Here is a 72,089-nt window from a genome sequence, read left to right as displayed (position 1 = left end):
CTTTTGATTAGCACTGAGTTATGATCTCCAGCCTAGAAATAGGGCACTCCTTGGGAAATCTCATTGGTCCTTACTGCATCTCTACAGTATTTCCCAACATTGTTATCAACATCCCAGTGCCTTACATGCCCAAGGCAAGTTGTGTTGAGTAATGTGTATCAAAGGTTGTGGTCATGAGACTGCTCTGTAAGGGTTTATATACACTCTGCAAGAGAATTTTCAATATCTAGCACCTCCATGAGTGAGTCTAGAAGCTATTAAAATTATTGGGAATGTCAACTGAAAAAAGAATGCATAACTTAAAAGTTGAGAGCTATTTTTTATTTGGTGAACTTTCTGAGAACTTAAGCCCAAAAGACAGTTTCTCAGCTCTGAAGGACAGTTCCAAAGGGCTAAGTAAGCATCCAGGGTACATAGGAATTTCTGCAACAGAAACCAGGTAGCCAGAACATCAAAAGATTATTGCTAATTAAAGAAAAAACAGATATTCAAGTTAGTGAGTTTAGCGTTTTTCTGTGTATGGAAAGATGCAAGAGTCTGGCCTCATTGAAATCATTCCTTTGGCGTCTTATCTATCTAGGGCGAGTAACCTGTTCTTTTCCATCCTGAACGCCCTTGGGGTGCACTGTTGGAGCAGTGGCTGATGGCTTGGTGGCTGGCAGCCTCTTCGTCTCCACCCTAATTTCCTTCAAGGCCCACCATTGGGGCAGGGCGGCTGTTTGGCTCTTGGCTTGGTGGCTGAAACATATTTTGTTTACTTATATGGCAAGTGAAATTTTTCATCCACAAGAACATCTGCTTAGAGGATGAAGGCATCAGAATTCTTGTTCTTTTAGAATACTGAAAAATGTAGAAACGGTTGTTTTGTGTGCCACATGTAAATTATTAAGGGAGAAGCCTTTTCTTGGGACCAAACTAAAAAAAAAAAAAAAAAAAAAAAACAGTGAGAAAAACAGAGAGACACAAAGAAAGAGAGAGAGCCACCCACAAGCAAGGAGTTAGACGAGGGCTAGGAGGCAGGCAGAGAGGACGGCAGCATATGGTGACCAACGCTTTCCCACTCGTCGAGCATCATCCTGTTTCCCTGTCCCAGCATTTCTTCCTGGTATTTGCTGCATCACCGCCTGCGAAGTAATGTGGTTCTTCAACCTGAACAGGAACCCATGCAGAGAGAAAAAAGCAGGAGAACTGCTGCTCTCCTAGCTGCTCAAAGCACTCCTTTCCCAGAGTAAAGGGAACATCAGTTTCTGAGTATTCATTTTCTGAGATTATTTCTGTTTAACTGGCTTCCAGAACAGAGCTGGACTAATAGTTGGTTATCCTATGATGATCTAAATGCCATTCTCCAGGGAAAATGCAGGTACACGAAGGTTAACTTTGCTTATTTAGCAAAGGCCATCATTCCAATGGCTTCCCAGGTGGAGCTAGTGGTAAAGAACCCACTTGCCAAAGCAGGAGATGTAAGAGACGTGAGTTCGATCCCTGGGTCTAGAAGATCCCCTTTAGGAGGGCATGGCAACCCACTCCAGTATTCTTGCCTGGAGAATCCCATGGACAGAGTAGCCTGGTGGGCTACAGTTCACAGGAACACGACTGAAGCAACTTCATGCATCATTCCAATAGTTCAGATTCAGAGATATGAGATTATAGTAACTGGAGTCTTTTTCTTTTCTTTCTGCTTTTCTTTTTGCTTTTCTTTTTATGGGATAAATGTAAATTCATACCATAAAGATAATAAAATAATCTATTGCATAATTCAGCTGCACTTACTGAATGTTAACAATATTATACAGGTAGTTAACATTTCTTATCTAACAACCCCCAAAATGCTCACTTTTAGCTTTCATAACCTATTTTTTAATTAATTTATTTTAATTTGAGGCTAATTACAACATTGTAGTGGTTTTTGCCATACACTGACATGAATCAGCCATGGGTGTACATGTGTTCCTCATCTTGAACCCACCTCCCACATTCCTCCCCATCCCATCCCTCAGGGTCATCCCAGTGCACCGGCCCTGAGCACCCTGTCTCATGCATCAAACCTGGACTGACGATCTCTTTAACATATGGTAATATACATGTTTCAATGCTATTCTCTCAAATCATCCCACGCTCACCTTCTCCCAGAGAGTCCAAAAGTCTGGTCTTTACATCTGGCTTTCACAACCTATTAATACATTTTCTGTTAGCATAATAGTTTACAATTGTTGTTCAGCTACTAAGTTATGTCCAACTCTTTCTAATCCCACGGACTGCAGCACACCAGGCTTCCCTGTCCTTCACCATCTCCCGGAAATTTCTCAAACTCATGTTCATTGAGTTGGTGATGCCATGCAACCATCTCATCCCCTGTTGCCCTCTTCTCTTTCTGCCTTCAATCTTTCCCAACATCAGGGTCTTTTCCAGTGAGTCAGCTCTTCACATCAGGTGGCCAAAGTATTGGACTTCAGCTTCAGCATCAGTTCTTCCAATGACTAATCAGGGGGTTTCCTTTAAGATTGACTGGTTTGTTCTCTTTGCAATCCAAGGGACTCTCAGGAGTCTTCTCCAGCACCCATGAACCCCCTTGAACCACATGAACAGTATGAATAGGTTATGGAAGCATTTCCAATTCAAAAGGATAAAGATAACTATTCATAAGAAACAATGTCAGGCCATACTGTGTCCCTCTGTTGTTATAGGGAAATTTCCTGCTTCAGACTTGCAGAAGGCCACCCAGGGGGCCAAGAATAGAAAAAGAAACCATGGTTTCTGTTTCTGAACTCTCCTCCTCAATTCCCTCCCTGGTCAGTGAAACTCTGGGCTCCCCCATCCCTCTCCATGTACAAATTATTTGGCACACTTCTGGCTAAGCGAATTGATAGCTAAGTGAGATTTAGACCCTGAGCCTTGCAGGAGGCGGGGGCTATTTCAGCACAGACTGCATAGGACTCAGAGTTTCTCCTGCATCATATGTGCATCCCTTGGCCCTGAATTTTAAAAGGTCAGGATCTAGATATCTAAGCATTTAAAAATATTGTCCCCTAAGTTATTTGCTTAGCTTCTAATGCGTGTTAACCTCCCTCTGTTTCATCTGTAGTTGTGGGAGGTCTATGTCCTGAGCCAACAGGGAGCCTTTGTCAACGCTGCTCTGCTCTGTCAGCAGTGGGGGCTGGGCTCTGCCCAGGCCCTGGCTGGCCTGGCAGTGCTGGGGTGCCGTCAGCACTGGCCCTTGGTGCAATCAGGCCACTTCTCAGCCTTGCTATTGGCCCACAGAGCAACTTTCTGTTGCCCTGGGAAAAACCTGGGTCCTACTGGCTGGCTGATACCTGAGAAGACTCCATTTGCCATCCAATTCAGTCATCATCACACCACTTTTACTATCTGCTCACCTCAACACATTCCTGGAGAAAACGAATAAATGGTAAAGATCATTAAGGATTTATTTGTAAAGCTCTCAAGCCCATCCAAAAAAAAAACCTGCCGAAAGCTGTAGTATACAATCAGTCAGGTAGAAAGAGAGTTAAAGAACAAGTCACTTCCTTTTAAGAGCACTTGTTGGTTTCAAAAATAATTAAGAAGGCAGCCAGAACTCTTGAAAGTTGATGCTTTTTGAAACAGAAAATTTCCAAATGCAACGTATTCCTGATGTTAGTTATTATTGCTAAATTCCAAACCTAGAAGACCTCCATACCAGTGATACCATATTTAAAAACCAAAAACATTTTAACAGTAGCAAAATCTTACACAAGTTTTGAAAAACTGAGATTGAAATGGAAGAAATAAAACCTCTAAATGCAATGAATATGTTAAATAAAATATGACAAAGTCAGTACTTTTCTATGAAGGGACTTTGTACTTCACAGTAAACTTGACACTAAGAATTTAGCAGAATTAGTAAAGGTCAGACCTCAAGATGAAATATCTACTTCCCTCACATTGTCTAGAGGCTAGTAACATTATTGACATTCTCCCAAACCAAGCTGTTCCTCTATATGAAACAGTATGAAACACGGTTTTGGGCCCCCAGGAAAAGATACTACAAGGTACAAAGTATTACTAATGATCAGTAACAAGCATTCTCCTTGTTATGGGTTGAATTGTGTCCCCCTAAAAGATATGCTTAAGCCCTAACTCCCAGTACCTCAGAATGTGATCTCATTTGGAAATAGGATCTTTTCAAAGACAGATAAAAATAAGATCATTAGGGTGAGTTGCAAAACAACTTGTGTACTAATTTAAAAGGGCTTCCCTGGTGGCTTAGACCATAAAGAATCCACCTGCAATGTGGGAGACCTGGGTTTGATTCCTGGGTTGGGAAGATCCCATGGAGAAGGGAATGGCTAGCCACCCTAGTATTCTTGCCTGGAGAATTCCATGGACAGAGGAGCCTGGCAGGCTAGGGGTCACAGAGTCAGACATGATTGAGTGACTAACACTACTATGACTACTACTAATATAAAGAGGAAATTTGGATGAAGACATAGACACACACAGAGAATGCCCTGTGAACATGAAGACAGAGATCCAGGTGCATCTACAAGCTGAGAAATGCCAGAGATGGCCGATAAACCAGCAGAAACTGGGACAGAAAGGAACAATTAGCAGATTTGTGCTCTGAGATCTCAGAAGGAACCAACCTCACCATAACTTGGATCTTTACTTTCTAGCCTCCAGAACTGTGCGAAAATAAATTTCTGTTGTTTAAACCACTTAGTTCTTAAAACTTTGTCAATAGAGCCCCAGCAAACTAATACATACACACAATGATCACAACCATGATTGTATTAAAAATCCACTGATCATATTGAAAATTATATTGAAGAATCACAGCTCCCCAAACCTAATGAACAAATGCATGCATGCATGTTCCATTTCTCAGTTGAGTCTGACTCTTTGAGACCCATCGGAGAAGGCAATGGCACCCCACTCCAATACTCTTGCCTGGAAAATCCCATGGGCGGAGGAGCCTGGTAGGCTGCAGTCCATGGGGTCGCTAAGAGTCGGACACGACTGAGCGACTACACTTTCACTTTTCACTTTCATGCACTGGAGAAGGAAATGGCACCCCATTCCAGTGTTCTTGCCTGGAGAATCCCAGGGACGGGGGAACCTGGTGGGCTGCCGTCTATGGGGTCACACAGAGTCAGACACAACTGAAGTGACTTAGCACTTAGCACTTTGAGACCCGATGGACTGTAGCCCACCAGGCTCCTCTGTCCATGGAATTCTCTAGGTAAAAGTACCAGAGAAGGTTGCCATTTCCTTCTCTAGGAAATCTTCACAACCCAGGGATTGAACCAGCAACTCCTGTGTTGCAAGCAAGTTCTTCACCACTGACCACCTGGAAAGTGCAACAGACAAATACATTCCCTTAATATTCCTCTTGTTTTCCTAAACTATTGCTACACTGGCAGCAACCTCAACTTGTTGCCACAGCACTATTGGTTGTTCTTTTATATCCTCTTGGGCATCTACTAGCTCTTCTGTTGTGATTGTTTTCTGTTTGATTGGTTTTTTTCACCCCATTACATCTTTACAATGCTTGACATGCAGGCTTATTTTGTATTTCAATAGTTAGGACTGAGTCAACCTAGTCAGATAAGCAAGTGGTGGGCACAGCTTAAAGCATTTGTGCAGTGAGCTCCAACCATCCACGAGGAGCACAGGGTCATTTCATCCTTGAATATCTGTGGAGTTCATGATAACCTTGTGTTCTACCTACACCATTCCTCAGACTTCCTTTCACCCTGATTGTGTTAGTCAGCTGCTAACATGACTCATCTATGTGGTCTTTTCTCCAGTAAGAAAATGAGTATTGCTGAAGATGTTTGCCATTCTTAGACTCTCCAGCTTCCAACAGCTCACGCCAGTCAACACCGTACCTTCCCATTAGGGAAAGTCCCATACTCTAATGGGGCTTCCCAGGTGGCGCTAGTGGTACAGAACCTGCCTGCCAATGCAGGAGACAAAAGAGACACAGTTTCGATCCCTGGGTCAGGAAGATCCCCTGGAGGAGAGCATGGCAACCCACTCTAGTATTCTTGCCTGGAGAATCCCCATGAACAGAGGAGCCTGGCAGACTAGAGTTCATAGGATCGTAAACAGAGGGACAGAACTGGAGCACCTTATCCTGCACACATGCATACTCAAATATCCCTCTTGGGAAACTCCCCAACTGTGACTGCCTCCACCCAGGAATGAAGGGACTCAAATCCTTCCTGGCACCTTAGTGTAGTGGGCATAAAACCCAAACTCAGCCCATCAGGCTTCCTTCCTGGAACTCTGAATCCTGAGCAAGTAACAAATCTTTTTGGATTTCAGAGTCATAGCAGCAGCACAAAGACCAGATTGTTTCTGTATCATGGTTCCCACTGCCAAGCCTGGGGAGCTGCCTAGAACTGCCAGCTTCCCAAGATGAATGCTCCAGACTCTGGTTAATACTTGAGTACCAAATATGCTTCTGATATATGTATTTTGACTTTTTCCATTTGATTTCCTTCTTCCTTCTCCTCATCCAACCTCTCCTCCCTCTCCCACTCTCTCCTTCCTAGCATCTCTCTCTCTGTTTCTTTCTGTCTCCCTCTTTTGGACCATATTGGTCTCAGTGGCTCTCAACGAAGGCACTTGACTAAGTTTGCAATCAAGGGCTAATGAACAGACTACCAGACTATAGTGCAGTTTCATCTCATGTAAGCAGTGGGATATGATGAAAATCTTACAGTCAGTCTGAGCCTGCTCGCTCATGTGCAATGTGAGTCTTATATCTACCTTCTCATACTTTGATGCTTATTGCGCAATCCGAAAAAGCTCTTTGTCGCTGTTAAGGAATGGAATAATGATAATGATGATGATGATACTAAAAGTGGTGATGATATTTTATTAGAGTTTCATAATATAAATATGCAGGGTTTCCCAGGTGGCACTTACTGTAAAGAATCCACCTACCAATGCAAAAGACACAAGAGATGTGGGTTTGATCCCAGGGTCGGGAAGATCCCCTGGAGTAGGAGATGACAACCCACTCTTGTATTCTTCCCTGGAAGATTTCATGGACAGAGGAGCCTGGCAGGGTCTCAAAGAATCGGATATGACTGAGCACACACATGATAAATATGCAGGGGAGAGAAACATATAGATGGGAGGTGGAAGGTGGAATACTTAGAGAACTTTTAAAAATTACCTAGACTTCTTTCTGGCTGTTAAAATGAAATATTTGAAAATCACACTACATTTCAATGCACCAAGAAAGAGAGAGAGTCATCTCTTAAAGGGTGCATTGAATACTATATAAATAATGCTGCTCTTCATTTATTTTTCTTGTAAATATGGATTTCTTTGTTTCAGGTTTTCTTAAAGGGAACTTCATCTATATGTTTTACAGCCAAATTCATGAGTCTACCCATATCAGATTGTATATCATTTCCCTAAAGTGCAATCCCTGTGAGATCTGTCGATATCTTAATGGTTAGCTGTTTTTCAATAAAAATTTTGTTGAATTATACACTCAGAAGGGTATACAGATCATAAATATACAATTTACTGATTTACCACAAAGGGCATACACCCATGTGCATACCAGCTAGGTCAAATATTGAACATTCCTGCAACCTTGGAAAGCACCTTCATGCCCCTTCCAGACCATATTTAAGCTGCCCCAACTGCCCCTAATTTTAACACCACAGAACAGTTTTTCCTGTTTTTGAATTTTATTTAAGTGGAATTATAAATTATGTGTCATTTTGTATAAGGTTTTCATAGATCAACATTATATTTATGATGATCCAGGTTTTGAGAAAAGCAGTGTTTCCTTCGTTACTGTGTGTTATTCTATTGTATAAATCTACTACAATTTGTTTATTGATTCAACTCTTTGAAATGTTTCCAGTTACAAATGATATTGTTTCCAACATTCTATACTATCTCTTTTATTTGCATTTTTGTTAAATATTTACCTCAGGAATATAACTGCTGGGCCATAGAGTATGAATATGTTTAACTCTTATAGATAAAAAATAATTTTCTCAAACCTATCCTGCACTGTTCTGCACCCTTGTCAACACTTGGCATTCTCAGTTATTTCAAATTCTAGTTATTCCTGTGGTATTTAGTGTTATCTCCTTTTAGTCTTAATTTGCATTCTCCTGATTCTAAGCACACAAAAAAGAAAAACTATATTATATTTTATTATTTACACTGAGGGATATGCAGAGAGACAAATTGTACCCAATGTGAGCTCAAAACATCACAACCATACCCTCAAAATTGAATACACATACATGAATCTGCATGTGTGTAGGAGACCAAGTATATGACTGAGGAATTCTTCAAATAACTTCCATGCAGAATTAAGTGTTTATGAAAGGATGAGTAATAAACACAAGCTAATTTAAAATATATGTATTATTAAAACTCAACATAACCATAAAATCTATAGGATCTAGACCACAAAAGGTTTTTTAAGGAAGAGTATTTTATCATGAATTTTTTTTTTAAGTGGCTGGTCCATGGTAATAGTCAAACGTAGACCACCTCACCGATTTTTAAGCTCTCGTTAGACAACACATCTCATTATTGCTTACACTCACAGTGGATCACTCTCACTGTCCCATATTTTTTGCTACTAATGGATTTTACACCTTTATATGCTGAATCGTAAAATCCCTTAGTGGCCACCAAGGATGGGGCAGAAAGAGTGGTCCACTCTGAGTGCAGGCACTCAGAGGATGTGCAGTTTTTTGAGAGTTTAAAAATAATAATAAAATAAGCTAGGTGATCTGCTTTTGAATATTACCATGGACCAGCAAGTTTTTAATGATAAAAATACTTTTCATGGTAAAATACTTTTCCCTGAAGAAAGCTTTTGTGGTCTAGATTGCATAGTTTTTGTGGTCGTGTTGAATTGTAATAATACATATATATATATATAAATTTCAAATTAGCTTGTATTTATTACCTAACCTTTCATAAACTCTTAATTCTGCATGGAAGCTATTTGAAGAACTCCTCAGTTATACATGGACAGAGGAACCTGGTGTGCTACAGTCCGTGAGTTCACAAAGAGCCAGACACGACTTAGCAACTGAACAATAACAACAATGTTGAATCATCCTTGCATTCCAGGAATAATTCCCAATTGATCGTGGTGTATATTCTTTACATTTTTTATCTTCTAATGCCCTAAATGATTGCTGCCTCCCTTCCCAACTTACCTCCCCTAGTTTGAATCTTTCTGTGCCTTAAAACAAACAGTTCACAGGGTCACAAACAGGCACAACTAAGCGACTAAACACATTACTGGATTTTCTATTGGCCTAGCGAGGAAACATTTTCTTGGAGGCTAGTGGGAGTTAAAACATCCTACTAATGTTAGCATCTCTTCTTCTAGTGAGTTAGAGAATCAAAAATAACTAAAAAAAAAAAGAAAATACGAAAGCACTTTGGTGGAAGTTCAGGAAGACTTGATCCTTGGCATCATTCGCTCATCAAGTTTGCACTCATCTCTTTATTGCCAGCAGGAGCAGGTTTCCTGGTTGGCAAATGGACTCAGTGAGAAGAGCATCGACGTTCAGCTGGAAACAGACAGGAGAAATCAGAAGTAGGGATATTCCTTACTGACATGTCATTATTTCTGTAAATACTATGATCATTGAGAGACATGGTAAATGACATCTGTTTACAAAGGCATGAAGAACCAAGTGACGATCCAGTAAGACTGCATGAGACAGTATTCCTGCTTTTCCCCTGACTTTATTTCTGTGTTGTATCAGTTATACGATAGCTGTTTCATCTCTTTACTAAGACATACCATGGTGGGGTGCATTATGCTATATTAACGTAATTGTGCTCCTTTGTTGGCTATAAGATCTTTTGAAACATCCTAGAACATTGGAGAAGGAAATGGCAACCTACTCCAGTGTTCTTGCCTGGAGAATCCCAGGGACGGGGGAGCCTGGTGGGCTGCCATCTATGGGGTCGTACAGAGTCAGACATGACTGAAGCGACTTAGCAGCAGCAGCAGACACTATAAACAGAAGCTGCTTCAAACTAATGCACAGAAATTTCAGCACAAAACTGCAGATGTTAGTTAATGAAAGCTGAAATTTTACACTACTAATAAAGCATGATATTTTAGAATTGAAGTGAATTATCTGTGAATTTTGGGTTTGTAAATAGAGCCACAGAAAATAAACATTTTGTACAATTACAAGTAATATTAATTCTGTCTAAATATTATTCATTGCTTTATAATATTTAGCACTTTAGCTCTCAATAATTACTGTTATTTACTAAATATCTATTACTATTGTTAAGAGGTAAAGTACTATTCGTAATAATGTGTGTGTGTGTGTGCTCAGTCATGTCCAACTATTTGCAACGCCATGGACTGTAGCCTGCAAGGCTCCTCTGTCCATGGAATTTCCCAGGCAAAAATACTAGAGTGGGTTGCCATTTCCTTCTCTAGGAGATCTTCCCAACCCAGTAATAGAACCTGCATCTCTTGCCTTGGCAGACAGATTCTTTACCACTGAGCCACCTGGGAAATTCTCTTTGTAATAATAAGTATTATCAAATCATTATTTCTATGTATCAAACATAATTAATATATTTCAAATATTAACTATCCAAATTGCCTATACATGATTCATTACATTACAATATATAACATTTATTCCTATATAGACTAATATTTAGTTGTATTAGTATTTTGCACTAGTAGAACTAGCAATTAATAATCATTTATTAAATAATAAATATGTAGAAAATGATTTTAATTACAAGCAAAGCCTCTCCCATTTCTCTCACTTCACCACCAGGCTAGGATCCCTAGAAGAACTGGGCAACGATTATCACATTTTCATGCTTCTCTGAAAGTTCTACAACTAGTGACACTTGAATGGTGTCTAAAAGGATGGATGGAGTCAGGAAAAGAGAGAGTGAAGGTCTTTCCAGTGAAGGGCCAGCAGATGCAAAGACGTAGAGACGTCTGGCACCTCAGAAACCAGTTGGAATTGCTGGAGGCTGGGTGTTGCCCTTCATAGTCTCACATCCCTGGAGCTCTTCCCAAGTGTCTTTTCTCTTCAGCAAGACTGTCAGACTTCTTTAAAAGGGGCTGACTTCCAAAAAAGCAAAAGTGGAATTTGCCAGGACCCTTGTGGCTTCCCTGATGGCTCAGACCGTAGAGAATCTACCTGCAGCGCAAGAGACTCAGGTTTGATTCCTGGGTCAGAAAGATGCCCTGGAGAAGGGAATGGCAACTCACTCCAGTATCCTTGCCTGGAGAATTCCATGGACAGGTGAGCCTGGTGGGCTACAGTCTACAGGGGCACAAAATATCAGACACAACTGAGCAACTAACACGAACTTAAGGGCTAAATGATAATTTGCAATCATTTCTGTCACATTCCACTGGCCAATGCAAATGATAAGGTCAGTACAGATTCAAGGCAAAGACAATCACCCTTTACTTGTTGATGAGAAGACCAACATATGTCTACAACATTAGGGAGAACCGAATATTATATGAAACAGGACTGTTTCTTAAAATTTGGGAAAGAAAACATCCCAAGCAGGTCATATCCCTTCTATTTTTAAATTTCACTGTGTTTTGGACTACCTAACTCAAAAACTGCATTTCTTTTATTACATGAAGGAGAATAAAAAAGGAAGAAAAGAAAGAATTAAAAGAAAAAAGAAAATCCCTGCAAAGGAAATTTGCCTTTTAAGTTTCCCACACTAATTAAGAACACACTTAAGTCTCATTTGTTTTATATTATCCATAAAATGATCAAAACTTAACAGGTATTTACCTATGTTGGAGTATTAACTGCAATAGTAAAATCATCTAAGTATCAAATTCTGGGCATCTCTTGTTTAAACTAATAATCTTAAAGAAGTTTCACCTAAAACAGAGTTGTGGCTCATTAGATGAAATATTTTTTATTAGATATTATATTAGGTGGAGTTCATTTGTAGAAAACACACACCACTTCAGGTACTTAAGGGGAAAGGGATTTAATATCATGACTTTGGTGCATATAAACTCACTGGAAATGGTGGATGTACAAGATCCAGGATGCTGTAGATCAACACTGCAGAACCAGCCCAGGAAAGGACTGCCAACTGTCATCATCAGGAAGCTGGCAAGTCAAGGAGCTGCAGTCTCAACTAGACCATCGTCTTAGCCACAATATGAGGAAAGAGCATTTCCTACAACTGTTGATTGGGATCAAAGAATGGAAAGACACCACTGAGATGTTGACCTCTGGACCATGGATGTGTAATGACTTACATAAGGGCAAATATACATTAAAAATAAGGGGGAAAAATTAATTCTTTCCACTGTAAAAAGTGAAGCATTTCTCTCTCTTCCTTTTCTTAGAGCTTTTACTTTAGAAAACCTGTAGTTCCTCCCATTCATTGAAATATTTGTAACTCTTTTTTAAAAACTCAATATGCCTCTTGCCAATTTTATAATACAGCAATATTTCCACAAAGACCTGGAAACCAACTCTTTGAAATGTAAGCATCAAGGAGGAAAATGCCCCTCTCTCAGTTTTGGTGGGAGGGTAGGAGCTCAACTTCAGCTGGGCCCCAGCTCCAAAGTGCAAACTTACCTTCTGTCATAACGATATGAGAAATTTATTTTTCCTTTGGGTAAAGGCAGTGAGCAAAGACAGGTGGTTGCCTCGATTACCAAGTGAATTTAGGACCAACTATGTGTGATAAATGGTGCTGTCCAGGGCTGATTATCTTGAGAAGATGGATGGAACGGGGTGTATCTGCTTGGCTTTATAAAAGGGTGAGATTCCTTTCTCTTTTTGCAGTCTCCTACCAGATCACCTATAATTCATACCACATTTTGGTTCAGGCTTATTCAATAACAAAAAAATTTTTTTTCTTTTCTACTTTTGAGGAGAGAATCTCTAGATTGGCAGGGAGTTTGGTTTTTCTATATCCCCAATACTTGCATGGCACTGCCTGTGTTGCCACTGTTTTCGTTCGCTTATTCAAGCCATGCAGGAATACACTTGATAGGCAAAACCTACATCACATCGACACCACTAATTTTGGGTGAGCCAGGAAGCTAAATGTTTTTAGCTTCCCAGTCCCAACAATGTATGTTTCATCAAAATAATGAAGTTCTAATTTTTGAGACAAGTAATAAATAAGGTATTATTAATATAAAGATCATGCAGTCTAAATGTGCTTAAATTTCTGCTCTAAGACCTAGAGAAACTCTAGTATTTGAATTTTTCTAACCCTGAACTGCAACTAATGCATGCCTCAGCATGTGCCAGGGGTCAGTGAAAACTAATGACCAGTTCTGTGGATCTTCTTCACCACAGTCCTGAGCTGATCATTCTATTTTTAGCTCTCACCACAATTGTGCAGTTTGGGAGTAATTGTTTGGATTTTATTCCTGAGGAGACTGAAGTTCAAACAGTTTCCATGTCCTGTCCCAAAGCATACAACTAGAAACAAGGTTTAAAAATGCAAGGTTTAAATGTAGGTGTTTTGATCTGTTTCCCTACTTATCTCTTAATTTCCCCTTTTCACCTACAGGCTCCTAGACAATCCCAGTGGGAGTTTCTCCTGCCTTATCACAGAGTCTCATTACTTCTAGAGTTAGGAAAATGCTCCAAGATAAAGAAGCAAAGGTTTTTCTAGATGTTGCTTAACACAGGAGCCTGGTTTACAGACCTACCAGCTGACACTGCCCTTCTGGCCAGCCACTGCCTGATGGCTTCCAGGATGGTCAACAGGAGGCAGAGACGAGACAGCACCACCTTTCACCACAGGACCGTATTGGGTAGGTTACTTGACTTTTCTAATCCTCAACTTCCAAATCTGTAAAACAGAGATAAACACAGAGTCTGCCTCATGGCTTTGTAAGGACTGAATGAGAAAACACATTCAAAGCACAAAGCGCCTGCCCCATGCGTGCATGCGTGCTCAGTCTTATCCGACTTTTTGCCACGTTGTGGACTATAGCTCTCCAGGCTCCTTGTCCATGGGATTCTCCAGGCAAGTATACCGAAGTGGGATGCCGTGCCCTCCTCCAGGGAATGAAGGCCCAGGGGAAAGCAACAAATGAAGATCAGCACTCCTGATAATTCTACAATGATCACAAAGCTGTGCATTCTCATTTGAGATGGCCAGAGTTACTAAAAAATGACTTCTATAGAGCAGAATTTTGCCTCTAGTACTTTGTATTCATTGACCTTAGGTATGCCTTGTGGGAAAAAAGCAAATGAGGCATCAAGCTCCATCTCCCAGGTGACAACCTTTCGAATAATTGAAAGTACATTTCGCCTGTGTTTCCCTACATTTTCCCCACTCCAGGATAACACTTCACAGTTGCATCTGTTGACTGTGATACAATTGTCGCATGCTATGCCGTCCTGTTTGCCCTTTATATGCTCTGGTTTGTCACTCTCTAGTGTGACACTGTGAACAATATGGGGCCCAGAAGTGAACACAGTACTCCAAAGATGCTGTGCCAATGCAGAAAATTGAAAGTCTGAACCTCCCTTGGTCTGGGTACAGTTTAGCTTAGCTTAAACTGATATTTGCTTTAAAAAGCCTCCTTATATTGTCTACCCACATGAGACTTGTTCTCGAAACTTCCCCCATTCAACACACACTGACGTTTTTTATACATAGACTACTCTTTAGCCACTTTTCAAGTCTATTTTTGGAAATATTTTTAAAATGTTGGTATTTACATTTTATTCCATTTTATTTCACAACTATATAGTTGTGAAATATATATGTGAAATAAGATGATAGTTTTGGCTATCCTTTCAGTCTTTCAAGAGTTGTTGTTTTTTAATTGAGGTATAGTTCATTTGGAGAAGGGCATGGCAACCCACTTTAGTATTCTTGCTGGGAGAATTCTAGGGACAAAGGAGCCTGTGGGCTGTAGTCCGTGGGGTTTGCAAAGAGTGGGACATGACTGAGCGACTAACACTTTCACTTTCATAGTTAATTTACAATGTTTCAGGTGTATAGCAGAGTGATTCAGTTATATATCTGTATCTACATATACATATATGCACTCTTTTCAGATTCTTTTCCATTATAGGTTATTACAAGATGTTGACTATAGTTTTCTCTGCTACATAGTAGGTCCTTGTTGTTTACTTCGTATATATTGCAGTGTGTATAATATATACTAATCCCAAATTCTTAATTTATCCCTCCCCCAAGAGCTTTTTAATCTTGATTTCATTATTTACTATATAAGCAACTTCTCTGGATTAGCTAGGATTAAACTTGACGATGAATTACATGACACTAAGATACCATGGCTTCAATGAAATAGAATTATATTACGTCTTAAGTGAACAAAGACTAGAGACATACCCCTCAGGACTGGACTGGTGACTGTGAACGTCAGGGATTCTGGTCCCTTTGACTGAGTTCTAGGATCCTAAACACCTCTTTCACCTCATAGTCAAATGAGGTGTCACATCCACTTTTCAGCTAATAGGAAGGAGGAAAGAACCAAGAAGTTTGTCTCCAGTCTGTTTATGATAATCAACCCAAAGTGTCATTCCATATAACACTTTGGTTTATAGACCCAGTTAAAATGTAGTCATGAGGCCACACCTCCCTGCAAGAGAGGCTGAAAAATGAAATCTATTCTGAGCAGCTATGTTTCAGGCTAAGAAGAATAATTCTATGAAGTAAGAGAGTGAGAACAGGTACTGGGGGACAACTGGTAGCTTCTCCCACACCTTCCCAGGTTTGTGCGCTTGGTAGATATGAAGACTTTCTTTCTATGACTTTATTCCCATCATTGATAAAAATCTTTAAGGGGACCCAGACATCGGCACATTCAGCAAGAGAAATCTTCTCCCTTGTTCTACAGTGAAAAGTCCCTTAACATGTCATTCATTCAATAAGAATCCCATAAATATAGCAAGACTGAGGCGGGGGTGCGGGGGGCGGGGGCGAGTATGGGACAGGATGCGGTTGGTTATGTCAAAACTTGCACCACATCCTTCACAACCAAGGCTGAGAGAAAGGACCCTAGAATATGCATGCCTTTGCTTTTTTAGTCAGTATTTTCTCTCTAGTACTTTGGCGTGTAGGTCTTACCTGATTTCTCTCTGCTAAATTAGGTGATAAAAACCAAACTCTTTTTAGCTTTTTATCTCTAGATTTTTAGTTCTGTATCTCAGATTTACAGACCAGGACCCCTTTAGGTACCAAATGGAATAAATATCATAGACTTCTTCTACTTCAGGTTCAGTAGACCAGTGCTTTTCAAACAATAACGTACATAAATCATGTGCAGGAAATTGTTAAAATTCAGACTGATTCAGTGGGTCTGGGTCTGGGAGGGAGCCTGAGAGTCTGCCCTTCTAACAATTTCCTTGGTGATGCCAATGCTGCTGGTCGTTTGACAATAGTCTAGGTACTAAGGAGATTAGACCATACACTCCATGTGACCACAGACCCTGTCTGCTGTATACTGGTATACTCAAAACCCAATAGTATACATAGCACACAGAAGTAGCACCATAAATTTTTTGAATCAATGAATAAATAATATAAATATGGTCCCATAAACTATTTATGAAAACTAAAATACTTACTTTACTTCTACTCAGAATTACTCATAATTCTAATAAGCATCTACCTCATGCCCTCAACTATACTTGACACGTCAATGCCATTAATTATTTAGTGTTTACAACAATCCTATGAGTTATGTATTATTTCCATACTGAAAATGAGAAAAGTGAAGATCAGAGATGTAAATTTGTAGAGTCCTGAAACTAGAAAACAAAATTTTAAAATGATAGAGCCATGTGGTTGATTTATAATGTTGTGTTAATTTCTGCTGTACAGCAAAGTGGCTCAGTTATACATATATCTGCATGCGTACTCAGTCACTCAGTCATGTCAAATTCTTTTCTCAGGTCTCAGGAAGCTATGCAGTTTCCATTCTTGCCCTCTTGGGATGTGTAGCAGTGAGATCCAGCCCAGGTCGAGCTGTGGGAAAAAGATCACATGGAGCAAAAGCATCCCATCCAAGCTGAGGCTCCCTAGACCACCTAGCTCTCAGACAAGTCACCCACAATCTGCAGCCACATGAGTGACCCCAAGCAAGATCGACAGAGCTACCACATTACTGCCACACAGACTTGGAAGCAAATAAAAGAACTGTTGCTACAACAGACAACAGGGCTTCCCAGGTGGCTCAGTGGTAAAAAATTGACCTTGAGACACAGGTTCGATCCCTGGATGGGGAAGATCCCCAGGAGTAGGGAGAACCCACTCCGGTATTCTTGCCTGGGAAATTCCATAGACAGAGGAGCCTGGTGGGCTACAGTCCATGAGGTTGCAAAGAATCAGACATGTCTAGCAACTGAGCACACAGGTACAGCAGACAGCTGTGTGTAATACTAACTCTACATGTTGCTGTAGGGATTGGAAACCATGGCTATAACACTCCCAATCCAGGGCCTGGCAATGTTTGGTACTGATCTCAAAGTTTCTAAACGGAAAATATTCTAAGATTTCCCTTCGTGACTTTTTCCCTCCATTAGGCATGAGTTCTCCTTTATGTTTAGACAAAGTCTCCACTGGAGTAGTTTATTATCTGACTGTTTGCTCAGTTGAAATGCAGAGCTGATTGCCACGTTCTTGTTACTGCTGTGCACACATCTGATGTTCTTTTTATGTTAATTACATCAAGACTCTGGTTTTGTGAAGAAAGAGCTGATAGTCTTGTAGTGAGTCCCATCTTGATAAATCAACTGATTTCAGGAAAAATTACTCTCACAGCAACCCCATGATATAGGCAGATAAGATATTTTCCATCCTGTTTCTTTGTTTGCTTATTATTTTAACCTTACCCTAGTTAATCCATGAGGAACAAGGAAACTGAATAATTTTTCTAAATAAGAGAGGGATTTAGTACAAGTTAGAGTTGGTATTTTAATCTCCCAAAGACAACTGACCACAAATTGTGTGTTCTTTTTACTATTCAACTAATTATGATGATATTGAAAGCAGTGCTATTCACTTAACCTGTGGATTCAGTGGGGGCAGTATGCCCCACCAGCAAAAGTTGACTCTTGGGGTAGTGAAAAATACTTTGATATTCCAATGGTTTGTGTCCCTCAAAGGGGCCAAGGAACATAAACAGATATATAGAATATCGGTATTATTAAAATTTCACAGGAAGTAATGGTTACTAGGAAAATAATGTCTAAAATGGCTCAATAGACTATAATAAAAAGAAGGCTGAGAAACACTAACTTATCTTTTTTCTTTTTTCAGTTTTAGTAAGATATACTGAAAATAAAATAAAGATATATCTAAAATGGACAATGTAATGATTTGATATACACTGTACATTGTAAAAGAATTCCCCTCATAGAGTGAATTCACACATCCATCATTTCCCATATTAGCCTTCAGTTTTGGCCTATAACATTTGTGTTCTATTCTCTTCAATTCAGTTCAGTTGAGTCACTCAGTCGTGTCTGACTCTTTGTGACCCCATGAACTGCAGCATGCCAGGCCTCACTGTCCATCACCAGCTCCCAGAACCTACCCAAATTCATGTCCATTGAATCGGTGATGCCATCCAACCATCTCATCCTCTGTCGTCCCCTTCTCCTCCTGCCCTCAATCTCTCCCAGTATCAGGGTCTTTTCAAATGAGTCAGCTCTTTGCATCAGTTGGCCAAAGTATTGGAGTTTCAGCTTCAACATCAGTCCTTCCAATGAACACCCAGGACTGATCTCCTTTAGGATGGACTGGTTGGATCTCCTTGCAGTCCAAGGGACTCTCAAGAGTCTTCTCCAACACCACAATTCAAAAGTATCAATTCTTCTGCACTCAGTTTTCTTTATAGTCCAACTCTTACATCCATACATAATCACTGGAAAAATCATAGCCTTGACTAGACGGAACTTTGTTGACAAAGCAATGTCTCTGCTTTTTAATATGCTATCTAGGTTGCTCATAACTTTTCTTCCAAGGAGTAAGTGTCTTTTAATTTCATGGCTGCAAACACCATCTGCAGTAATTTTGAAGCCCCAAAATTAAAATCTGACACTGTTTCCACTGTTTCCCCATCTATTTCCCATGAAGTGATGGGACTGGATGCCATGATCTCAGTTTTCTGAATGTTGAACTTTAAGCCAACTTTTTCCCTCTCCTCTTTGACTCATCAACAGGCTCTTTAGTTCTTTTTCACTTTCTGACATAAGGGTGGGTGTCATCTGCATATCTGAGGTTATTGATATTTCTCCCAGCCATTGAGTCAGTTCTTTGCATCAGGTGGCCAAAGTATTGGAGTTTCAGCTTCAACATTAGTCCTTCCAATGAATATTCAGGGCTGATTTCCTTTAGGATGGACTGGTTGGATCTCCTTGCAGTCCAAGGGACTCTCAAGAGTCTTCTCCAACACCACAGTTCAAAAGCATCAATTCTTTGTGCTCAGCTTTCTTTATAGTCCAACTCTCACATCCATACATGACCACTGGAAAAACCATAGCCTTGTCTAGACGGACCTTTGTTGGCAAAGTAATGTCTCTGCTCTTTAATATGCTGTCTAGGTTGGTCATAACTTTCCTTCTATTCTCTTAGCAAATTTCAATTATGTAGTACAATGTTACCAACTACAGTCACTATGTTGGACATTAGATCCTCAGACCTTATTCATCTTAAAGTTGAAAGTTTGTACCCTTTTACCTACCTTTCCCTATTTCCCCCAGCACCCAGGTGCTCCATGTCAGCAATACAGCTGTTATGCCTTCTTATTTGTGTATTGACTAAAGGATCAATTTTAAGTTCCTTCAAGAACTTTTCGTTTGCAGTCCCATCTCGGCTAACTGGTGTAAGAGTCTTAACTTTGATCCTACCTTGACTTCCATCATGTCTTCCTCACTCACCTTAATACATGAGGAATCAGGAAATTGAATAATTTTTCTAAATAAGAGAGGGATAGATATAGTACAGGTTAGAGTTTCTTGTACTTTTGGCTTCTACAAGTTTGACTTTTAAAATAATTCCACATATAAATGATACCATTCCTCTGTCTGACTTATTTCACTGAACACAATGTTCTCTGCAATTTCACTGAAACACAGTGTTTCATCCATATTTTCAAAAATGACAGGATTTCTTTCTTTTAAGACCAACATATATTCGAGATAAGTTTTGTTTCTTTTATATATCAGAAGTGGGGTTGCTGGATCATAAGATAGTTCTATTATTGATTTTTTTTTTTGAGGAAACTTCATACTATTTTTCATAGTGGCTACAAAAATTTATATTCCCACCAACAATACCCCAAAATTCCCTTTTCTCCATTACCCCCTGCATGTGCTACCTCTTTTTAAAAAGAGCTATTCTAGCACATGTCAGGTTGTATCTTGTTGTGATTTTCCTTCGCATTCCCTGATGATGAGTGATGTTGAGCGCCTTTTCATGTATCTATTGGTCATTTATAGATCTTCTTTGGAAAAATATTTACTCAAATTCTTTGTTCTGGTTGCTCCAGCCACCAGTCATTCTCTCCTTTCTGTATAACTTTTGACATCCTTATTCCCTGAAACATAATAATATTGACATTAGGCCAGTTAATAACCATACCATAGCCTCAAAGTGTTCAAGTGAAAGGAAAAGTCACATGCCTCTCACTTTAAATCAAAAGTTATAAATGATAAAGCTGAGTGAGGCAGGCATGTTAAAAGTCAAGATAGGATGCAAGCTAGGACTCTTGTACCAGTTAACTGAGGTGGGACTGCAAAGGAAAAGTTATTGAAGGAGCTTAAAATTGATCCTCTAGTGAATACATAAATAAGAAAGTGTAACAGCCTTATTGCTGACATGGAGAAAGTTCTGGTGATCTGAATAGATCAAACCAACCACAACATCCCTTTAAGCCAAAAGCCTAGTAGTAACCAAGGTCCTATTTCATGAAGGCTGAGAGAGATGAGGAAATTGCAGAAGAAAAGTTTAAAGTTAGCAGAAGTCGGTTCATGAGGTGTAAAGAAACCTCCATATGTTAATGAAACTATCTTCATAATATAAAACTGCAGGATGAAGCAGCCAGTGCTGATATAGAAGCTTCAGCAAGTTATCCAAGATCTAGCTAAAATGATTAATTAAGGTGGCTACAGAAAACAGCAGACTTTCAATGCATATGATGCCACCCTATATTGGAAGACAATGCTACCTAGGACTTTCATAGCTAGAGAGGAAAAGTCAATGTCTGACTTCAAAACTGAAAAAACAGGCTGACTCTCTTGTTAGGGGCTAATGCAGTTGGTGACTTTATGGTAAAATCGATGCTCATTTACCATTCTGAAAATCCAAGGGCCCTTCAGAATTCTGCTCAGTCTGCTCTGCCTGTGCTCTATAAATGGAACAACAAAACCTAGATTTCAGGTAAAGCAGCAGAAGCTGACCTGATTCCATACTCCTTATTCACTGCATACACTTCTGCAATGTGTTGAAGCCTTTCCTCTGATCTAGTTTCTATCCCAAGGTTGTATCTACCTTGACAGTAATATTTTTCCACTTACCCTAGGACATTTTGAAATAAAACTGCAATGTCCCAAGTCATGCAGGGACTGGGCCCACAGACATTCTAAACTTCATATATTTCTCACTTCTTAACAGTAGTCATGGTGACTGGTCCAATGAGGGAACACATTTGGCAAACTGCCCTGAGTCTGTCTGTGGAATTTTTACATAGCAAAATGGGATGGGGGGGATGTGTTTTTACTTTGCTTGGAGGCTCTAACCTGGAATTGGCTATGTTCCCACCCCCACCATGTAGATGAAATCATCTATCTGCAATAGAAGAGGACAAAATTAATAAGCAGGAGAAACAGAGACATAGATAGCAATGGTGGCATTGTGTGTCCAAGTTCATATTTGAAGTTCCCCAGTTTGCCTGATCCTTTCAGCTCTTCCTTGGATTCTCAGAACTACCGCCTGAGTGATTTCACTAAAGTAACCTTGTTTAAGCTTTCTTAAGTCGAAGTATGGACTTCCTTCATAGCTTAGTTGGTAAAGAATCTGCCTGCAATGCAGGAGACCCAGGTTCGATTCCTGGGTCAGAAAGATCCCCTGGAGAAGGAAATGGCAATCCACTCCCAGTATTCTTGCCTGGAAAATCTAACGGACAGAGGAGCCTGGCAGACTGCAGTCCATGGTGTCACAAGAGTCGGACACGACTTAGTGACTAAACCACCACCACAAGTTGAAGTTTGTGTCATTGCAAACATAAGAATATTAACTCTAGCCAAGATAGCTAACTCTTATCCCCCAGATGTATGCTTTTCCTTCCTGGAGTTGTTACCAGGAACCGCTGCCCAGTCAGGGAACACACTTCTCAACTTCAGTACATTTACTTTGGGCCATGTGACCTGTTCTTATGAACGGAAACAAGAGGAAGTAATGTATATTACTTCCAGATTAAGGTTGTTAAGAAGTGACTACATCTTCTTCACTCTTTTTCTTCCATTAGCTGGATACAGATAAGCATAGTGTCAGATGATGAACCTACAAGATAATACAAGGCTAAAATCCCAAATCACTAGTTGGGGGAAAGTTTCAAAGTAATATCTTTGGGAGTCTGTGTGACTGAAAAGTAAATTTCTATCATACATACGTGATAATTTACATATTTTGAGTATTGTACGTGAGAGCAACTACTCCTATCCCAAGTAATATACTATTAAAGTCTCTAACCTCAAGTTATTCATGGAAATTAAAATTTTCTTTGAGCTTAGGAATGAACATGAAAGATATCCTATAAATGGTACCCATTCCAAATTTGGAAATATGAGAAGAATTTAATTGTGTGATAAAGCAAGGGAATGGAATAATACAGTGGAAGAGAAGCACATATGCAAAAAAAAAAAAAGCAAGAAAATCATGGAATGTTTGGAGACTAGTAATCCGTTTGTTATTAATATAGAAAGGAGAAGAGTAATGGGATACCAACTGAAGTAGCCAGGGAGAACCAGGTAATAATAGGTCTTGGACCAAAACAAATTCTATAAAATTCTAGGTTCCCATAGTTCAGTTCAGTTCAGTCACTCAGTCGTGTCCGACTCTTTGCGACCCCACAAATTGCAGCACACCAGGCCTCCCTGTCCATCACCAATTCCCGGAGTTCACTCAAACTCACGTCCATAGAGTCAGTGATGCCATCCAGCCGTCTCATCCTCTGTCGTCCCCTTCTCCTCCTGCCCCCAATCCCTCCCAGCATCAGAGTCTTTTCACCTGAGGTGGCCAAAGTACTGGAGTTTCAGCTTTAGCATCATTCCTTCCAAAGAACACCCAGGACTGATCTCCTTTAGAATGGACTGGTTGGATCTCCTTGCAGTCCAAGGGACTCTCAAGAGTCTTCTCCAACAACCACAATCATTATATCATTCCTGAGGACAGAAAGAGCAAGTATTGTTTACAGAAGTTTTTTGATAGGATTCATGGTGTGTATATCAGGAGAAGAAAAAGTTGATACTCTGCACATAAATAATGGAGTTAGGGATTGGGCTGATTCTGGATTGAGCTTGAACTTGAGAGTAGTCAATAGTCTTTGTAGTAGCTTGGAATAAAACTTCTTACTAAGAGTTCTTTGTATGAGATGGTGACAAACTAATTTAAATGAATTCTGTCTCGAGATATAGAAATAACAAACACCCAGAGGGAAAGCAAATCACTTAAGCTATGACTGTATTCAAAATAGTGCAAAAATATTATTAAAATTCTCTGGAGTTTGTGGAATAAGCCAGTTATGGAAGTATCGGGACCCAGGACCAACTTATAACAAAAAAGTGAGATAGTAGGCAGGTTACTTTGTTTTATCTTGCTTTCTTGTGCTACTCTCCATTACCAGCAGCAATCTGGCTGTACCATTTCCCTGCCACCTTAGAAACAACTGCACTAAACCTATTAAGTCACACTAATGAGTCTGTATTCTATCTTGAATATGTAAGTTACTCCTACCATCATGTAACAGCCATAATATCAGCTCCCAGGAAATACAACTGTATTTTTAGTCCAGGCTTATTTGTCCTCTAGTAAATAATTAGTAACTCTGACATAGAACAATTTCACATTAAGTGAAAGAAAATAAATGGGCTAGAGGAAATCAACTGAAATAGCTGTTTTATAGCACAGAAAAATAATAATATCTTAAAATAGTTCATCATACTGACAGCATACTGATACTTGAAAAATTCTACAAATAAACTTAACAAGCCTTTGATGTTGCAGCTATGAATCTCATTGCCAGAAAGTAGCCATGAAGGCAAAGGGGATACTATTTAGATACTGCCAATAAATAATATAGAAATCAAATAAAAGAATTATACTTTTCAAGAAATAGTGTAGTTGCTTTATCAAACGAGGATTTTGTGTCACTTTGGAAATCAAATTTTCTCAACCTGTTTTTTACCAAATGTTATTTGGTATTTTACAATAAAAGTTTCTGACTAACAATACTTGGGAAATGTTAGCTTAGATTTGATCAGGTTTCTCAATTGCAGGATTTTTCAAAGTCTGTCATACGCTAAGCGCAATATTAATGTTTAAGAAAGGATTTTAAGCATAAACCTTGTTTCCCTAACCTATTTGACCTTGCAACATTTTTTGGTAAAACATCTCAAACAATGCTCAGAATTACCAGTTTAACTAGTTCCATTTACTTTCACTGTAATCAAAGAATTAATTTTTAATTCAGTCTTCCAAATTTTGTATAAATGAATTTAATCAAAGCAATTGTAAAGCAATTGTTTAGTATTGTAATTAGGGGGAAATTATTACTCAAAAGAAATTCTGCGCCTGAACTTACCATGGAAATCTCAGTCAGAATAAAGAAGAGAACCATATTTACCAGAGAGTGTACGGTCCTCTCCAGGGGAACTGAGTGAACACCACGGATATGGACCCTTCTGGCCTTCTGATCATACAAGGACAGTGCTGCTCGTCCCAAGAAATAAAAGTGAAAGTGAAAGTGTTAGTCCCTCAGTCATGTCCAACTCTTTGTGACCCCATGGACTGTAGCCCACCAGGTTTCTCTGTCCATGGAACTCTCCAGACAAGAATATTGGAGTGGGTTGCCATTTCCTTCCTTACATAAATAAAATTAATTATTTTATGGTACAGCTACTCCCCAGGGCTTCCCTGGTATCTCAGATGGTAAAGAATCTGACCTTGATGCTAGGAAAGGTTGAAAGCAAAAGGAGAATGGAGTGGCAGAGGATGAGATGGTTAGAAAGCATCACGAACACAATGAACATGAATTTGAGCAAACTCCAGGAGATAGTGGAGGACAGGGGAACCTGGCATGCTGCAATCCATGAGGTGACTGAACAACAGCTTAAAATGCAATATTTTCACTGCTTTTATAGCCAAATGACTAAGCCTATTTTCTTTTCATCTTGGTGAGAATAACAATAGTATTTTTTGACTTGAAATACCAAAAGATTATCTGTTCATTAAATATGGTCATCTTTTTTAAAAAATTCATTGAAAGATATATATGAATCTGATTGACTTGGCATACAAAGAAAAGCTAAATGGGACAGTTTTTCCATCTATCTGAAACAAATCTGCAAATTCTGTGAAATAAGAGCATTCAAATTTATTGTCCTGTTCCAATGACTAATAAACTACTTCTGTTTTTTAACAACAACTCCACAGAGGAAGTTTTCTGAGCTAAGGTTTTTCTTACAATATTAACACAAGCTTTGGTTTACTTTTTTTTTTTTTCAAAATTCCAAAACAAATGCGTAAATCTATCTTGAGAACAGCAATAACTACACAGAAGACTTAGGATGCCTAGGAGTCAGAAGATGTGAGTCCAAGGTCCAGTTCTGCGACTATCTTTGGACAATGAGCAAACTCTTCCAGGTATCATTTCCCTAACATAAAATGAAAAGGTTTGAATTGATCATCCTAGCTTCAGAATGACTTGCAAATAATTTTTCAATGTGTCAGTCCCTTTAGTTGAAACTCAAATAAGCAGAATGAGAGTGGGTCCCAGTGTCTCATGTGTATTCCTATTGCAAAGTAATGCAGAGATTTCCCAAGGCTATCAATATGCTCTTGTGAAGCCCATTCCTAAAAGGAGGTGACTATTAATCTCATGCGAGTCTAAAGGCAACTCTGGAGGTCAAGTGGGGAAGGGGGTTAGGAAGGAACAAGCTCTGCAGAGCTTGTTTAACCGTTAACCGTTAACCGTTTGTATACCACAGGAGTTCCATTTCATTTTTCCTTAACTTTGTGACTTTCCCTGAACTTTTTATTCGGAGGTTGAATTGCATGTAAATTGGAGCTAATATGTGACCCCAGGTGACATAAGATCACATATGAGAAGTCATACATTCAGGGTCTCATTTTAATAGATAAAGTTTATGTTTACATCTTGGAGGCATTGTGTGAATACTTATGACACCTAGTGGTCAGAAACTGGGAAATGGGATATTTAGGGAACAGAATGGTCTGAAGGAGCAAAGCTATAAATAAAGGAAGAACTACTTTTTAGCAAAACGTTTGTCCACAAAGGTTTCTGGTTCTGAGATCCCTCATATAAGAAGAATCAACTTGAAGAAAACAAAGGGTCACATAACCCTTAAACAGTAAAAGGGTCTAAAGAAAGTGGAAGTATGCCATCTTCAGTTCCAGATTCTGAACTAAGGAAGAAATTAATTCATTTGTATTCTTCCCATCTAGCAGTTTGAAAAACAATCGTTCAAGAACTTCTGTGATCTGCCATTGCTCAAGCTGTTCAAGGATACACACTGTTCTTTAGAACAGTGAACCCACAGGTCAGTATCGTTTTATTTTGTATCAACATCTTTTTATTTCCCATGTGTTGATGCATGGGAAAATGTTTTAAAAATGTTGCCACTAAGAGAAAATTCTCAATTATTCATGGTGTCTACTTTGCAAAATCTTCAAAGAGAAGAAATGTAAAATCTAGAGTTCCTTTTCAATAAAAACAGTAGCTTACCTTCTTTCTTAAAAAAGCGAGAATCAGAAAGATAATAATAACCAGAAGAGAGGAGATTCATAGAGTCCGAATGCATTTGAAGAAAACAATTCACTGGAGGAAGGGGTAGGCAGGAATGAGCACCACTGTTTATACAGAAAGCCATGTTAATAACATTCCTGGAAATTGTTATAGCTGATTACTCCCTTTGGTTCCTTTCTAAACTTTTTGGCATTTTCAAATGAGATCCACCCTAGGAACTTTATCATAGAAGGCCCACTATCCACTTTCCTTCATATAGTCAATATATTCCATTCTCTAAGCAAACCATAACCAATTGCTTAGACTCCTGTAATCTGAAATGTATTCCCAAATATTGCTGCTGTTCTTCAGTCACTTAGTCATGTCTGGCTCTTTGTAACCCCATGAACGGCAGCATGCCAGGCTCCTCTGTTCTCCAGGCTCTCCCAGAGTTTGCTCAAATTCATGTCCATTGAGTCAGTGATGCTATCTAACCCTCTCATCCTCTCCCACTCCCTTCTCCTTTTGCTTTCGTTCCTTCCCTGGGTCAGAGTCTTTTTCAATGAGTCGGCTCTTCACATCAGGCAGCCAAAAATTGGAGCTTCAGCATCAGTCCTTCCAAAGACTATTCAGGGTTGATTTCCTTTAGAGCTGACTGGTTTAATATCCTTGAAGTTCAAGGGACTCTCAATAATCTTCTCCAGAACCACAATGCAAAAGCAACAGTTCTTCGCTGCTCAGCTTTTTTATGGTCCAACTCTCACATTTGTACCTGACTACCAGAAAAACCAGTTTTGACTATACAGACCTTTGCAGCAAAGTGGTATATCTGCTTTTTAATACACTGTCTCCAAGTATTATTTGCTCTTATAAAAGTTTGTTTTACAGGCTATAGGGATAGTGTTGGATTTTGTCATGTAAGTCCCCTCCTTTTGAAAACAAATCCCTAAATAGTCTGGTATTTCTTAGGCTTTGCCTAAGAAAGATGCTCCCATTAAGACATCAGTCTAGTTACTACTGTTTATATTTAATCTAGTTTGTAATTTCTCAAGAATGATTGATTAATCTGGATTACCTATCCTACTGCTTCTCTTCATTATTGTAAACAGCCAAGACCTAGAAGAGTCTGAAGTTCTTTCCAGACACTGAGAATTGTCTGAGAATTGAATCAGCTCAGTAGATACATATTTTCTATAACTTTGAAGACAAAAGAGTTTAAATTGGAGTTAACTTCTCTGTGTAAAGAGAAAGAAAGTATGAAAGAGAGAGAGAAGAAGGAAGGCAGGAAGAAGAAAGGAAGGGAAAAGAAAAAGAAAGAAAGAAAAGAAGTTCTTAGAATCCAAATATCTAGTAAGCAAGTTTTCAGGAACAGAGAAAAACTAAAATACTCTTTATGCATTTAAGTTTCTCTTAAGATCTTTCTCACAGCCCTGTCTGGAAGTCAAGTGAATGCAACCAGTGGAGGTTCCATCAATAACCATCTGCGAATCCTTGGACAAGTCACACAAATATTCTGGATCTTCCTTTCTTCATCTTACAATATGGAGATATTTTGCTAAGTGATATCTAACAGAAGCAGAAGATATTAAGAAGAGGTGGCAAGAATACACGGAAGAACTGTACAAAAAAGAGCTTCATGACCCAGATAATCACAATGGTGTGATCACTCACTTAGGGCCAGACATCCTGGAATGTGAAGTCAAGTGGGACTTAGAAAGCATCACTACGAACACAGCTAGTGGAGGTGATGGAATTCCAGTTGAGCTGTTTCAAATCCTGAAAGATGACGCTGTGAAAGTGCTGCACTCAATATGCCAGCAAATTTGGAAAACTCAGCAGTGGCCACAGGACTGGAAAAGGTCAGTTTTCATTCCAATCCCAAAGAAAGGCAATGCCAAAAAATGCTCAAACTACCGCACAATTGCACTCATCTCACATGCTGGTGAAATAATGCTCAAAATTCTCCAAGCCAGGCTTCAGCAATACATGAACCATGAACTTCCTGATGTTCAAGCTGGTTTTAGAAAAGGCAGAGGAACCAGAGATCAAATTGCCAACATCCACTGGATCATGGAAAAAGCAAGAGAGTTCCAGAAAAACATCTCTTTCTGCTTTATTGACTATGCCAAAGCCTTTGACTGGGGGGATCACAATAAACTGTGGAAAATTCTGAAAGAGATGGGAATACCAGACCACCTGACCTGCTTCTTGAGAAACCTATATGCAGGTCAGGAAGCAACAGTTAAAACTAGACATGGAACAACAGGCTGGTTCCAAATAGGAAAAGGAGTACGTCAAGGCTGTATATTGTTACCCTGCTTATTTAACTTCTATGCAGAGTACATCATGAGAAATGCTGGGCTGGAAGAAGCACAAGCTGTAATCAAGACTGCCGGGAGAAATATCAATAACCTCAGATATGCAGACGACACCACCCTTATGGCAGAAAGTGAAGAGGAACTCAAAAGCCTCTTTATGAAAGTGAAAGAGGAGAGTGAAAAAGTTGGCTTAAAGCTCAACAATCAGAAAACTAAGATCATGGCATCTGGTCCCATTACTTCATGGTAAATAGATGGGGAAACAGTGGAAACAGTGTCAGACTTTATTTTGGGGGGCTCCAAAATCACAGCAGATGGTGATTGGAGCCATGAAATTAAAAGACGCTTACTCCTTGAAAGAAAAGTTATGACCAACCTAGATAGCATATTCAAAAGCAGAGACATTACTTTGCCAACAAAGGTCCATCTAGTCAAGGCTATGGTTTTTCCGGTGATCATGTATGGATGTGAGAGTTGGACTGTGAAGAAAGCTGAGCACCAAAGAACTGATGCTTTTGAACTGTGGTGCTGGAGAAGACACTTGAGAGTACCTTGGACTGCAAGGAGATCCAACCAGTCCATTCTAAAGGAGATCAGTCCTGGGTGTTCATTGAAAGTACTGATGCTGAAGCTGAAACTCCAGTACTTTGGCCACCTCATGCGAAGAGTTGACTCATTGGAAAAGACCCTGATGCTGGGAGGGATTGGGGGCAGGAGGAGAAGGGGATGACAGAGGATGAGATGGCTGGATGGCATCACTGACTCGATGGACATGAGTCTGAGTCCATGAACTCTGGGAGTTGGTGACGGACAGGGAGGCCTGGAGTGCTGCGATTCATGGGGTCTCAAAGAGTCAAACGCAACTGAGAGACTGAACTGAACTAGGGTCTCCTCTGCTGACGAATTAATTTTTTTTAATAGCTTATCGTATTGACTTTTTCTTATTTTATTTTCTCTGCTAATTAGGCCCCTCAAGTTTCCAATTCAATACCCTTTGAGATTTGAACCAAGAGAAGATGAAAACAAAGATAATATCTATTTTCTCACTGGTATGAAAAATGAGAAAACAGAAAAATATACAAGATAATCACAGGAAAGAAAGAACTACTGTTTTAAAGAAATATAAAAAACCAAAAGTGCAATCTAAGCAGCAACATAGAATGATAGTTTTTTGTATTAAGTACAATAATTGCAACATTCTGAAATATTATTGGTTTGAACGGTGGGAATTAGTTATTAGTGTTTCAAGGTTGGGAAAGAAACACGCTTAAGAAATTACAGTTTCAAAAAGCTAGAAATTTCTTTTCTAGCTTTCAGTTCTACAGTTCTACACATTTCCAGAGAGATTCAAATATGTGATATGGAGTTGAATTCTCTTGTTTCCTTCCAGCCCTGAGAAGCTGAGTCTATATTTATTTCTCCTGGATTTTTCTACCAAATGGCCCTTCCAAGTCCCTCTGGGCTTAGAGTTATTTGAGTCCATGACTCCTATTTGCTGAAGGAAAACCAGAATGTCATCCCAAAATATGCCTCTTTGACCTAAAAATTATTTTGAGTTGAAGGCAATGAAGAAGCAGTAAACACAGCTAAAGTTACCACCTTTCTGCCTAAACACAGGAAATAAATTCTCCTTTCACTGGAGACAGACTCTTAACCCAGTGAAGGCAGCAGAAAATTCTGCAACACAAGCTTGTTAAGCTAATCCTATATTCTGAGTTACTTCTTCCCCATTTACCACCCTTAGCCCCAACCCCTTTTTCTTCTCAATTCGCAAATTATTGTTTCTTTGTCTAAAAGATACAAAAGCTTCCTGCTCCAATCACTTCTTTGGATCTTCATTCTCTTGTGCAGGCTCCATCTTCACATAAAAACTCAATATAATTTGTATGTTCTTCTCCTGTTCATCTGTCTTGTCAGTTTAATTTGCAGATCCAGCCAAGGACACTAAGAAGGATGAGAAAAAAATTTTCCTCCCCTATGTTGCCAACCCATGAGAACAGGAAAGTCCCTCGGTGGACTGATGAAGTGAGAAGGCTTAGGAATAAATATCATTTTCACTGTTTTTACCATCTTCATCTACCTGGTGAGGAAATGAAGTGTAGGTAACCCAGAAAGGGTAAGAAATAAGAAACATTAGTGTAGGCAGACTAGTACTACCAGACAATGCCTGGAAAAATACCCCTTTTATTTGTTTGTTTTTAAAAGAACCTATATTTCTGACACTCTAGCCCCTCCCCAAATGAATGAGTTTGTTCCAGAAACTCATTCACATGGTGCCAAGTACTGTTTGCAAGTGGGTTGCATGACTTGTATATTTACAGTAGCACTTCTCAGGAAGTGCTAAAGTAAATCCTGTGGCTGAGAAGAGTCTTAGATTGTTTGGGTTCCTGTGATATTTATTTAACATAAACTAAAGTGGAAGAGCACAGATACCATGCACGAATCTCAGAGAACACCTGCTACCCTGTCCCAGTAGATGTCTGATTCAAGAGTGTTAAAAAAGAAAAAGCCAAAGCCATGGGGTGTACTCAGCTAATGTTCTTTTTCCCAATATTAAATTTCCCATAGGACTAGATTTTTTTAAGTCTAGTTTTGATACTTCCCTGGTGGCACAGTGCATAAGAACCTGCCTGTCATTGCAGTGGCCACGGGTTTGATCCCTGATCAGGGAAGATTCCACATGCCACGGAGCAGCTAAGCCCACGTGCCACAACTACTGAGCCCATATTCTAGAGCCTGCAGGCCACAACCTCAGAGCTCTGTGCTGCAGCTACTGAAGCCGGAGTGCCTAGAGCTGCGCTCTGCAACAAGAGAAGCCACCACGATGAGAAGCCTGTGCATCCCAACAAAGAGTAGCCCCTACTTGCAGAAACCAGAGAAAGCCCCTTCAAAGCAACAAAGACCCAGTGCTGCCAAAAATAAATAAATACATAAAATAATTTTTAAATTGTTTTAAATTCTAGTTTTGAAAGGCAGTGAAAAGATTAATTGTGGAAAGGAAAGAACAGAGGATACAGAGCAATTAAAGTAATTGTATTTTTCTTTTTAAACTAAATTCTTACCATATTAGCTGGCTTTTGTTGAGGCTTATTTCAGGGCCTGGGTTCATTACACAACTAGCAGAGAATTATGAATTTCAAAGAAATCTATACCATGCATCTTATGTATATATATATATATGTTTATGTATTTGTACAGTAATGTATGAATTCATGGAGAAGGAAATGGCAGCCCACTCCAGTATTCTTGCCTGGAGAATCCCATGGACAGAGGAGCCTGGCAGGCTACAGTCCATGGGATTGCAAAGAATTGGACAGGACTGAGTGACTAAACCACCACATACGGATTCTGTTCAAAATGATTCTGTGTTTGTTTAGATAGCATCTTTGCTTCCATGTCAGTCTATTATTTTGTAAACCTACTGAGGGCAAGGGATATCTCTAATCCCACAAGTTGCTTCAAATGAATACCAGTCTCTAATAACTTCAGGCATGCCACGCCATCCTCCCATTCTCCCCACCATTCTAGCAGCCAGCAAGAATGTCCCTGTTTGATGATACATTAGACTTTGTGCTCTTATCAATCTCCTGTAACCTCCAAACCCAGCATATGTATCAACCCTGAGCAAATTGGACCCTGCGTCTTCCTTCCCTGTAATGAATCTTCCTTTCTGTTACATATTAGCATAACAACCTTCCAGGAACCTACCAGCCTCTTTCTCTGAGGCTGCTTTTTTAGAAAGGAATGCTACTGATTTATGGGTCCTTCTGCTTATTCTAGAAACAGTTTTTCTAAGAAAAAAAAAACACTCCTATCTTTGTGGATCTGAGCAGTAGGCATTCCACTGTTATGCAATTCCGTTTAGAAAGTGCACTGACTCCCAGGTGACATTAAGTACCAAATTCAATAAAGACTTTTTAAAATGGTCCACATTAGAACTGATTCAAATGTATTCTTTTTAATGGCTGAGTAATACTCCATTGTGTATATGTACCACAGCTTTTTATCCATTCATCTGCTGATGGACATCTAGTTTCAATGAGATGGATGAAACTGGAGCCGATTATACAGAGTAAAGTAATCCAGAAAGAAAAACACCAATACAGTATACTAACACATATATATGGAATTTAGAAAGATGGTAATGATAACCCTGTATGCGAGACAGCAAAAGAGACACAGATGTATAGAACAGGCTTTTGGACCCTGAGGGAGAGGGAGAGGGTGGGATGATTTGGGAGAATGGCACTGAAACATGTATACTATCATGTAAGAAACGAATCGCCAGTCTATGTTCAATACAGGATACAGGATGCTTCAGGCTGGTGCACGGGGATGATCCAGAGAGATGATATGGGGTGGGAAGTGGGAGGGGGGTTCAGGATTGGGAACTCATGTACACCCTTGGTGGATTCATATCAATATATGGCAAAACCAATACAGTATTGTAAAGTAAAATAAAGTAAAAATAAAAATAAAAAAATAAATTGGTCCACATTAAAAAAAAATTTTTTTTAGTAAATGAGCAATTATTTAAAAGAACAAGGCAATTCTAGATGGGCTAATAAGACCTATCTCCAAGGGAGGTTGTTAAACTAATTAAGAAAAGTACAGAGATCTGTGTATAATTATGCCTGGATTTACAGAGAATATTTCTAGAAAGATAAATAAGAAACAAGCTACCATGATTGCCTCTGAATGGTAGATTTGAGTGGGAGACCTGAGTGGCTGGGCAAAAGGGTGTAGAAAGACTTATCACTTACTCTATTAAAACAAGGTCCCCCTAAACAGAGTTCCCCTGCTGAGTTTATGATTATGCCCTCTATCCAAAACTTTATTCTCTTTCTTGTCCCTTCTGACCTCAATCCTGTGCTAACTGAATACTAATCAACCAGAGTCAGATGACTAAAATTACTGTTGTTGATAACATGTTACTATAGTAAAATTGCTATTATAGACGTCATCATTACCATACAAATTCAGGCTGTTTCTCCAGAGCAAGATGAGCTGAGAGACCCCCCAGCCATGGACCACTTGGCCAGAGAATCAAACCAGAACATCCTGACTTCCAAAAATATGATTAAGAGATGTCACAGAAATGTCACAAGACAATGATTAACCCTAGCTTCCTTGTTCTTCCCCTTTAAAAAATGCTCCCAACTCAGAGTTAGTGGAAGTGAATCTGAGGCATGTCTCCCATTCCTTTGCTTGCCACGCTGTAATGAAGCCTTACTTTGCTACAGACCCACTGTCAAACTTTAGCTTTCTGCCCACAAGTCCTTGCTTAGTTACATTACCTTTTGAATGTTGTAGTATGTGCATTGAGTTTATTTATAGATTTAAAGTGATTTATTAATTTCAAAGGAGCTTCATGGGTGGCTTAGACAGTAAAGAATCTGCCTACAACATGGGAAACCCAGGTTCAATCCCTGGGTCAGGAAGATCCCCTGGAGAAGAGAATGGCAATCCACTCCAGTATTTTTGTCTGGAAAATTCCATGGACAGAGGGGTCTGGCGGGTACAGGCTATGGGGTCCCAAAGAGTTGGAACCCTTTGGTTCTTAGGTACTGAAATCAGACTTTGGCTAGTGTTCGGATACAGTTGCCAAATAAAATACAGGACACCCAGTTAAATTTGAAATTTAGATAAACCATGTTTAAAAATTAAATATATGTATGTCCCAAGTATTGCATGGGACATACTTAAGCTTTTAAAAAAAAATGCTGTTTATGTGAAATTCAAATCTAATTGGGTACCTTGCATTTTTACCTGTTCGGTCTGACAGTCCTGGGTCCTGAACCCAGCATTTATTTCATTGATGACCCTGGAAAATGAGTGAGGTCAGATTCCTCTGAAGCAGAAGGAGAGGATGATACCTCAGCCTGGTTCTGCATGGGTGGTTGGAGTGCAAGCTGGGCTTCAGAGGGAGGAACCCGGAATTCTGTTCTCTACACCCCCACCTGAGCCTTGTGGGGAAGGGAGGACATCTCCCGGCCTCCTCACTTGCAAGGAACATGCCCCAATAGTCTGAGGAGGACAGTCGACCCATGAAGAGCCATGCTGTGACTGCTGAAAGTACACCAAAGCTGGGGGAGAAAAGGGAAACTAGAAATAGATACAAAGGAACAACAAGAAGTAGGTCACTGGGAATAATGGTGAGCAAGGCAGGCAGATTCAGTCGCTCAGTCACGTCCGACTCTTGTGATGCTGTAGACTATAGCCCACCAGGCTCCTCTGTCCATGGGATTCTCCAGGCAAGAATGCTAGGGTGGGTAGTCATTCCTTTCTCCAGTGGATCTTCCTGATCCAGAGATCGAACCCAGACCTTCTGCACTGCAGGCAGACTCTTCACCAACTGAGCCACCGGGGAAGCCACTCTTATTCCTGTTTGCAGAACCTCTATATCCCTCCTATTGGGTCACCAGTGGTATGCAATGGTTGTCACTCTGTGGTACGCAAAAAAACCCTGAAGGATGGCACCTCCTCTTTGCTTTGCCTGCAGGGGACTGTTTCATGCCCCTGCATGAAAATTCAGGCTAAAATTTTCCAAGTGAGATGGTTCATGGAAGGACCAGTGGATTCCATGTCATGCACACCTTGTCACACTTCATTTGCCATAAAGTAGAGCCCTTGATTCAGGTAATGCTGTTTCAGCAGATTAGACAGATGTTGTGGTCCCTGAGACAGTGGTGTTAGCTGATAAACCTACAGCAAGAAGGGAAACCCTGTATCTGCGAGGTGTGTGTGTCTGCCTGATCTGGAGAGAGTGAGTCACAGATTCTGCTGAGGAAGAGCTAGTAAATCCTTGCTGTATACACTCACTGAAGCATTGCAGGCAGTTCTGACTCCCTATTATGCCCATCTAAGTGCTCCAAATCATGGTTCAAACAAGAATCACTAACAACAATCATTATCTCTCTCAGTTTCCATGGGCCAGGAATTCCCCAGGGCTCAGCAGGGCTGTTTTGAAGCAGAAGCAGCCCCTGAGGCAAGACTTTCTGAGCAATCAATTTGCTAAAGGAAGTCAGGAGAGATCTGGAAGGCAAGGGGAGGGGAAGCAGGAGCAGAAGGAGGGGGGAACCAAGACAGGGTGTGATGGCAGCAGTTCCGCAGAAAGCTGGCTGCACCTGACCCACTGGGCTCCTCTGGAGTGCTGTCCTGCCCTGATGCAAGGGGCCTGAGCACTCTCACTCCACACCTGTCGCCACTGGTCATTTCCCACCCTGGACAGCAGGGTATAAACCCCGAGGCATGCCTGCCTCCTCAGATACAGATCCAGTGTCCCCTTCAGACTGCTCTTAACCTCTGTTTCTTGATCAGTAAAAAAGGAAGTAATATTCATATCTACCTTATCTTCTAGGACTAAATGAAATTATGCCTACAAAGTTATTGCTTTAATAGCTGGTACAACTGTTGTTGTTTAATCACTAAATCCTGTCTGACTCTTTTATGAACGCATGGACCGTAGCCCACCAGGCTCCTCTGTCCGTGGGATTCTCCAGGCAAGAATACTGGAGGGGGCAGCTCTTCCCTTCTCCAGGGGATCTTCCCCACCCAGCAACTGAACCCGAGTCCCCTGCATTGCAGGCAGATTCTTTATCGTCTTGAGCCATCAGGGACAGAAGATCATGTCATGAATTATATAGTCTTTATCCCATTTTATGTGATGATTTACATGTTCCACTGCAGATATATTAATGTGGTTTATTACAACCATACTGTCCCCAGGTGTCTCTGGGAGTGTTAATAATATATAATACATGGGTTAATATATGCATATCATACATGGACTATGCTAGCAAGTCAAGAAGCAACAGTTAGAACTGTTAAAAACATATTAAAAAGCACAGACACTTTGCTGATAAAGGTCCATCTAATCAAAGGATGGCTTTTCCAGTAGTCATGTATGGTTGAGAGAGTTGGACCATAAAGAAGACTGAGCCTCAAAGACTGATGCTTTCAAGCTGTGGTGTTGGAGTAGACTCTTTGAGAGTCCCTTGGACTGCAAGGTGATCAAACCAGTCAATCCTAAAGGAAATCAGTCCTGAACATTCATTGGAAGAACTGATGCTGAAACTGAAGCTCCCATACTTTGACCACCTGATATGAAGAACTGAATCACTGGAAAAGACCGTGATGCTGGTAAAGATTGAAGGCAGAAGGAGAAGGGAATGACAAAGGATGAGATGGTCAGATGGCATCACCAACTCGATGGACATGACTTTGAGCAAGCTGCAGGAACTTGTGAAGAACAGGGAGGCATGGCAGCTGCAGTCCGAGCAGTCGCAAGGAGCTGGACACAACTGAGCAACTGAACAACAACAACAACTTTTTAAAATGCAAACCAAGTTCTGAGTTCAGAAATATGTCTGGCCAAGGGACTGGGGTAGGAGTGTCTACTTTTTACTACGACTTTACCTCCTGCCGTTTGCACTTGCTATTCCTTCTGTAGGAAATGCTCTTCCCATTCCTTTCTTATCTGGCTCCTTTTCTTCCTTCAGGTTTTGACTTAAATTTCTCCTCCCCAGCGAGGCCTTCCCTATTGCTATTGGTTCTTGCTGTCATTCCCTATTAAGCATGCTGTTTTGTCCTTCAAAGCAATTATGTCAATATATAATTATTACCTTAAAGCGAACATGCTCAGTTGTATCTGACTCTTTGCGACCCCATGGACTATATAGCCTACAAGACTTCTCTGTCCATGCAATTATCCAGGCAAGAATACTGAAGCTGGTTGCCATTTCCTCATCCAGGGGATCTCCCTGACCCAGGGACCGAGCCCACATCTCTTGCATCTCCTGCTTTGGCAGGTGGATTCTTTACCACTATGCCATCTGGTAAGCCCAATTTTCATGTTAGTTTCTATTTATTGTCTCTCTCTCTCCCTCCAGACTCTAAACTTCACTAAGTCAAGGACTTTTTACCTTTATTCATTTTAGTATGTCCAGCTCTTAGCACAATACCTGGCACATTGTAGGGGCTCAATGTAGGGGTTCACATTTGCTGAACTGAATAAATGAATCAATCAGACAGTTAGTCCATTCAGAAATGCTGACACTGGAATGGGACTCAAAGACCTCATCTGCTAGTTAAGCAAAGCTGATACAATAAGGAAGAGCTAACATATATATGAATTTGTTCTTGGTATAAAAGAAGTACTTCTCTTAGGTATAAAAATAATGACTTCAGGTATATAAACCTATGTAGATAAAATAAAAGATATGATAGAACATATGTAATTCTCTATTCGGTGAATACTCTGATGACATTGTAATGAAATTATCTCCTGGACATATTGCCTTCATTCACATTGTGTTGCCTCATTCTGATCTGGTGCCTTCTTATTTTGATATGTGTCTTTATGCCCTTGATATATGGACTTGAAACAACACCATTTGCCATCAATTGCCTAAACAGAACTGAAACTGATTTAAGTTTTATGGGATCTTAGAATTACCACCTATTTCTAGAGTAAAGAATTGAGATTCTCGTCAGAATCTTCTGACATGTTAATCATTTCAATATGAAATCAGAAGATTCTGAAATTATCTCATCTGTGTCATGATGGTTTCTCCAAGGTTTCTGGGTGTGGTTCACATCTCAGAAGATGATGCATCATACAGGTCAACCTCCAGAACTGGCCATTTTCCAAAAGTCTGCTTGTTCCAGAAAGAGTCGCATTTTTTTTTTTCATGTGCTCCTGCTGTGTGCAGCAAAGAGAGGAAGCTGAATTTAGTGGTTAGGGCAAGTGCCTGAGTCAGCAACCTTCATTTCTATATTTGGTTATGAGATTTGCTGAAAATCATTGTCAAACCAATTCTGTTTCATTTATGAAAGAAGTCTTTATTCTCTTATATGTAACTTTTCTGAACTTCTGTGTGAGCACTATCTTCATTGCTACTGTTCTGAAATTGAACCGTATCCTGGGATTTTTCTCTTTTGTATTTCTTTTAGTAATGATCTGGTTGGAGAATGAATAAACCAACAAGCAACCAAGCAAGAAACAAGCTAAACCAGAAACCAGGGCCTTGGTGGCATACCCCATAGCTTTCACACAACAGAGCAGGACCTACTACAGAGAAGAAAAGGAGAATGGAGGCCCTCGGAATTGTGCCCAAGCAAACATCAGGGTCTTGTGTAAAGCCTAGCAAATGAGAAAGAACAAAGCCACACATCATTAATAACCTTAACTTGTCAATGAGGTTGACTTTAGAATTAACACTTCCCTGACTCTAAATCTTTAACTGTATAAAGGAAAAGATGTGTTCTTTGCTAAAATATCAATAGTTAAATTGCATCTTGGCGGCAAAATATTTCGTAGGATAGAAGTTCCCTTTAATCACATAGTACAACTCTAGAACTTTGTGAGGTCAGTTTTGTTTGCAGCCTGGCAATTTTTAACCTATGTTATAAGGAAAGCTAAGCACTATGGCCAATGGCTAATAATCGCTCAGACAAGTCCAACTCTTTGCGACCCCACGGACTGTAACCCATCAGTCTCCTCTGTCCATGGAATTCTCCAGGCAAGAATACTGGAATGGGCAGCCATTCCCTTCTCCACTGATCTTCCCAACCCAGGGATTGAACCCGGGTCTCCAGGATTGCAGGGAGATTCTTTACCATCTGAGCCACCAGGAAAGCCCAAGTGCTATGGGGACTATATAAAGGGTAGATATTTCCAGGGGTATTTATTTTCTTATTTGTACTTTTCTGAAGTATTTCTAATATGCTATTTATCATTAAATATATAGATTTTTGCATTAGATTTTTGCATTTTTTATTACAGATATATAAGAAATTAAGCACCCCAATTCTGAGATAACCACTGTTAACATTTTTCTGCATTTTCCTACATATATGCACATATTGTTGACAAATGGGACAACATGTACATAATTTTTTTTAAACTTTTACTTTATATTAGACCATAGTTGATTTATAAAATTGTGCTAGTTTCAGGTGTACAGCAAAGTGATTCAGTTTTACATATACATGTATCTATTCTTTTTCAAATTCTTTCCCACTTAGTTTATTACACAGTATCTAGCAGGTTACATGGTAGGTCTTTGTTGGTTTTCTATTTTAAATATAGTAGTGTGTCTAGGTCAATCCCAAACTCTCATACATAATATTTTATAGTCAGGATATTTTTTCACCTTAGAGAACATTGTGAGGCTTCTTCCAAGCTCTTCTTGGTCTTATTCTTTTTAATGCTTATTAGTGTGTTATAGTATGGACATATCATGATTATTTAACCAATCCCCCATTTCTAGAAAATTATGTACTTTCCAATTCTCTGATAGTATAAACAGTACTTTGATGAACATCCTTGTTACTAAATTTTCAGCCATTAGCGATCTCTTTTTTCTAAGACAACAGAAGATGAAGTCAGCTTGTCTACCATCAGACAAAGGTCAATTGTTCGCTTTGTTACCAAAACTACAGCTCAGCGTCTCAGACATGTCTGGATTCACAAATAAATGCTTCCGGGCAAAACCAGTCCTATTAGCTGAACTTAAGTCTTTGTGTTCCCGAGTAATTTCTCAGTATTTTATAAAGAAAGTTAAATATATGTATATTTTGTCGGGTATTTCCAGCTGTTTTTAGTAAGAATTATTTACAAATATCAAGTTTCCCATTACCAAGAGTAAAAGTGCGGCATTTTCTATGTGCTCTGGCATTTCCTACTTGAGACCCTCCAGGGTTTCCCTTGACCCAGACAAAGGCAAATACCAGGTCCTACAGACCCTGTGTTCTCCTCAGATCTCGGACTGCATCTTTGCTTCTGATGTCCCTCATTACTTCTCTGTCCATCGGCATCTGTCATTGTGTCTTTTTGTCTCTACAAAGGGCTTTAGGAATTGCTCACACCTGCCCAGAAACTACGCCCCCAGATGTTACTTGATCGTCTTCTGCGCATGAGTCAGATTTGGGTTCAAACAATACCTCCTTTGAGAGGTCTCCCTGGCCATCCCAGATACAGTGTTTACTCCTTGATTTTTTTTTTCTTGTTGCCTCTATCACTCCATGCCATTTGGTTTTATCATGAGTGTTCCATCTTTTCTCACTAGAATGTCACCCCATGAAAAGGACCCTGGCCCTGCTCTATCTCATTCCCCTATCATGTATCACCAGCACTTTTTAAAAGTGCTCTGTAAAAAGTATTATTATTTCTCGTTCATACATGTTCAAAGTGTGCAGTTTGGGAGGAGGAGATGGACTTGTTCCTAAATAAATGTTCATGTATAATCTGATGACAGAGCATGACAGACTAGATGTCATAAGACTTACTTTCCAGTTACTGCGGGACCAGTGACTCGTCATTCCATCCTGCCTTCACAGTATTTCACAACATGTCTCACTCAACTTTTTAAACCAGTTCACCATCTTCATTAGTTCTTCCCACTAACCCACATCACATTTGACCCACCAAACAGTAGTGGATTCTAAGAGGGCAGCAAGAAAAGAGAGAATAGTGAGTACATGAAACCCAGGGAAAAGTTATAATTATTCTCATAAACTTGTAAGTAATTTTAAATACAACATCAATAATTATTAATTAATAAGCACTAAAAGTTGAGCTAATGGCCTCAAGTGAGCTGGCAACACTAAAATCCAGGTGCTAAAAGTATGGTTCTCAGCCTTTTTATGATCTGGCACAATTTCAAATACCAGAATTTTGAGAAAACATTTGAGAAGATTAAGACTCAAGAAACTGCTAAGTCAGCAATAAATGCAAAGTCATTATACTAGCATAAAGCAAAGCTACATATTGTCTACAAAGACCTCACAGGCATGATATGTCATAACTTTGCATCCTTGTGCTGTTCTTAGTCACTCAGTCGTGTCTGACTCTTTGTGACCCCCATGGATTGTAGTTTGCCAGGCTCCTCGGTCCATGGGGATTCTCCAGGCAAGAATACTGGAGTAGACTGCCATGCCCTCCTCCAGGGGATCTTCCCAACCCAGGGGTTGAACCGGGGTCTCCTGCACTGCAGGTGGATTCTTTACCAGCTGAGCTACCAGGGAAGCCCTTCTGCAGCCTTAGACATTTATATTCTGCTTGAAGAGAACAGTCAGTGTCTTTGCAGTACTCAGGGACATAACCCAAAAGTTAAGTCATCTCTTGGTTGTACATTTTCCCTTAGTGAGAGTTTGATTTATGTTAAACCATCTCACCTGTGATAAATTGTACCTAGTCTGCACTCCGTTCCACAAACAACTCAGGTCACGTTCTGTTTGACAGACATTGCCTGTTGGCAGAATGCTCAGCTGTAGTAAAATACATTTTAAATATTGAGTAAAAGACCTGATTAAGTTGAAAGATTTGTACAAAGGTAAGAAATATGGTTTTTAAAAAAATAACGCAAATGGAAGTAAAATCATTAAGGGTCATAAATATCAAAATGTTAAATAGTCACAGAAGAGCCATTGATTTACTAATGAATTTATTCATTTAACAGATATTTATTGAGCATCTTCTATGTGCTGGGTTGTCTCCTGAGTGATAGAGAATATGATAAAAATCAAAGCCCACTTCTTCACAGAGCTTGCTTTTCAGTGAGAGTAACAGATAGCAACAACAACAAAAAAAACTTTTTAAAGTCAAAACCCAAGTAAATATATACTTACTCAGGGTAGTGATAAGGGCAAAGGCATCAGAGGGGAATACAGAGTATGGGGGAGGAGTGGTAACAAATATACATAGTGTGGTCTAGGGATGACTCACTGCTAGGGTGACATTTGTGAAGAGGCTTAAAGGAAGTTAAGAAAGTTGAGAAAGCCTGGGCTGCAGATTCCACAGGGTAGATTATAACAGGCAGTGGCAACCACAGGTGCAAAGGCCCTGAAGCAGGAATACACCTGTGACCAGAATGACCTACTGGAAGGGAATATTTGCAAGGAGGGTTGGTAGGAGAAGAAACTAGGAGGAGCAGAGATGCTGGGAACTTGGGAGACATGGGCAAGATCAAATAAGACCTCTGCAAATACTCTGGCTTCTCTTCTGAATGAAATGAGTAGCCAGTGGAGGGTTCTCACCAGAGGAGTGACATAGTTAAACATGCATTTTAAAATGATACCTCTGGAAGAATAAAAATGCAAACAGGAGATCAGGGGAAAGACAGCAGTGGAGTTTGAATCAGAGTCCTAGCTGTGGAAGAGGTGAGAAGTACTTGAATTCTACATATAATATGAAAGTAAAGCTGAAATAATTTGCTAATGGATCAGGTATGATGTGGGAGAGAAAGATAGGAATTAAAGATGACTCTAAAGCGTTTAGCCAAAGAATTGGATTGAAATGGAGGATACCATAAGGGTAGGTTTGGAATCAAAATAAGACATCTGATTTTGGAAAACATGAGGTTAGCATTCTGTGCTGTCCGAATCAGCAGTTACTGATCATATGTTGGTATTAACGTTTACATATTAATTAGTTAAAAATTTAAATTCAATGCCTCAGTTGCATTTGCCACATTTTAAGTGCTTGGTATGAAGAAAATGGCAACCCATTCCAGTTTTCTTGCCTGGGAAATCCCATGGACAGAGAAACCTGGTGGTCTCTAGTCCACAGGGTTGCAGAGTCAGACACAACTGAGCAACTAAACAACATAGCAGAAAGAAGGGCTTGACTGACACCAGATAATAAGAAACTATCAACTATATTTGTTCTAGTTCCACCCAGTGGTTCTCAACTAGGTATGGTAGGACACCCTTAGAAGACATCTGAAAATGTATAGGATGTTTGGGGTAGACTAATGGGTGTCATGGGCATTTTGTGGCAACGATCTTAGGACACTGACTTGTCACAGTCCAGCACAATGAAGACAAGTTCTCTCATTCAAAATGTCCATAGCTTCTCCATGGGAAAACTGTTGAGTCTGCCCTCCCTCTAGCAATACTCCACATTCCATAAAGTGAAGCAATATAGACATTAGAACATGGTGTTGGTCTTAGCCAGATAAACTCGTGTACAATCTGTTCTGACTTGAACGTGCTGTATGGCTTGGGATCATTTCCTAGATCCTGGGACTTCGTTTCCTTGTCTAAATAATGCAGAAAACAATTATTAACATACGTCATCTAGGGTGGTTCTGAGAATTATGGAACTCTTTACAGTACTTGGCTCAGCGTTTGGCTCAGGAAGTCATATAAATGTACACTATTACTAGAAGTGGAAAAAGGGGATGAAAGAGGAAGTCCAATATAGAGACTTAAATAAGCAAGATGTAAATTCAAATAGAAAAGGAAATCTAGAGCAGCACTGTCCATCCAAAAATACGGATCAAAAAAAAAAAAAACTGCCAGCAAGTTTTTTTCCAGCACATGCAACATTTAAATGTTCCCCAGCCACATTAAAAAAAGCAAGAAACAGGTAAAATTAATTTTATTAATATACAATATTTAAGTAACCAACTATATCCAAAAATGTTATTTCCATATATAATCAATATAAAAATTAGAGGCATTTTCATTTTTTTGGTATCAAGTTCTTTAAATTTTATGTGTATTTTACTTACCCGGTGCTCAGCAACCACGTGGGGTTACCGCACAGGGCTACAGCATCAATAAATCCAACTCTTTCATTGACTACTAATGTTCAGTAATTAAAAGATTCTTACAAGTTAACATTTCAATGTATTAACGTTCAGTAATTAAAAGATTCTTACAAGTTAACATTTCAATGTATAGAGGGTGGTTTCATAAAAGTCTCAAGTATTACATTTAGGAAATCTAACTCAGGATCTTCATATAAGCTGAGACATGCCAGAGTTGTAGGATGATTGATCAGTCGTGAGTGAGCTCAACGAGTTGTAGGTTCCCGTCCCAACTCTACAACTTCCTGTGTCCTTGAACAAGTTAGCTAGTCAAAAACCTGTGTTGTTACTTGCGAAAGAAATAATGGTGCTAACTTCCCCAAGGATTGCTATGAGGATCACGTACATAGTTTTAGCCCAGTGCCTACAGAAATTTTCCAAATGTGAACTGTTGATATTTGCTATTTGGGTTAAGAAATAGGACAGAAGTCACTAGAATTCTCGTTATTCTTTATATACACACACACAAGTATTTCAGAGTTGAATTACTTTTTTAATTACTTTTGTTAATAAAACAAGAGAACACTGCATGCTCTCAAAGCTGAGCGTTTGTCACAGTGAGTGCAATGATTTGTCCCTGTGTTCAGATATAACTCAACCTCTGGAAGACAGTCTGGCACCTGGTAGGTCCTCAGAAAGTTTATTAAACGGATTTCTGGCTACAGAATTCCTGAGCAGTAGTTATAAACACACTATTGAAAGTATGATTACTAGCCAATGATGGTGATTTAATCTTTATTCTTATATTTAAATTATAAAGTTTATGTAGCTATTTTTCAATGAGAACAGTCTCTGCCACAAATTTAAGATTCTTGAGTTGATGCAAAGTTCAAAACAAGATTAATGATTGGTAGCTTATTGGCCACAGAAGTAGTTCTATATATAAATTACTAAATATAATCTCAATACGGTATCTTCAAGGCTATCCCATTTAGTCCATTTGTAAATGTTAAAACTCATCACTAAATTCCTATAAAGTTTAAAAAAGCATGCAACACTGGTGTAGCACAAACAGATTTATTTACTAACCAAAGAGATGACCCTAATTAAACCAACACTTTGAAATAGTTTAATTGTTTGTGATAAAGATTATTGAATGCAATAATGAAAAAAAACAGCAGTATGGAGATTTGCTCATTGAACTGAGCTTGTTCATCCTCGCAGCTAATTTCTGTGCAAAATGATGATGGAATTTTTACTCTACTTTTTCATAGACCCGAGTACAGGTAACATTGTTCATGACGCATACCTAGGAGACAGAATGTCATTAAAAAGAGGCAAGTTAGTCTTACATCACAGAGTAATGGTGGTAGTTGAATGCTAAGATCACAATCCTACAAAACATTGAAATCTACTTCACAGATGGAGAAAATGCACGTTAGGATTCCTGGATTTGAAAAGCTAGAGCCTGTTATTTTATTTATGATGTGTATATGCTTTACTGAAAACTACTGATTTGCAATATCTAAACTATTCATTTAGTTTTAGCAAATACTATTCCTCATTTTAAAGAAACAGAAAAATGTGTGCTCAAGATTATATAGTCATTTTTTTACAAACTGAAGGTTTGTGGCAACCCTGCACTGAGTAAGTCTAGGGAGCCATTTTTTCCAACAGCATTTGCTCACTTCCTGTCTCTGTGTGACTCACTTTACTGCGATGTTCCATTCATTGTCATGGTCTGGAATCGAACCTACCGTATCTCTGAAGTGTGCCTGCACTGTAAACGGAGCAGCAGAACACGGACTAGACCCAGCTCCTGCTATATCATCTTCTCTAGCTCCACAAAGGGCTTTTTTTAGTTATTAAGTATTCTTGTATTTATCTTGTTATTTGGCACTTTTTTTCCCTCCAACCTAGTTCTCCTGTTCATGATCAGTGATCTAGAACACTTATGTGAACTATGAATTCATATAAGACATATGATGTCAGACACTTACCACCACTAATTTCCCATCTTCCAGTTTTCTTGTTATTGTGCTTTCCTTTCCATCCCATTCCTGATGTTGAACCAATGCACCATCTGTAAAGTTGCAGACAGTCTGCCAAAATAAAGTATCCTTTTTAGTCTTCCAAAGCACAAAGAAAAAGAGTTTCTGTGACTTATAACCTCCTTAATCAACACTTTTTTATCTTTTCCTTTCTGAGTCTACTTTACCACATTAACCCATAGTAATTTCATTCATAATGTAGTTTGTGCTTTTTAATTTAGATGTCCCTTAAAACTATTTTTACAAAACAGATTAAGTTGTGAAATCAGTATTTTTCACTAATTTGTCAAAACTCAATTCATAAAACAACTTGAGACTTTTTCATTAAGTTCTGGCCTGGAAGCAGTAAGAATGTTATTAATAGAGTTAATCATTCTGCAAGCTTCTGTGATATTATAAATTATAATTAACCTGAGTCTTTCTGCCATCAGCTGTGGTCTCTTCAAACTTCTCTCCCAGTTTACAGGAAAACTGTGTTGTTTTCAAAGTGCTCTCAGTTTTTATGCTGAGGTTTTTGCCATCAGAAGTGATGATACAGTCTGGTTTGGCCATCGCACCCACTTTTCGCAGAGCCATCCCCACTCCTGTAGAAAGTTATACCGTGTTAGATACCCGGAAGACCAAATTTCTTGTTTACATAATAAAAGCAGTAATTCAATTGCAATCACCATGCTGTGCACATTTTCAACGATTCAGTCATCAATGGGGAAGGCAATGGCACCCTACTCCAGTACTCTTGCCTGGAAAATACCATGGATGGAGGGGCCTGGTAGGCTGCAGTCCATGGAGTCACTGGGAGTCGGACACGACTGAGCAACTTCACTTTCACTTTTCACTTTCATGCATTGGAGAAGGAAATGGCAACCCACTCCAGTATTCTTGCCTGGAGAATCCCAGGGACAGGGGAGCCTGGTGGGCTGCCGTCTATGCGGTCGCACAGAGTCAGACACGACTGAAGCGACTTAGCAGCAGCAGCCCAGTCATCAATAACAACTGTGAACATACACATATCCAGCACTTACCAAGTGCTAGTACTTGACATACACTACACTATTCATGGAAGCCTGGCAAGGACCTTATAAGAGGTAGATAGTCTCCATTTGACAGATGAGTAAGTGAGGCATTGATGTAACTTACTCAAGCTCATCCAGCTAAGAAGAGAGGTGCTGAGAACCAACAACGCGGGCAGCCCGGCTCTAAATCTCAGCTTGAAGACACCATGCCATGTTGGCCCTCAGAAACTTAAGGAAGATATCCTGACTTCTCTAATTTCCTCAGTTCTGCCAACCACTGTATTATATGACTCCAGCACACAGTCTAGCACAGAAGTCCCTGATAAATATTTGATTAGTAGACTACATAAAATCAGTATCAATCCTGAGATATTCAAATTGCAGTTTTAAGAGTTAACCACACAATCATGATGCTAACAAAAAGGAAAAATCTTACCCTCAAAAATAGTATTTCAGAACTCTGTAACTCAGATTACTCTATTAATACATTTATTTTATAATCTATGTATTTCCCCGTAATATTAACATTTAGTAGGAAACTTGGTTCTAGGCCAAATCTCAGTTTCATGGATGAGGCGACTACAGCCTAAACAGAGTAACTGACTTGATGATGAACACTCAGCCTGGCTTGACATGTCCCCACGGAGCCTTCTCTTTCAGCAGCTAGGCACTGGTGCTTTGTTTCATTAGTTGAGTCATTATTTTCTCACTTTGGACAAATGAAGGGCTCTGCTCTTTCCACACCTTGATTGCTCTCTAATGAATTGTACCTTGACAACCTTGACTCCAGAACTCTGGAAACAAGCCATCTGATAAACATGTTTGGTTTCAATGGGCAGAGAAACCGCCTACTGTGGTCCTCACTCAGGTGAACACACACATATGTATTTCTCCTTTGTGAGTGCAGTTAGTTGCTTTTTGTCCAGAGTCACCTTGATCAAGGTATAGAGTGGAGGGGAAAAAAAAAAAAAATACTGCTTTGTTTTATTCATGGGATCATAAACACACTCAAGATTCACCAGAGCCACACTTCACCAGCCATCAGCTAGAAGGTGTGTTTTTTAAGTACTTCAGGGTACTTCTGGGTCTAGATCTTTGTAATGACTTCTTCACTCATTTAACATTTGGTAACAGAAAGTTACTATCTGCAGGAGGCTAGCTTCTAAAACAACCCTACAGCCCCAGCAGTTGTGTCAGACAGGATCTTTGCTATGCTTCACTTCCTAGGGGCCTGTGACAAAGGTTTGTCTTTGCCAATCTACCCAATGTCGCAATCAGCACTCTTTATAGTCACCGGCTTATGAAAAAGACAACAGAAAATCCAACACTATTTTGAGCGAGAGAACTTCAATCTCCCTATAGAGATGCATCCTCCCTTGGAAGGCTTTTAAGTCAAGTGCCTCACTCTGTAGAACAGGCTCTAGGTTCATCTAGGTCACTAGAACTGACTTGAATTTGTTCTTTTTTCTGGCTGAGAAATAGTCCACTGTATGTATGTACCACATCCTCTTTATCCATTCATCTGTCAATGGACATCTAGATTGCCTCCATGTCCTGGCTATCCTAAAGAGTGATAGAATGAACATTGGGGTACATGTGTCTTTTACAATTTTGGTTTTCTGAGGGCATATACCCAGTAGTGGAGTTGCTAGGTATTAAGGCATATATATGGAATCTAGAAAAATGATACTGATGAACCTATCCGTAGGGAAGGAATAGAACTGCAGATATAGAGAATGGACTTATTGACACAGTGAGGGAGAAGAGAGCGGGAGGAATGCAGAAGATAGCATCAACATACACACAGTATCAGGTATAAGATGGATAACTGGCAAGTTGTTGTGTAGCACTGGGAGCCCAGTCACGTGCTCTGTGATGACCTGGAGGTATGGGATGGGGAGAAGGGAGGGAGGCTTGGAAGGGAGCGGACACATGCATAATCATGCCTGGTTCCCCTTGCTGTATGGCAGAAATCAACACAACGCTGCAAAAATTAAAAAAAAAAAGTTTTAATTTAAAAAAAAAATCAAGTGTCTTGGGCAAGGCCACGCCCATCTTGGATGCAGTTGGAAAGCAGCTGAAGGACCGGCAGTTTCTGACTGCGGTTTCCCGGTGAAGCCTCTCTGCCCTCCACCCTCTAGACGCAGGAGGCTGCAGGGCACTGCCACCTCGGGTACAGTCGACCTCACCGCGCTCCTCCCACACGCCAACCGGCCACCGCAGCGCCCAGTCGAGCGGTGCCAACAGGTCACTGTCACCAGCGCCACGCCTCTGAGCCCCGCTCCGGGGCGTGGAGAGGAGGATGCCCTGATGCTCCACCGGGGGAGCCCGGCCAACCCAAAATGGGCCGACGCACGCGGCCAAGGCGGGCGGGGGCTCTGGGGGTGGGGGAGATGCAACCGAGAGCGGAATGTAAGCTGAAGCGGTAGCCCGCATTTCGGCTGGAAATCGAGTTCGGGTGTAGAAGAGGGAGGGGACCCTACGCGCCACCTGGGAACAAAAGATGCGGCAAGGTGGGTCAGGGCAAGGAGGCGCGGCCACGACCGCCCGAGTGCGAGGGAGGACAATGGCAGAAGAGCGGACGAGTGGTGGGGGAAGAAAATTCGGGAAAGTTAAGAGGGCCGCCTGGAGGGGGCGAAAGAAAAGAAGCTTGGGGTGGGAGAGGGGTGAGCGCGCTAAAGGGCAGGAAAGCAGGGGTCGCGTGGGCCCGGGGAAAGCAGCAGAGAGAGGGACTGATCAAGAGGCCGACGGTCCGGGGAATCCGGAGCGGGAGGGAGGCGCTCTCCACTGCTCGCCTGCAATGAGGGTGGAAGGTGGAGGATAACGGGGTCGGGGGTAGGCGGCCGCGCACGCCCAGCCTTTCAGCCTAGCACGCCGAAGGGAGCCTACGGACAGACAGCTACACACACGTGCCACGTTGCAGCGCCGCATGGCGGGGAACCTCACCTACTTCCTTCATGTATTCGTCAAAGCCTTTGCTCTCCACTAAGCGCCATCTTCCTACCAGCTGCTGAATGGTGGCCATGGTGGGTCCGAGCGGACAGGCGTGACAGGTGAGCTGCGGAGTGTAGGGCGCCGGGAATGAAGCGTGCGGTTGGCGGACCACTCGCGCGGCTTTATAAAGGCTGAGCGCGCGCGCGCGGGCGGTGCCCGGCGGCCAATGAGAAGCGCGCCTCGCCCGCCCGCCCCGCCCCCCGCGCCCCCCCCGCCCCCCCCCCCCCCGATCTGGCTCCTGGGGTCCAAAAGAGCTAAACTGCTCCACCTGCCGCGGCCGCTGGGGCTCAGCGGGCTGCTCCTGCGAGCTGGGACTAGTCCTAGGCCGACGCGCCCCACGCCGCCACGGACGCCAGACCCTGCACTTCCCGCGCCTCTGCACAACCAGGAAGCCAGAGGGGCTACCGGCGGACCCGGCCCGGCTCTCCCGGGCCCGTTGATCCCATGCCAAGCTGCCGCCCCTTTTCCCGTTCGTGACACCCACAAAGAATCGATTAGCCTTCGTTCGGTTCCCATGGCAGGAATTGATCAGTAGTTTAATTGACTGATCGATAAACTTCTTCACCTATTTAACCACTGCTGGGGCGAGGGTGCGGGGGTAACACCCTCCTGAAATAACCTGTTCCCACTCTCACGCCACTCCCGGCCCAGCTGGGGCCTCGGAGGGTATCTAACCTGAGTTGAGTTCGGCTATCTTAGCAGAAGGTCCTGGGTGCGGGGAGATGTCCCAGGCAGTTCGGTTTCCAAACTCAGACTCTATAGAAAGTTATCAGTTTAAGTGACTGCCATTGCTATTAAATGTTCTCATTCAAGTATGTTTTACTATTTATATTTTCAGCTGAACGGGAGCCCTGAACAATTTCTCTTCAGGCTCCCAAGTCTTTAGACTCCAGTGATTCTCCTCTTCTCCTTTAATCTTAATACTACCTTGTATTTATTTGTAAGTAGAACGTTCTACTTTTCAAAAGTGTGTCTGTCACAGGATCTTTGTGCTCCTGGGTTGCTGTGGGAGTGAGTTGGAGTGAGATGTGGAAATTGCCATACAGACAGGGTAGCCACCTTGGTGGAGATAAGCTCCATTTGTTGAATACCTTCTTGCTACATGCTGTACTTCCTGGCCCCTTTATATCTGTTAATGCTGATGCCCACTGGGTTTTTACTCAAGGGTATTATCCCAATTTTCTGAGAGAGAAATGAGGCAGGGAAAGTTTGCAGAGTGGAAGAACCAGAATTCCTGTCCAGGTTCCTCTCATTCTAGACTTTGTGAAATAGGACCAAACCTGGCTACCTCAAACTCACCCTCCTCTTCATGGGATTAAGAGTAGAGGCTACATACAGTCTCCTGAGTTATTCCAAGACACTAGTTCTTGGAATAAGAAAAATTTATTCTTCCTTCCCTAACAAACTGAAATCTGAGCTTGTCATTTCCCGGAATGCCTCAGGACATTTACTTACCTGCAGTGTATTTTTGAGTGGCACCATTTTAATACTGAGTGACTTAGGTCACATAGTTGTGCCACTAAGGGCTGGCATGTCCCATGCCAACAGCCCCATACTTGAGGCTCAACTGCTCCCAGAAAATGTTCCTGTTCTGAGGGCAGCTGAGCACGTCATTTGCCCAGCAGAGCAAGTGCTGGCTTCCAGATACTTGGTATGGCCCCTGCCTCCCAGAGAAGCAGCTCCTGTGTGCTTGGATTAGCTTTCTTAATGTGCTAGGTCAACATGTTTGTCCATTTTTGTATTGAATATGATAATAATAGCCAGGATTCAGTACTGGAATACTAGTTTTTAAATGATCATAATCAAACACGCGATAGAAATATCAAAAGGAAAACAACCCCTTGATACTAATACTAATGCCTTGATACGACACCTAAAATACTTAGGTACAAGAAATCATTTTTATACCAGAAGCATTATCCAAAATTTAACTTTTAAACACACTCTTTGATGTGATGAGCATGTGGATGAAAAAAATGTGGCCTGCCAAGTCAGTAAACAAAGGATGTTGCTGGCCTCAGCCGAAGCACTGCCCTAACTCTGCACCCTGAGGGGATTCAGGGTTGGAGAAAAACAGGATCCCGGCCCTGATAGGTAAGGTGCACATCAAAGGAGTGATCTCAGTGAGCCCAGATTCTTGCAACTTTCCTGGTGGCTCAGTGCTAAAGAATCCGCATGCCAATGAAGGAGTTGTGGGTGCAGTCCTTAGGGCAGGAAGATCCCCTGGAGGAGAAAATGGCAACCCACTCCAGTATTCTTGCATGGGAAATCCCATGGACAGAGGAGCCTGGCAGGCTACAGTCCATGGGGTAACAAAGAGTCAGACTGAGAGACTGCACAAGTATGATCAGATTCTTGCCTCTTCCCATACATAAGAAAGCAAAGCACTGAAATCATTAAGTGGAGAGACCTGGTTTTCTTTAACACTAGTCTTTTGATGTTCTGACTATCTGGTTTTTTTTTGTTTTTTTTTTTTTTCAAAAACTCCTATATATCCTGGCTCTTCCCTTACCTCTTTGCAACAGTTCCTCAGAGCTATCTGAGAGGTCATCCTTCAGGCTTAAGTCCTCAGGAATTCCCCCGAATGAAACATACTTCTCACCTTTGCCTATAGTCTACGGGATCTCAAAGAGTCGGAAAAGACTGAGCCACTGAGCTCACACACGTTCAACTTTTAGCTTGTGCATTTTTTTCGGTCAACAAATGGAAATAATACTTTTGTGGTTAAAACACATCGACAAAACAAAGATACAGGTCAAAATACCTGTTAGTGTCTCCCATAGGACAGAGCCAAAGGGCATGGTGATGGCTCTGCTACTCTGAGCAATGCACTTAATCCCTTGTTCTCTGATGCCTCTTAACTGTATTACAGACATGGAAAGAGATTGAAGTCAGGTTATTTCTAAGGTCCCTCAACCCCTAAATTCAGACTCCCTTCCTTTCTTAAACTGGTAATGGATTGTGTGCCTTGTGCTCAGATGCTTCAGTCATATCTGACTTTGCAACCCCATGGACCATAGCCCTTCAGGCTCTTCTGTCTATGGGATTTTCCCAGCAAGAATACTGGGCTGGGTTGCCATTTCCTCCTCCAGGGCATCTTCCCAACCCAGGGATCAAACCTGGATCTCCTGCATTGCAGACAAACTCTTTACTGCTGAGTCACCGTGGAAGCCCAGTAATGGATTACAAACTCTAAAAAACATTAAGTATTTCCTTAACCTTCAAACTAAAGTCCTGTTCTAGGCTACTTAACTTGAACCCAATATAAATGTAAAAACAAAAAATGCTGTGAAAACAAATCTGAGTAAAGTCTAGTATGACTTTATGGAATTGTGGGCAAAGACCTGTCATTTCAGAAAACAAAGGATGTTGCTGTAGCCAGCAATGGGATACAGCAGTGGTCCTGATGTGTGCCCTGAAGGGATTCAGGATGGAGGAAATACAGCATCGGCCCTAGGTAGTTAAGATGCATATCAAAAAATAATTTCAATGAGCCCAGACTCTTGCATCTTCCCATACAAAGAAAAGCACTAAAATCATCGTGCAATGTCCATTTTTAGTGTTTAGCAGTTATCTTTTGATATTTGACTACATAGGGGTTTTTTTGTTTGTTTGTTTGTTTTGTTGTTGTTTTCAGCAAAAGCTATATATCCTGGCTTCTCCCTTATCTCTTCAGAGCAGTCCCTCAGAGCTGAGAGGCTGTATCCCTGGCATAAGTTCTTAAAAAGTTCACCAAATAAAATATAATTCTCAACCTTTAGTTTGTGCATTTTTTTTTTCCCAGTCTACAGAATGGTTGAGCATCTCTTCACTGGACAAAGGGAAGAGCATTATCACTTGATTGAGACTAACCAACTCGATGGACATGAGTTTGAGTGAACTCCAAGAATTGGTGATAGACGGGGAGGCCTGGTGTGCTGTGATTCATGGGGTCACAAAGAGTGGACACAACTGAGCGACTGAACTGAACTGAACTGAAATGAACTGAGATTAGGATACAGGGCTTCCCAGGTGGTGCTAGTGGTAAAGAACCCACCTGCCAATGCAGGAGACATAAGAGACATGGATTCAATCCCTGGGTCAGGAAGATCTCCTGGAAGAGGGCATGACAACCCATTCCAGTATGCTTACCTGGAGAATCCCATAAACAGAGTTTCCTGGTGGGCTCCAGACCGTAGTGTCACACAGAGTACAACATGACTGAAACAACTTAGCACACACAGGGAAGAAGGGCCAATAACTTTGTTGCAGCCTATCTTTAAAAGCAGAAGGAGCCGTGGTGGTCATTAGTTTTAGCGGCAGCACAGAGACAATCAATACAGATGTCACATCATGTGTTCCATCATGCTAGAGGATAGTAAAACAATATTTATTCTTGTAGGTGAAAATGGCTGAAGAATCCTGAATTACTCTAGCATCTCTTCACCCAGTGGCTCTACAAGACAACCAATTATAAGACAGATGAAGTTTTCTTTAATATCTTTGAACCTCAGTTCTCTCATCTATGGAATTAAGGAGGTAAGGATTAGACGAATTGATTTCTTAGATCTCTTTCAGTTTATGAAGTCCTGTTGCAGTAGTTGATAGCCCTGAAGAAAATCCTCAAAATTACTCTATTTCCACCTAGTGGTAAAATGAAGTATTTCTGGCAGCTTTTCTTTGGCAAGTGTTAGTAGCTTGTCAGCTTCCACAATCACACAATCCCTTTGATGTATGTCATATAGTTTTGCTTAGAGACAAGTTTCCAATTTCAGTTTGTATAGATGAATGGGCCTCCCACACAGTTAGTTATAATGTGTAATCATTTCCTAAGACAACAAGCATTCGTGACCTAGAAGCACACAGCTGGTTGAAAAAGAGAGCACCACATTAAATGAATCACTACAGATAACAGAAAGCAATCCATGTTCAAACTATTGAGTCTTCTCTAAGTGTATTCCCAGATTAATCCAAAAAGGAGGAGAAAAAGCCAAATGATCTCTATCAAGTGTGACTTTTCAAATTTTAGTGTGCAGATCACTCAGGGATCTGCTTACTGTACAGATTCTGATTTAGCAGTTCCAGAATAGGACATAAGACCATGCATTTCTAACGAACTCCTAGGTGATGTCAATACTGGAGTCTAGGGACCTTGCTTTGAGTAGCAAGGCTGTAAAATGAGTACAAATTTGCCCAAGGCTTTGTCACCTGGCTGACTTTCACTTCAGTACATGTGTATTTTCTGACCGTATCCCCATAAAAATATAGAGAAAAAATGGGAAATCAAACAAACTCACTCCCAAAATTATCTCACTCAACATTTCAACTTTTTTCTCATTCTGTTGTTGTTCAGTCGCCAAGTCAAGTCCAGCTCTTTGCAACCCATGGACTGCAACATGCCATGCTTCCCTGTCCTATACTGTCTCCCAGAGTTTTCTCAGACTCATGTTCATTGAGTTGATGATGCCATCCAACCATCTTATCCTCTGTTGTCCCCTTCTCCTCTTGCCTTCAATCTTTCCCAGCATCAGGGTCTTTTCAAATGAGTCAGTTCTTCACATCAGGTGGCCAAAGTATTGGAGTCTCAACTTCATCATCAATCCTTCCAGTGAATGTTCAGGGCTGATTTGCTTTAGGATTGACTGAGACTCTTGAGCGTCCCTTGGAATGCAAGGAGATCAAACCAGTCAATCCTAAAGTCAAGCCGCGGGCTTAATTGCTCAGTCGTGTCTGACTCTTTGCAACCCCATGGACTGCAGCCTGCCAGGCTCCTCTGTCCATGGGGATTCTCCAGGCAAGAATACTGAAGTGGGTTGCCATGGCCTCCTCCAGGGGATCTTCCCAACCCTGGGATTGAACCCAAGTCTCCCACTTTGCAGGCTAATTCTTTACCATCTGAGCCACCACAGCACCATGATGCAAAAGCATCAATTCTTAGGCATTCAGCCTTCTTTATGGTCCAACTCTCACATCCATACATGACTACTGGAAAAACCATAGCTTCAACTATATGGACTTTTATCAGCAAAGTGGTGTCTCTGCTTTTTAATAGAGTGCTGTCTAGGTTTATCATAGCTTTTCTTCCAAGGAGCAAGCATCTTTTAATTTCATGACTGCAGTCACCGTCCACAGTGATTTTAGAACCCAAAAAAGTAAAATGTGCCACTATTTCCACTTTTTCCCCTTCTATTTGCCATTAAGTAATGGGACCAGATGCCAAGCTATGTTTCTCTCTGTTCACTGGAAAGCATGATAGGAAGCTTCACATGGGGTAAGGAACATGGATAATAGTTTTAATCTCTTTGTTGAAAATCTTATAGCCAGTTTTCTGACCCTGACCCTTTCTGGCTTGTCTAGCTCTAGACATGCTTTGAATACTCAGCTTAAAACCAAATATTCCATAAGAAATCCCATTTGAAATCAGTTCCAAAAGTATATGCTAATAAGTAGGTAGAGCATGGAGCTGCATCTTGACTGAGGGCTACAGCAGCAGAATTTTCCAGATAAGAATAAAGTCAGGAAGCCACAATACTTGAGGCACACTTTGACTGTTAAGTTCTAAATCCTTCAGTGGATCCAGCAGCAACAAGGAACTGGCAATAACTACCATCCTTCAATGGAAGATTGTTCTGTTTTAGATAATAAGATTATTTCTTATTAAAGTACTTCTAAGAATGGAGTGATTTTATGAACTTCGTCCTTTTACTTAAAGCAATTTGATTCTTACACAATGTGACTGCTGTAACTAACCATTAAAACTTTCCAGTTGCTAAATAATTCATGGTAACTCTGTGCTTGCAACAAGATATTGCAAGTGTCACAATAATAAAAGGTTGTCAGCTTCAAAACAAGGCAGAGGTCATAGTGACTCATCTCAGTGTGAGAGAAATCCATTTCCATTACTTACACAGGTCTTCCTGCTCTCCAGAATTATGTGCTATTGGGCATTGATTTCATTATTAGCTCACAGCAACAGATTGTGGAAATATGTAGTTTGGCTAACCCTCTCATGCCTCATGCAGGCAGCATTCGAGGTGTCTAAAAGCACAGCACCTAAAGGGACGTCTTGAAGTGGACAACAGAATGCTTGCAGAGCTCCCCAATAAACACAAAATTATCAGAAAAACACTAACTTCACCAGGCAATACAGCCTGAAGACAACTATCCTGGCAACACTACCTCTAAGCATATTGCTACTCCTAACATACACTATATTATGTACAAAGGCTGGGTCTGGCAGGCCACATACACACAGACAAATTTATAAAAGACAGTTTTGCCCTCTTAAACTTTCAAAGAACAAGAACTCCAAATAATATTCTTCCGCTGTGCTATGTGCTGTGCTTAGTTGCTCAGTTGTGTCCGACTCTTTGTGACCCCATGGACTGTGGCCTGCCAGGCTCCTCTGTCCATGGGGATTCTCCAGACAAGAGTGCTAGAGTGGGTTGCCATGCCCTCCTCCACGGGATCTTCCCGACCCAGGGATCAAACCCAGATCTCCTGCGTTGCAGGTGGATTCTTAACCATCTGAGTCATCAAGGAAGCTCCAGAATACTGGAGTGGGTAGCCTATCTCTTCTCCAGGAGATCTTCCCAACCCAGGAATCGAACCAGGGTCTCCTGCATTATAGGCAGATTCTTTACCAGCTGAACTACCAGGGAAGTGGCCAAATTGTTTTCTGGCAGATTATACTATCCCGTTTTTCAGTCCCACCTTCCAAATGCTATTCTATGATTGAGTGTTTTTCTCTCCAGATTTTAACACCATTTGATCATTTCTCTTTATTGATACTTTTTACTAGAATTAATGGTTTTTTAAATCCAACATACAAAATAACTTGCCCTGAGCTTTTTACCCTGATGGGTCAGGCCCATTGCTTCCTTTCACCTGAATTAGCTTGTAAGAACCATCAGAATTTAATAACCTACCTAAATCCAACTGAAGGCACTTCCTGGATTCTCTCTGGTCCTCTGAACTTGGTGGTGGGAGACCTACTCCATCATCCCTTAGAGGCATGCACAGCACTGCACAAACAGCATCACGGGATTCTGTGCCCCAACCTTAAGGAGCCAAGAGGCAGGATAAGTGCTTCCCTTCATCTACCCGTGAACAGCGTGGACATTTTTTGTTCACCTGCCCACTTCAGCACTGACTAAAGATATAAATTCAGCAGCATGTAGTGAAATGTTTGTTTTATCCCTCCAAGTGTTATCCCCATGTCGTCCGGCCTCTTTTGTTCCTGAACTCCTCCTTTTACACCAATGAATGACTCTGTTAATAATGAGAAGCCAATTTACATTTCCAATGAACCACATCCTGTTTTCTGGGTTGGCTAGATGCTGTGATTTCCTACAGGAACTGGGAGCTGAGTGGATGTTACCCATTGAGGTCAACCATGATCTTGGTTTGGGTCTATTTTAGAAGGTGGATAAAAAATATTTGTGCCACAAATCTCAGCTCTTATCATCTTGTAGATTCAAAATACTTTGTTAATCCCTCAATACCAAGTTGAGTTTCCTAATGCCTCTTCTGCCCTGGTAGATTAGCAGAACTAAACACTGTTTTTGACATAATGCAAGCTGTATTGCCTATATGTCCCAGTTAGCCTTAGGACAAGTCTGAGTGATGGCTGTTGTCCTGGTGTAATTATAAACAATACTGTCACTCAAAGTAACTCAAATTAAATATTGGATGAAGAGTAATAAAATTGGATGAAGAGTAATAAAATGTAATTATCACCTTCCAGGCAGCTCTAAAGACTAAATTTCAAGTATGACATTACCGTGGGACTCTAATAATCATCTAATGTAAAACCTGAAGATTTTTTTACAGCAGAGGAGAAAGGCTGTGAGGCATAGTCACATGACCTACTCACATGACCTTACACAATATGTTATGTGTGCACTGCTCTGCTTACCCACAAATGAAAGACAAACACAGCTGTCCACACATGATAAACCCCTTTGCAGCCTGCATTTTTATACTGCCTAACAATTATGTGGAATAGGATGTAGTCCTAGTTTTCAAGGAGTTTGTCATCTAAGCTTATATCAACCAAGGAACTTGCATTTATATAATTTTTTCATTTTATCAACATTTATTAAAACATTTCTCTCTTAGTTCTGAAACTTCTCAAAAATGCCTCTGAAAACATCACATAGATATCTCTGTAACATTAATTGAACTTTCCAAGAAGATACCACAGAGCCTTCTGGGTGGGGAGTTATTGCTGCGGCGGGGGAGGGGGGGGGGGCGGGGAGGCGGTGACTGCATATATAGTCCTAACTACTTTCGACTCTAGATTTTTGATTGTTTATTTGTTGGTGTGTTTGTTTGAACAGGTCATCTCTTTGACAGGAATGAGGTGAGGGCACTGAATGATATGTCCTGTTGAAAACTAATGTACCAAATGCCACAGAACCCCCTGAGGTAACATTCACTAAGATCAGAAAGATCTTGACTAAGAAATACTGGGTCAGAGAGCATGAAGCAACTCACAGCAGTACTCCAATCACCCTGTGTTTCAGAAGTAGTTCATTGCCATGAACCTGGGAATAAACTGACATTTGGCATAGCATATTCAAAAGCAGAGACATTACTTTGCCAAAAAAGGTCCGTCTAGTCAAGGCTATTGTTTTTCCAGTGGTCATGTATGGATGTGAGAGCTGGACTGTGAAGAAAGCTGAGTGCTAAAGAATTTATGCTTTTGAACTGTGGTGTTGGAGAAGACTCTTGAGAGTCCCTTGGACTGCAAGGAGATCCAACCAGTCCATTCTAAAGGAGATCAGTCCTGGGTGTTCACTGGAAGGACTGATGCTAAAGCTGAAACTCCAATAGTTTGGCCACCTCATGCAAAGAGTTGACTCATTGGAAAAGACTCTGATGCTGGGAGGGATTTGGGGCAGGAGGAGAAGGGGACGACAGAGGATGAGATGGCTGGATGGCATCACCGACTCGATGGATATGAGTCTGAGTGAACTCTGGCAGTTGGTGATGGACAGGGAGGCCTGGCGTGCTGCTATTCATGGGGTCGCAAAGAGTCGGACACGACTGAGCGACTGAACTGAACATTGTGAGATACACAACTTGCGTAATAAAATCTGCCAGTGTGCAAGTCACAGCAGAGATTCTCCACCACCCCAGCCAGGCTGGGCAAGGACCAGAAAATCCTGCTGTGTTCCCTTTACTGTATCAATGACATCCTCTTTGGAAAGAAGAGACTCAGAAGCAAAGCTTAATAATTTTCCCACACATCCTCTGATACCTTTGTCTTTCAGTAGAAATTATAAGTGGTTCCTGGAAGAAGAATACGACTCTGTTATGACAAGTTTGATTGTATTTATTATACAATACAAAATATTATTACTTCTGTAGCTATATTATCAGTATATCATACAAAGTAATAAAAACTCTAGTCAGTCAAGGAAAAACACACAAAGGTATCATAACAAATCCCCTGAGAAGTCACAGACCCACACCAGTCTTGCAACAGACAGGCCCCTTAAACTAAAATAGATCCTAACTTCCTTTCTTGTCTGCTATTCCAGAATAGGAGCAGCTTCTGGAAACAGGAATGAATGTCACTTACTGGTGTCCCTTTGAATGTTACTTACTACATGAAAGTCATTTTATACCACTTACTATATGAAAAAAACAGGGGTTTTTCCCCCTTTATATTGTATATCTTTCCATTTTATTTTATTTTTGCATTTTGGTTGACATAATCACTTCTGATATATATTTACAGAAGCAGAAGTTGGGCTCCATTAGGAACAGAAAATTATAACTGCCTAATATCTAATTTTGAAAGCACGTAGGGATATAAATTGGGCTTCTTAGGAGGCTCAGCGGTAAAGAATCCGCCTGCCAGCACAAGAGATACACGAGGTACAGGTTCAATTGCTAGGTCAGGAAGATCCCCTGAAGGAAGAAATGGCAACCCACCCCAGCATTCTTGCCTGGAGAATCCCACAGACAGAAGAGCCTGGTGGGCCAGTCCACGTAGTCACAAAGAGTTGGACGTGACTGAGCGACTGAACTCTCATGCACAGGGGTATGAGTCATAATCCGAAACAAGATAAAAGTTGCTTCAGAATTCAGTAAACCTTTTATTTATCACTTGCCAGCATTCATGAAGAATGCAGCAGCGAGCTCCCTTTCGCTTTCATCTTTCCTGGGCTAGTGGTAGCGGCCCCGCCTTTTGTAGAGCAGGGCTCCATTTCTTTCCCACACTGACTTTCTCAACCCCAACCCTGAAGGCCTCTACTGTGAGGAAATTGAAGTCATTTTTGCATATTCAGAAGTTAAACTTGATCTCTGGTTCCCACACCCAAGTCACTGAATTTTTATTTGCACATTTTGGCAGTAATTTCTAGTCAAACCTGATCGCAGTCCCATTAGCTGTCAGTTACGCCCACATGATATCAGTAAATCCCTGAAAGTCAGCTGGTTTCATTTCTGAATGGGAATGTATGATTTGAAATCAGAACTAAAGGAGGATCTTAAAATTTTAGAGCTTGGATGAATTATAGATGTCTTCTACTTCAATGTAAGCCCATTCAGATTTCTCTTAGTACAAATAAATTCAACCTCTCACTTAAATCCTTCTGGGGACGGAGACGTTTCTTCCCCACCAATAAGTCCCTTGTGCATTTAACTGGGGGCAAGCCATTATCACTATGTACTGAAATCTTCTTTCAGTGATTTATAGCTATTGGTCTTAGTTTGACCCTTTGGAATAACATAGAATGTCTGCTTGCTGATTTTCTCATGGTAGACCTATAAGGTCTGTACGTATTTGATGATGATACTTAACATAGACAGTTGCTTAGAAATCCAAATATATTGTATATAAGGTACTTTGGATAAAGAGAGAACTATAAATAAAATTGTATAAAATATGCATTATGTGTATGTGTATATAAATGTGTATGTACATATATGTATAGGTGGGTGCATGTATATATATATATACACACTCTATCTTTATATATATATATATATATATATATATATATACATGGAGAGAGAAAAGTATTGATTAGAGAAAAAGGAATAGTAAAAAAATAGTAATTCTAATTACATTTTAAATTTAGACTAAGCTAGAGGCTAGGAAGGGCTTCCCAGGTGGTGCTAGTGGTAAAGAACCCTCCTGCCAATGCAGGAGACATAAGAGATATGGGTACAATCCCTGGGTCTGGAAAATCCCCTCCAGTGTTCATGCTTGGAGAATCCCATGGACAGAGGAGCCTGGTGGGCTACAGTCCATGGGGTTGCAAAGAGTCAGACACGCCTAAAGCGACTTAGCACGCAAGCAGAGGCTAGGAAGGATCACATAATAATAACTAAAATCTTGTTTAATGTGACTATTACAAAACATTCAGAAAAAGAATCATTTTCACTCTACTCAACATAGAGTATTTCATAATGCAACTGCAACTATTGGCTCAGAATGCAGTTTTTCCAGAGTAAGTAAGCAATAACAGAATCCCAAATTACAGGTTTACAAAGAATATCGAATATATTCAGAGATTATTTAAGTATTAAAAACACTTATAGGGAGAAATATTAAAGTGACAAATGAGAAGAGAATTAGCCTAAATTATTTCTATCAATTCATATTTGGCCTATGAAAATAATAGTTAATAATTGATGATTAGAGCAATACTCATGTGTGGATTTTAAATAGCTTTGGCAAACAACACTAAAATTAATTATGCAGTTGCTTAGCCTTCACCTTTATTCCTTAGGAGAGCCATGTATCAAAACGACCATATGCATCATATAAACACACACACACACACACACACACACACACACACATGATTTGCTCACTATTTCAACAATAACAAGGCCTTTATGGTTTCTTAGAGAAACGTTTTTTAAAATGTAATTACTGTGGTCTCGTTTCTTTTACCTTCCCTTCGATTGGATAAGCTTATCTTAAAAAGACTGTTTAAGAATTGAGTTAGAGCAACTTTCGTCTCCTTCTTAACTCTATGCAGCACTATTTTAAGATACGACAGGCATAGAAACACTGACCACTCATAAAACAATACTTTTATTAATTATCCACCCTAATGGAACAATGCTATAGATGAAAGAACAGTGTCCTAAAAATATAGGAAACCCTAGTTCTAGACTCTTTTGTCCTGCTACAGAATAACTGTGTAAACTTAGATTTTTATTTCCTCATCTGAAAAATGAGAACAGAGTAAATCAAATTTTCAAGGACATACATATTAATTTTACAAAGCATTTCTTTGACAACCTAAAAGGAAATCTGCATTGACAAAAAAGAACAAAAAAAAAAAACTCCAAGTTATGTCCTTTAATCATTTATCATCTATTTTTAAGGGTTAAATATAATAGTTGAAAAAAAAATACATGCCATTAGCTGTTTTCAGATCCCACCACCTGGGCAAATCCTTATTATTGTTGTCCAGCCTGTTTACCCAGCAAGAGAGCTTGCTGAAGGGGGCATTCCAAGCAGAAATGGAAGAATTCTCTGAGTCAAGAAAATTGCAAGTAAGAAATTCTCAGTGATAAGAAACGGGGATGGATTCTCCAAAGAATCCACAGTGGTATCTTATGCGTGGGGAAAAAAAAAAAAAAGTAGGCAGCTTTAAATACTCACCAAGAGCAATCTGTTGTTCATTCACCAAATTGTGTCCAACTCTTTGTGACCCCATGTATGGCAGCACACCAGACTTCCCTGTCCTTCACCACCTCCCAGAGTTTGCTCAAACTCATGTCCATTGAGTCCGTGATGCCATCCAACCATCTCATCCTCTGTTGCCCCCTTTTCCTCCTGCCCTCAATCTTTCCCAGGGTCTTTTCCAATGAGTCAGCTTTTCACATCAGGTGGCCAAAGTAGTGGAGCTTCAGCTTCAGCATCAGTCCTTCCAATAAGGATTCAGGGTTGATTTACCTTAAGATTAACTGGTTTGATTTCCTTGCTGTCCAACGGACTCTCCAGAGTCTTTTCCACACCACAGTTTGAAAGCATTAATTTTTCGGCACTCAGCCTTCTTTATGATCTCACTCTCACTAAGAGCAAACAAATGCCAAATATATTTTACCATTCACATGTAAATGAGTTTCACCTCATAGTATTCCAGTCAAATAAGATTTTTTTCTACTCTTCCCCCCCCCCCCTTTTTTTCCACAGCATGAGAGCAGCCAGAGGTAGCCTCAAGGAGGCAGGATGATGATTGAGGAGAGGCCTCCATATTCACCCATAGAAGTTTTCCAGGCTGTGCAGAAGCTACGGGAGGGCAGGAAACTGCTTTCTTCTCGCACAGTGAGAAGGTCCACTCTTTAAACCTTTCAGTTACATGTGTGTTCACTTAATGCCTGTGAAATGTGCAAGAGTTACTCGCATTCCTTCTCATTAACCCCACTCTCTCTTTTTTCCCCTGTACTAGGAGATTTCTATCATTTCTTAAAATAATTGCCAGGGTTATGCCAGATATATAGATCAATTAAGTCAAATGGTGCCTCTGAAAACAAATGGGAGCATGAAAGCCTCACTTCTAGGTTGCTGGGGGATTTTTTTGGTTTGTTTTTTTTACCATCTCCAGACACTTGATGATGGTAATACCATCCTTCATATGACTCCATGTGCCAAAAAAATGCAGTTAAGAATGTGCATGCATGCATTTTAAGTCTCTTCAGTCTTGTCTGACTCTTTGTGACCCTAAGGACTGGAGCCCACCAGGCTCCTCTGTCCACGGGATTTTTCAGGCAAAAATACCAAAGTGGGTTGCCATGCCCTCCTCCAGGGCATCTTCCCCAGCCAGGGATCAAACCCACATCTCTTATGTCTCCTGCATTGGCATCAGGTTCTTTACCATTGGCGCCACTTGGAAAGCCCAATTAAGAATGTTGGTGTTCTGTTAGAAATTGGTGAATTATAATCGACCATTCATGTAATTAGAAAAGGCAACCAAGAGGTTGAGAATAGATTTTGTGATCAAAGAAACTTTGGGGGCTGGAAATACTAATGGAGATTAATGGAGATTAAGCCTCAGTTTATCTTCTGCTTATTAAGGATTATATTACCTTCTCTTCTTTACCTTTTAAGACATGGGAAGCTGGGAGGGGACAATCTCTTTCAGGCTACATGTTTAACTTGCTTGTTCAGTTTCTCCTTAACAGTAGCAGGATGAAAAATTATGTATACATATATAAGCTCACAAAAAGAACATCATTCTCTTTTCATCCTCATACCATGTCCACTCTCACTGAACTTCTCCAAGATGAGCTAAAGTAATAAATCTATTTCATTTTGCAAATGTACTTCTGGAATTGTCCCTGGCACCCAGGATTATCCAAGGTAAATAAGCATCTCTTACAGCTTTTCTCTTAATAAAGTGAAAAGTATAGTTTAGAAGAATTTCTGAAATAAGATTATTGGGATTTATAAGGAACTTCCATAAAAGAGTATGACCTACTGAAAAGAAACGGGACAGAAGTTTTTGGCACCTTTGTTGATTCAGTTAACACTAGCTTCTAGAATGGTGCATTACAGAAGCCCTGGCACCTTTAGAACATCCATCCAAACACTGTGATAACCACAGACACTTTAGGAAGACCTCAGCATTCATTTGTGCTGTGACTACGACACAGTGTCCAGGCTTCTACCTTCTGAATGGCTTACTCTAATGTTGCTCTTTTCAGACCACTGAATCAACAACAATACAAAGGTGATTTTACACTGGTTACTCACACCTAAGGTCATCACACTGGTGTCCTAGATAGGCTATTAATTGTTCCATTTACAGCATACTCCAGAAAACAGTTCCAGATAGAGGGCCAACACTTGCAGCCAGGGAGTAGGTCACAATGACTAGAGTCCAGGAAAACAGTTGAGTCACTGTGGGCGGAAGAGATAAAACCCACACTAGGGCAGGAGTTATGCTTTCAATGAGCACCCAACCTTGTTAACAAATATCAACACTCAGGACAAAAAGTTACGGTCGGAACCCTCAGAAGGCTGGCAAGGTTGTACGTCAGTATAACCACTTCAAGAATCTGTTTGGAATTATCTGCTATAACTGAAATTTTACACCAAGAAACATACAAAAATGCTTATGGTAGTGTTATTTGTAACACCTCCCCCACATGGAAAGAACTCAAAAGTTCACAACAGAAGAATAAGTTTTTTAGTGTGACATACAGTGTCTCCTACATCCAAACCTTCAGGTTGCAAACTGGCAAAGAGGCGAACATTCATTTGCTTGTCCAATCACATAAGTTATTTAGTTCACGCATCTGGTGTACATTATCAGGTGTGGGTATCCTCTACAAGTGGTTGTGCTTTTGTGTACTTCACTGTGTAGCACTGTGTAGAGCACTGTAGTGCAGGGTCTTTATTTCAAGCCCAGGATGCCTGGAAGCAAGAAGGTAGATAGAACTAAATCTATCAAGGTACCAGATACTGTGCCATCAGTGTCAGTCATGAGTAAAATTACAGCTTGCCCGCCATCTCCTATTGCTGACAGTCCTTCGGCTCTACCATTTCCCACCCCCTCTCCCTCCTCCAGTCAGTTACTATTCTTGCCTGTTCACTTGATGCCAGCCCCTATATGCCAGCTGTTGTACTGTACTACTGTACTTATCAAGATACTGTCAGATTAAAAGTGTTCCCTTTATTTTTTGTGTTTGTTTTTTATGTATTGCTTGTGTGAAAGCGTTAAAAACATATTATAGTATAGTACTGTATAGCCAATTGTGTTACTTGGGTACCTAGGCTAACTTTGTGGACTTAAGAACAAATTGGACTTACAAATGCCCTCTCAGAACTCATTTTTACACAGGGGACTTGCTGTGTTCATACAGTGGAATAGTATTCAGCAGTGAAGATGAAAGAACTATGGCTACTTGCAACCACTTGGATGAATTTCGTAAAGGTGCTGAGCGAAAGAATCCGCACAGAGACTAAAAATGTAAATATTCTACTCAAGTAAAATTCAAGTGAATTCCCTGGTGGTCCAGTGGCTAAGACTCTGCACTGCCACTGCTGAGGGACTAGGTTGAGTCCCTGCTCAGGGAACTAAGATCCCACAAGCCACCTGGCATAGCCAAAAAAAAAATTCAAAAATAGGTAAAACTCACCTAAGGAGGAGCTGTTGGGAAGGGAATAAGGGGGCTTCAGAGCACTGGGAAAGCTTTCTGTCTGAATGATTACATGAGAAATTTGATGTTGGTGATATTTCACCAAGCTGTACACATGGAGTCTGTGTATTCTTCTCTCTTTAATGTTAGGCTTTAGTTGAGAATGTTTATTAGTGAAAGAACTATGAAATATCTTGTCTCCAAAAAAAAAAATGCAAGTGGGTCAATCAAATTCTACATGTATTACTAATCCTAGCTTATAAAAGAATTCTCGTTGTTTTAATTGTTTTTGTTGTTCAGTCACTAAGTCGTGTCCAACTCTTTGTGACCCCATGGACTGCAGCACACCAGGCTTCTCTGTCCTTCACCATCTCCCAGAGTTTACTCAAACTCGCGTCTATTGGGTCAGTGATGCCATCCAACCGTCTCATCCTCTGTTGCCCCCTTCTCCTCCAATGAGTCGTTTCTTCGCATCAGGTGGCCAAAATATTGGAGTTTCAGCTACAGCTTCAGTCCTCCCAGTGAATATTCAAGGTTGATTTCCTTTAGGATTGACTGATTTGATCTCCTTATTGTCCAAGGGACTCTCAAGTCTTCTCCAGCACCATAATTCAAAAGAACCAATTCTTTGGCGCTCAGTCTTCTTTAGTTAGGGGCTATCTAACTTTTTACTTGATCAATTTTAACCTTTCACTTGAGTACAGCTAGAGTTGGTTAAATTCAGCAGTTAAGGAAGTGTATTTTGAGGGGACTACACAGTACTTGGGCAGTGATTGTTCAGTTGGTAAAGAATCCACCTGCAATGCACGAGACCCTGGCTCAATTCCTGGGTCAGGAAGATCCGCTGGAGAAGGAATAGGCTACCCACTGCAGTATTCTTGGGCTTCCCTTGTGGCTCGACTGGTAAAGAACCCACCTGCAGTGCAGGAGACCTGGGTTCAATCCCTAGGTTGAGAAAAGGAAAAGGCTACCCACTCCAGTATTCTGACCTGGAGAATTCCATTGACTGTATAGTCCTTGGGGTGGCAAAGAGAACACAACTGAGCGACTTTCACTTTCATGCAGTATCTTGATTTTCCACTTTACAAGGTTACACTGACAACTATGGGGGTGACATGTGACTAAGAAGTATCTGAGGACTCCTTTTGGAGACTGCATGATAGAGTGGAAAAAAGTTGGAATTTGGAGCCGGCGGGAACAGAGTCTGAATTTTAACTCTGCTAGATAGATAACTAGCTTTGTGATCTTGAGCAAGTCACATACTTTCTCTGTTTCCTCATCTTTAAAGAAGATTAGTGATATCCATTTAAGCTAGGGCTGTATTACCTGTGTGCACGCATGCTCAGTTGCTTCAGTTGCGTCCAACTCTTTGTGACCCCATGGACTGTAGCCCTCTGGGCTCCTCTGTTCATGAGATTTTCTGGCAAGAATACTGGAGTGGGTTGTCATTTCCTCCTCCAGGGGATCTTCCAGGCCCAGCGTTCAAACCTGCTTCTCTTAAAACTCCTGCATTGGCACGCAAGTTCTTTACCACTAGTGCCACCTGGGAAGCCCTTTCATGTGTATATTACATGTGTGAGTATAGTGCATGTTATCCAGTTAATGGGAACTACCCTTATGAATAGAACTACCTAACCCATTTGTCAACAAAGTAAATAGATGGAACCAACATAAAATGTAAATTTTATTTTGTTCTCAAGGTTTTTACCACAAGATAAAATGTTCCAAAAGCGTGGTCTTGGGCTCCAGGAAACAACTAAGCTATCTCAGAAGTCTGAAGCTGGTAGTCTCTGTGGTCTCAAATGCTTTCTTCAGGAATCTAAGTAACCAACATGCCTCTGAGCCTTGCTTGGCACAACACTATAACTTATGTCTCCCAGATGAGGGCTTCGGAACCCTGCAGTGATTTGCACTTGAACTTTTATCACAGGATGCCTCCAGGAAAAGGGTAAAATGGAGAAGAGGGCAGAACACAAGCAGCAAAGGGGCAAAAAGATCATTACCATTAACATAAGGAGGGACTGGGAAAAAAATATGTAATTCCAACATTTTGATCTAATCCACTGAAAGAAATGTGTAATATAGGATTTAGTGTGTGGTATTTAATTCCTCAGTGGCTCAGGGGTAAAGAATCTGCCTGCAATGCAGCAGAAGCAGGTTTGATCCCTTGGTTGGGAAGATGCCCTGGAGAAGGAAATGGCTATGCAGTCCTATATTCTTCCGTGGGAAATCCCATGGACAGAGGAGCCTGACAGGCTACAGTCCAAGGGGTTGCAAAGAGTGGGAGACGACTCAGTGACCACAGCATGTTATAGGTAAGCTTGAGTATCAACTGTTCAACCAACAGTACCCAGCCTAAGCCCTGATATCTAAAAGTTTTAGTCTCGTATATACAAAATGAATATAATTAGAGCTTTACAATTTTTCCTTGGCAAAAAGAAATGGTTTAATTCTTTAATTGTTAAACAATTATGTTAGTCTTTTATTGCCTGTTTTTTACATTTTCAAAAATATACATAGGTCCTTATAAAGAGAGATTTGTGGAATTAATACACATAACTTCCCTTCCCATGAACCCCAAATATACTGGAAATGATGTCATTTGTCTTAGGGGCTTTGAATTCCATTGAAAGCAGGCCTTATCATGTTTACTGATAAAAGAAACTTTAAGAGCTTATTCTGGTCCTGTAGCCAGAAAGACAAGGAATTGCGCTTTCCATCTTACCTATCTCTGAAACTTCCTGCTAAAACTTTTTTGACCTAAAAGTATTGGTTCTGACAAATTTAATTAAGCGTGTGTGAAACTGCAGTGTTCCAGAGTCTGAAATTGATATAATTAAAGTGAAATGCAAAGTGTGGACCTTCTGATGCCATTTTATAATGTCACATTCCATCACTCCTGTTCAATATCAAATCACAAGAGATATTTTTCATCTGTTAATTGCATTTTACATGCCCTTCACATCACTGGCCTCAAAGCAATTACATTTGAGGGAAAAAATTACTGAAGCAATGAATAATGTCCAAAATAATCAAGTTCAGTAAAGTTGCCTTCTCTGAGTGATGTCTTTAGCAGATGAGTTACCATAGTTTCATTCTACTATAGCTATTTCATTCTCAAAAATACATAAATTAAAAACTGAGGGATCTAGAGAAGGTTTTATTTCCCAGAGTATTTGGAAATCTAGCAAAAAGAATGAAACCTGCTGATTTATAATACTGTATTATAAAATGATTATTCTTTATATAAAGTGTAAACTATCAGCAAACACTAAAAATGAAATTAATACTTGGTCAGTTTTCATTATACTTTATCCATGAGTCTCATGAACCACAAAGCGTTCTTGGCAGTTTTACACTTCAGATACTCTCTGCTAGACTTGATGTGCATTCATGACAAATCGCTTCAGTCCTGTCCAACTCTTTGAACCTTTGGACTGTGGCCTCCCAGACTCCACTGTCCATGGGATTCTCCAGGCAAGAATACTGGAGTGATTACCACCTGGCACCACTAGTGCCATCTGGGAATAGTTGACACAAAAGACTTGAAGATCTGACTTCCAGTCAGTAGGAAACCTAATATATGATATTTTGGGATATTGGGTTAAATCAAATTAAATTACCATATTTGTAATCAAAAGCAGTCAGTTCAGTTCAGTTCAGTCGCTCAGTCATGTCCGACTCTTTGCGACCCCATGAATCGCAGCACGCCAGACCTCCCTGTCCATCACCAACTCCCGGAGTTCACTCAGACCCACGTCCATCGAGTCAGTGATGCCATTCAGCCATCTCATCCTGGGTCGTCCCCTTCTCCTCCTGTCCCCAATCCCTCCCAGCATCAGAGTCTTTTCCAATGAGTCAACTCTTCGCATGAGGTGGCCAAAGTACTGGAGTTTCAGCATTAGCATCATTCCTTCTAAATTAATCCCAGGGCTGATCTCCTTCAGAATGGACTGGTTGGATCTCCTTGCAGTCCAAGGGACTCTCAAGAGTCTTCTCCAACACCACAGTTCAAAAGCATCAATTCTTCGGCGCTCAGCCTTCTTCACAGTCCAACTCTCACATCCATACATGACCACAGGAAAAACCAT

General features: G+C 40.6%; 1 protein-coding gene across 1 annotated transcript; it reads right to left on the bottom strand.

Annotated features, from left to right (window-relative positions):
* Window positions 1-45,901: 45,901 nt before the first annotated feature.
* On the bottom strand, window positions 45,902-50,985 carry FABP5 (fatty acid binding protein 5). Its single transcript, XM_052651632.1, has 4 exons — window positions 50,854-50,985; window positions 47,306-47,478; window positions 46,844-46,945; window positions 45,902-46,152 (listed from the first exon to the last, which is right to left on the bottom strand). Exons 1-4 carry the CDS (start codon window positions 50,930-50,932, stop codon window positions 46,099-46,101), a joined length of 408 nt encoding a protein of 135 aa, XP_052507592.1. The 5' UTR covers window positions 50,933-50,985; the 3' UTR covers window positions 45,902-46,098.
* Between the last annotated feature and the right edge of the window lie 21,104 nt (window positions 50,986-72,089).

This window comes from Budorcas taxicolor, chromosome 14 (assembly GCF_023091745.1).
Source record: "Budorcas taxicolor isolate Tak-1 chromosome 14, Takin1.1, whole genome shotgun sequence".
In the NCBI taxonomy this organism is placed as follows: Eukaryota; Metazoa; Chordata; class Mammalia; order Artiodactyla; family Bovidae; genus Budorcas; species Budorcas taxicolor.
Note: the sequence above shows the minus strand (reverse complement) of the source record. Positions and strands in the feature narration are given on the sequence as shown.

Coding starts and splice junctions, on each gene's coding strand:
- FABP5 (XM_052651632.1), bottom strand. CDS start 50,932: ATGGCCACCATTCAGCAGCTGGTAGGAAGATGGCGCTTAGTGGAGAGC. Junction 46,946..47,305: donor CTGATGGCAGAAAGACTCAG/GTTAATTATAAT, acceptor TTATTTTGGCAG/ACTGTCTGCAACTTTACAGA. Junction 46,153..46,843: donor AAGATGGGAAATTAGTGGTG/GTAAGTGTCTGA, acceptor TCTGTCTCCTAG/GTATGCGTCATGAACAATGT.